This window comes from Orbicella franksi, chromosome 11 (genome assembly GCF_964199315.1).
Source record: "Orbicella franksi chromosome 11, jaOrbFran1.1, whole genome shotgun sequence".
NCBI classification, from domain to species: Eukaryota; Metazoa; Cnidaria; class Anthozoa; order Scleractinia; family Merulinidae; genus Orbicella; species Orbicella franksi.
In genome coordinates this window covers 9,611,888-9,681,871 of record NC_138155.1, presented here as the reverse complement: position 1 = coordinate 9,681,871, position 69,984 = coordinate 9,611,888, and the positions used below count along the sequence as shown (strand labels likewise).

Below are 69,984 nucleotides of genomic sequence, written 5' to 3'. Positions count from 1 at the left end.
TTTGTTGTGTTACCATTTTTTGTTCTTTTTCTAACTTTTCCGAAAGAAGGACGATAAGAAGGACGATAAGGAACGAAACAATTTATGGGGATGGCTTGGATACTAGCCATTGCATGTCACGTGTACACTTCACGTTAAATAACTTCGGTCAATTCCTTAATTGTCATGTATAAATATTGGATGCTCTGAAAATAAACTCATTTGAATAAGAAAATTGCCTTTTTGTCTTTTATCGCAGAGATCCATTCTATTTCTTGACTAATTTAATCACTTGTCTAAAAACAAGATTTATGCGTTGTCTGAGGTTGGATTAAGGCTCTAAAACAATTTACAGACAATGCAGACCCTGTGTGGGCAGACCTTATGTAGCCTACCACCTATCGCAAAACGATTAACAAGACTTACGAGCTCGCCTGAGGAAATAAAAGTTCCATTGTGGTAGATAAGACGTATTAAAATGCGCTTTACACTAGATACTTTTTACATGTTTCGCATTGGTTTCGACTTGATGTTTGCTTTACGAAGTGATTCGCGAAGTAGAATCAAATTCTTCTTTTCTCGAGTTCTTCGGCAGCGCTGTAACAGATCTTATATAAGTTGCCCGGGCTGTGACACTGAAAGAATGTCACGCACGTACGTTGTCAGGAAACTGGGAGGGAAATTTCAGAGACTAACTGCATGAAAAACATTAAAATTGGGACTCAAAGGAGTCAAACGATGGCACGCGCTGCTATAAAACAACGTTAATTTTGTGCGCTCACCAGAACAGTGTAACCTGCAGACTACACACAAATGCGCGCGATTTTTGAAAACGAAAGTCGATTCATCTGTTTGTGCGGCGTAGGATGAATGTCTTTAAGTTCCCGCTGTTTTTTTTGTTTTTGTTTTTTTTTTTTTTCAAGCAGGATTAAGGTTATAACCTTTCTTCGGGTCTTAAACCACGCATTTGAAATTTTCTTTCTTCCATGTGTTAGACCAGCTTCCAGTAAAGAGGTGGACACTTACTTAACGAAGTGTGACCTTGCAAGGCAGATGAAAGCCTGAAAGCCCAGCTATGCGATCATTTGCAACGAAACACTAATTTTTTTTTTTTTTTTTTATTTTTTTTTTATGAAAACAGTGTGGATTTAATTCTATACGTTAAGTTCGTTCCCATCCTTCTTGTTTTAATTTTTGCAAATCAGCACAAATTTTGCGGCTTTTAGTAAGTTAGCAAGGTATTATTGTCCTTGCAGATCCATGTATTCAAGTGGTTTTGTTTCCAATTCTTTCCGTGACCGCTTCTGTCTTTTAAAACCATTTATATGCTAATACATCATCTCAATCACAATATCCTATCCACTCTTATTTGACAATCTTGTGAATGTTATTTTTGAAACCCTGTGATGATTAGTAAACATTTCCATACGGCCGTTGTTATAACGATGTTTTAAAATTCTTTGCGTGAGTCAGATTAATTGAAAATTACACAATGCCCTGAATACATTCAGCAGGGGATGGCTTCCAAAAAACCGCAGCGCCGAAGTTCAAGTTTGCTTTCTACTGAATATATATGTACATCTAGCTTGGAGGAAAGCATGCGATAGGTTATTTTGGACGGCAGAACTTTCTTTTTCGGAAACAGATTTGCAGAGGTCGACGTTAAGATGTATCTCCGGTGGATTGCAGATTTTTTTTTGACGAAATATTTGCTGCTGTTGTTGCTGGATCTTCGTACAAGTAAGTCTAACTAAAATTACCATAATGATTACTTGTTTGCTGTTTACATTTGAAGGGGTTCTTTGCGACCGCATGTTCGCCATTTCTTCGCATTTCATTTCATTTCACCTTGTCCTTGCGACCGCTTTACGAACGCAGATTTTTGAAAAATGAGTCAAACGAGATGAAAGTTCGCTTGTCTTTATACTTAAGAAATGGCGATTTCAGATTTTAGAAAGAAGACAACAGGATTTTAATGACAGAGCGTACAACTCGCCGCGAACAGAACAAGCTTAGAGTAACAACAGGTTCAGCCTTCGTTCATCTTTCAGTTGCCCACACCATGTTTTCATTTTCCAAATTTCTTGACAAGACTTCAGTGGCATGCAAATTTCTGTTCTATTTCCACTGAATGAAAATTTCATGATCATCGTTTTAATATTCAACGCTTTTTAGCGTCTCATCAAAGAAGATTAAAAGTCGGCAGTGAGTTCGCTGTTGTCTGGCGGGCAGGCACGTGTGAGTCGATTGTTTCACCGTTCGGGACTGTCTTATTTTTTTCCCCTTTTCAGTTGACTGAAGGCTTTATAAGTGGCCAGTCCTAAATTGCCTGTAACACTAAAAGATTGTTAGTCCATCGTAAGAGAATTTATTTTTAGTCCAGTGGCGACGACCGCTCCAGCTAAAGAGCGTTTCATTGTTCGCGAAGAATTTGAACTGTCGTAGAATTTTCGCTAAATAGTGTTTACAACGAGTCGAGTCGCCAGGTCATATTTTAAGCGTGCCACTTGTCCTTTCAACGTGATCGCTGTACCAGCGAAAGAATGGCCCATATTTGCCGGCTTTTTCTGTAGGCCTGTAGCCGTTTTTTCCGGTTAGAAATAAGAGATTGTATCTCTAAAAAGTATTCAAGTGTTTCGCCGAATTTTCATTTTACTTAAATGACAGCTGCAGTTCTGCGGTTTTTATTCATCTACCATAACCAGTCTGGTTGATTGCTGTAGTAATTACAGGCTTAGTAGGATTATTTTTTCCCAATGCCTCCAGGCTACAAAGTGAACACTCTAGCCCGAAACAATTAAAATGTCAAATTTCTTATCTCGATCGTTTCGTCGACTTTTCAAGTCTTCAAGAACTAAAAAATGACTTTTAACAAGGCGGTTATCTTAAACCTATAGTTCGTACGTGCCTTTGCTTACAACATTTGTCTCACTTTCAGTAGAAACGTGCCCATTTGATTCAACACAAGCAAATATTTACCCGGCAACATAGCCCAAGATTTGCACATCAGCCTTATTATACACTTCCATAACTTTCTTCTGTCCAATGGCGCTACCAGTGGTCTCCTAGCAACACTGACAGCTCAGTTGTCGGCCCGAATTGTTATGACTGTTAAAGACAGTTGGAAAATTACACCCGCTGCTTCAGTGATCGACCAACTGTGAATTAGAAGATAATTTCCCTATCAAACCTTATCACTTTTATTTGCCATTGTTAAGCCGTGAAATGAAGTATTAAAACGTCCTGAAAAAAAAAAAAAAAATGGTCGTAGTTATTGGCCAAATAGCAGCTTGAATCAGTACTTGATTGTTAAACCCGTTTAACTTCTGCCAATAAACATGCTGAACTATAACATAACTTTAAATGTATACAAGAAGCGTGTTTTCGAAAAATTCATGATCACTCGGTGTTACAAGAAGAGCAAGAAGATGTCAGAAAACTAATTAAACATTTGTGCTAAACTTGAAAACGTGAGGCTCGATGCATTTAAGATGTAATTGCTTCCGTGTCTTTACTTAAACATGATGTGGTGTCATTTTTGGACAATGATAAATTCCGTTGATGTCCGAGATCACGTAGAGATCACGGCCATATTTTCCGATGTCACGTCAACTATAAAATAATCTATTGAAAATACTCATCTTGTGTACTCAAATTGTGTGCTCTATATTGATCTTTTTCAAACATGGACGAGTATACGGCGGCTTACAATGCAACGATTGGTCTGAACGCGGGTTTTGTTGGAGAAGTTGCTAGGCAACGTTAGACAACCCTTAATTTTGGCCCATGGTGATGTGACAACTTTCAGAGAGACGTGGAGTGCCCTTGCTGTCTTTTGATTGAACCAAAAGAATCGGAGACCATTTAAATTCTTTAAGTACTTAGACAAGGATTTCCGCTTGTTTCGCCAAGTATGAGATAACAACATGTTTTCATCCTTCTGCCTTGATGTCGATCATAGTATATGTCATAACCTTGTCAGAGTACTAGACCACGAGTAGTCCCTCTTTCGCTTATTGATTAGTTCGTCGTTTGTGAATGTAAATAAACCGCGAAAAAGCATGGGCGCGCGAAATTCTGGGGGCAAGAAGCTTGCGAAAGATATCCCTGGGATTTCGGGCGGCGATTTTCAGTTTTTCCTGGCGGTTTTCTTTCGCGTCACGTACAGGAGTGGACTACGACGTGAAGTCGTGACAGCTTGGAGATTCTTGATCAATGACAAGAAACACGCCCCCAAAAAACCTGATGCCAACTTGATATTTGAAATAATAATCACCGACTAACTATGCTTGAGACGAGAGAAAATGACAATAAAGTACGAGAGTTTATGGAAAGCCATAACTTTCTCATGTGGTTGTTTATCATTATTTGGTGTGGTTTCTTCATTATGTGTTGTAGTTACTTCATTATGTTGTGTGGTTTCCTCATTATGATGTTCAGGGTCCATTTCTTCAGAAGATAGCTTACATATTTGATCCACAGTTAGCTTTTCTCGCTGAAAGTTCTCAATATTAAAGATGCCTAAGGTGCATCTTGTCAAGTATAGTTGACAAATTGTCTTTGCTTGTTCTCGCCATTTTGTTGTCTTTAACACCGGGGAAGAGAAGGAACTGGGACCCATCTTAAAACCGGTTTAACCAGTTCATGATAGCAAGAAGCCTGGGTACTAGAGCTTGGTATAGGAAGTGAGGTCAAGAAGACATAAAGATGAAACCACATTACGTCAAACCACATATTGAAGATACCAGAAAACATAACAGCGTAACGACATTACATCATGACAAGAGCACAAGACATAACTTAACAACCTCGATACATCACGATAAAACCACACCACGTAATGAAGTTATTACACCACATCATGATAAAAACATACCACGCCAGGACTACATTACAAGACATAATGAAGAAACCACAAAACATAATGGAGTAACTACAACACATAATGAAGAAACCACACAACGTAATGAAGTAACTACAACACGTTATGAAGAAACCGCACCAAATAGTGATAAACAACCACATAAGAAAGTTATGGCTTTCCATGATAGAGTTGCTTAACCTCTATTTTAGCTAAAAACGATTCTGAAAATAATCAACTTGACAAGCCGAAATTTTTAACCTTAACTTTGTTCCATTCAGAAATTGTTAAAAACCGCCTAAATTACTCCAGTGATAAGTCCGCTCTCGACAATTTCTTGGATATGGCAAAATAAACAGATTTCCATTACTGGGTTTTCAATAATAAAGCACGAAAACTTTGGCAGTCAAAGTAAAAAAATAAAAAACCATCTCCATACACAGTCTCAACTGGTTTGTGAAGCTTTGTCAAATCTGGTGTATTGGGTATACAGCTCGAAAGCACCTGCACTGATGACATACAAGACTTATCAGTTGTTTTTTTTTTTTTTTTTTTTTTTTGGGAGGGGGGGGGGGGTGGCTCCTGTTTAATACTTGGCTTGCTATATTTTGCATAAAATATAAGGTTAGCATACAATAACTATGAAATGAGCAGGTACCTGCCAGTTATTTTAGTCTTATTTTGAGAATATGCCACAGGTTGTCTGTTAAGTGAACGCGATGTTAAGCATTTTCCACTCGCGAACTCAATACTAAGGAATTCGATGATGTTTCCTTTTATATAAAAGGTTTTTTTAAGGACGCTCAATACGCATGCAGTTGTAACGTGATCTACGGATCGGTTATAAAGTGTTCCGTAATGTCGCTTGCTTTTCAATTTCGTCTTCGCGGCTGATAATTTTATTCTGTTTCAAGTGGTCACAATGACAACAAAGCCGATATTGTATTGTCTTTATCCATCTGAAAAAAGCTTACATCCGCAGATTGTCTGACGTCCAGTACTCCTCAAGATGCCAGGCATTGTTATTTAGGTCTAAATCCTAATGCACGGACGGATTTCCGCCAGTTACACCTTTAACCTGGATTGCGTGCGCTGACTCAAACGTTTTTGCATCTTTATACGCGAAACGTGCTGAACCTTGTAGTTCCCAGACGCAGGCGACGAGGCATTGAATTATGATCAAAGAGGTTAACGTTACACTCGCATGAAACTTGAAAACGCGTCTTCCTTTGCCATGGAATATAGAGCAGCTTTGGTGATTATTCAACTGACACTAGCGTCTGTGCATTCACGTAAGTCTTCTTCGTAATATTTTACGTCTGGTAAAATCATGAATTTGAAGCTTAAAGTTTCGTGTTTTTTTTTTTCTTTCTTTCTTTCTTTGGAGTAGCCTGTTGAGTTAACTAATATTCAACACTCACAAGAAATTGAAAGGATGAGGTGAAAGTTAGCGATTATATTTAAAACGGCTGCGCAGGGAACTTAATATTGATATTTTGTCGAAACCATGTGTTTAATTAATATGTTTGTAACGCGGAATAAGCCCATATGCTTAAAATAGTAATCTGAAAATCTATATATAATCCCGGCTTCTTGTCGTTCTGTGTTTGGAAATTGGCTTTGACTATTAACGTTGCTTGTTTCAGGGTTTTGCTTCATTGCAACTCAGTCCTTAATAAGTTTACAATAATTACAAGTCATTTTTTACTGTCATATAAGACACGCCGATCGCGGTTAACTTGCGGTATTTGCATATCAATACAGTTAGACATAGAGCGAAATTTCGGAGACAATTTCACCACGATTTGGAAAGATTGGGTTTTTCTTAAGCTGCCTAAAGCTCTTATTTTATTTTAAGTTTTAAACTACATTTCTTTCAATCACTGATTAACTTTGTTTGTAAGAAAAGAAAGTAAAAGGAGTCTCAGGGGTGGCGAATGGTATTAAAATGAGAGACTTTGCGAGCCCGAGACATTTTGACTTCTTCAATTGCGAGACCGAGACTTTAAAGTGTTTTGAATGCGAACTCAGGACGTCAGTTCAGGTTCTAAGATGTTGTCATGTCATTTAACTTTACTAAAAAGAAATAAATAAATAAACAAATCGGTACTTCGCGACTTTCTTAGCCTTGAAAAAAATCGAGACTGCGAGACAGCTTTGTGAGAAAAATCGAGACTGCGAGACTCACATAACCGCTAAAAGACGAGACTGCGAGACCCGTGAAATTCGGCGAAAATTTTGCGAGACCCATGGTTTTTGCAGGACCATTCGCCACCCCTAGTCTCCGCTGACGAAAACGTCACCAAACAAAAGGTTTAATGAGCAGAACAAGAGCTGTGCACGTGCGTTTTAAACGTTCGTGCATTTCGCAGCCGTCCTCAACAAAAGAACAACGTGAATCAAGTTCTGCGTATTTTGGTGAACGTGAGCCTACGACGGCAATTTTATTTTTGTATTTCTATTTAGAATTGATCGCAGGCATTATGTGTTTAGTTTGAGCTGGTTTTCAGACCGATTGGCGACAGAGCAAATTCAGATAGTCACAAAATTCAAAAGTATACATAAGAGCAGATCCGCCGTAAAGCGACTTCATAGCAACAGAAAGGTTACGGCAAACCTAAAACTGTGAGTCTTATTCCTAGTTTTACTCGTAATTCGTCATGTTTTACAGCTTGCTTCAATTCCGTGTCAAACTTTATTGCTGTACAAACATATGGGTTGTTGGCCAAGCTTGTCTGGATATTAGCCCTTATTGTGTGTTCAAGGACGTCGACTCCGTCTCGGTCCATGAACAAGCAAAAACACGAACTTGGCCAATGTCCAGCCATCTTGACCGGACAAGCTTGGTCGATAACTCATATGTAACGCGCTTGGACAAGGTAATCTCAAACTCAGTCTTCCCAAGGCCTTCCGTCGAATAGAGTAAGATCTGAATACGAGAATATGAGCAGGAATGCTGGAACCCAGAAGTAAAGGGGAAGGGGAGTTTACTCAGGGTGGGAAAAGACAAAAGAAAGGGGGTTCTTGAGGCGTCCAGAACTGGGAGGGATCAAATAGGACATCGCAACATTTCAGAGTATTTTGTCATAGATTTATATTAGAAAACTAAGCCCTTTGCTAATCATTTTGCTTTTTTTTCCTTCCCTGCCAATTGTGGGAGCCGCTAAGGCCTCATGGTTAGTACGCTTGTCCTTGGATCGAGTGGTCCGGGTTTGATCCCTGGCCGGGGACATTGCGTTGTTTTTGGGGAGCAAGACACTTTAAAGCCCTGGTCAAACGGAGCAGCAAGTAGACGCAAGTTCTCAACTTGCGTCTACTTGCGACTCCGTTTGGCCAGGCCTTGCGTGCACTTGCATTGACTTGCGATGACTTGCGCTCACTGTGGTCGAGATCAAATTTGCACGCAAGTTGACGCAAGTTTTTCACCGTTTGGCCACCCAACCAAGTCAACGCAAGTTGAGTGACGTCCATTAGCCTATTATTAGCCGATGAAATACAGGATATGCCGTTTGCCTTGAAATGGGTTTTTTTGCGCCCTGCGTGTACTTGCGAGGAAACTTGGGAGTCCGTTAGGTCACCCAACGTAAGTCTCTATGCAAGTTCAACATGTGGCTACTTGCGATTACTTGCGAGTCTGTTTGACCAGGGCTTAACCGGCAAACTTAATTCCGGATAGAAATACTCTTAGTCGCTTCTTGCTACAGAAACCGGGATAAGCTCCGCCCTGGCGGGCCACTTGACTCGTATGCAGACTTTACTTTTTTTGTCAATCAATCCCTCAACTGATAAACTGTAGTTTTTGACTACAGAGCAGTTTAAATTGAGTGTCATAAAACCAAAACCAAAATAATTCCCCAATTCCTTAATTACAACGCTGAAGACAATGCTACTCTAACAAAAACATTACTTCCCTTATCTTATAGGCAAACCCTTACCAACCCTAAGTGACCATCGCATTAGTCTACAATGCTTACAAGACTATATGCTGCTTGACATGGACTTACAAGATATACCGAAACTAGAACCAAATTCCTTACATCTGCGACACTTCTCGTGTAAACCACAGGTCACGAACACACGCGCCATATTTCAGGTACCCTTTCAAGGTTGCGGGACAACCCTCGTGACAGAACCGAACCATATCGTTTATAAAAATGTCGTGGATAACTCGCAGCAAGTAAACGGGTCACGCGTGGCTGTCAGACACACGCCAGAACTTTACTATCCCTTCGCGTGTCGTTATCGCCAAAAGTACATCGTCACCTTGAAAGAAGGACAACAGGGCAATCAAGGAAATGACGATGGTCAGGAAAAAGGAAATCGGACAAGAGAAGGTGAAAACGTTATTGCTTAATCCTTGTCTTTTAAGTATTTAGTATTATTTAGTATTATTTAGCATTTAGTATAATTGTAAAACAGTATTAAGAGTAGACCTATCACATTTAATAGATAACTGTAAGAACTGTGATATATGCTGCTGGGCCGCTTTAAATTTTACATTCTATATATATTTGATATCTTTTAAGCTTTTTAATTCTTACTGAGTTCATATATTTCATTTACTTATTTATTTACTTATTTATTTATTTATTTATTTATTTTATACTTTATTCATTAAATTGTAAAACATTTTAACTTTAGCTAAGGTATATTTTATTGTGTAAATAATGTCCCCAATTAGTTTTTTTTTTTTTTTAAGCGACATACTATTGACACTTTAATAAAGTTTTTCATTCATTCATTCATTCATTTATTCCTTCATTCATTCATTTAGCCCCGGGGTATTTTTCGTTCGGGATCCTGGGGAGCTCGGGCGGGGGGGGGGAGGGGGGTACATGTGTCTTTAAATGGGGTAAAGTCAATGGTGCTCAAACTTATATAGTGTGTGAACCATCCGAGCATGTTCACTGAAGTGATATTTACTTGTCTATCATGACATCAAAGAGCACCACAACGACGTCACACACTTCAAAATGTCCGCCATCTTGGAACCGCCATCTTGGATTAAATTTGTAAGTGGTAATATCTCCAGCATAAATTGAGCAAAACAATAAAATGCAAGAGTAAAAAAATGAAAAGAATTTTGAAAACATCGTCATAAAATCAAAATTCGAACTAAAACAAAAATTTATGCTTGAAAAAAAAATCCAAATTTGGGTGAAGCATCCTTTGTAAACATGGTTGCCGTAGAATCGTCAAGTTTAGGTTGACACAACAAAACGTTCCTTGATGTAACAGCTCTGTATAATATGAATTCAGCTAAGGACATCATCACTGGTTGTTTTTTCCTCTGTGTTTCTTTCAGATACCCCTTCGGAAGTATCCAAAAACAGCGTCTCAAGTTCTCACTGTCATCACTTAAGTGTGCTTTTATTTGGACTTCAACTTCTTAAAATGTTGAAACAAGTCTTGATTTGATTGGAACCGTCGCGTCGGTCAATATCCCGGGTGCCATGAGGAAGTAGACGCCTTAGACAAGAAACAAAGTTGCCTCCTAGCTATCACAGCTGCTTAGAGAAGTTCCCTTGAGATAGGCTTCCACAGGCTACTTAATGAAATAATCATTGAGTAATGCCCTACAGATGGCTTATTTTACGGTTCCTTGTTACACTGAACTATACTGAACCCTCCAGCAATTCACAGCGTGAACGAGTGTTTGTGCTCGAGTTTATATTCAAGTGTCAAGTTTGTACTTCGTCTAAATCATTCCCAATCTCACCATCCTTGTTCCTTCAAGATTCGTCATTAACTCTTTGATGTTCTCCACCTAATTAAACGATTATTTGAAGAATCTCTTATTGGGATGATAAGTCTAAAGCTCGACAAAAAAAAAAAGACATTTGACTTTGCTCAACAAGAGGGCTGTAAGCGAAGTGTCTTTTTGGGAAAATAGCAAGTATTAGGTTTTAAATAGAGGAAATAAACGCAAAAAAATTAAAGCTACGATTATATTAAAAGGGGGGCAATTGACTTTTCATACCATAATAGTTTATATCAACTGGAATATTAATTATTTATATATTTTAATTGATTAAACCATTATTAGCAGTTGCCACATTTTTCGTGTGTTTTTTGTCAGATTTACATCAACGCGAAAGTGTTTTAGCTCTGTTATTGCTAATAAATCATTATTTTATGATTCTTTTTTCCCGGACGTAAGACGTTTGCTCAAGGAGTCAAAACTCATTTCTTAGGTTATTAGATTCTAAAGGAGAAGACTGACAAAGTAGTTTCTTACCCGCCTTAGCTTCTTTTGTTCCACTGTAGCTACAAGGGAAAAAAGACGGGGAAGGCCACTCCCTCCTCCAGTCCATAATTTCGACGGAGCTTGCTAAATTGAGGTCAGCGACATGCTAAGCTAAAGCGCAAACTACAAAAAGGCCGCGCTGTCTTAAAATGCAAACGTGTCCCTTCGCTCGATAAGTAGTTGTGATTACAGTCAACAGAGGCTTAACACATCAACGAAGCAAAAGGGTCAGTTCTGTTTTGTATTGACACTTTCGCCCCGTTGAGATTCCTTTTTACACAAAAGACTCAGGGTGATTTGTGCACAGGTTCAACTGCAGTGAGCGTTTTGCATGAACTGTTTACCTTTTTCCAAAATCCGCCATACTGCATAGCAAAACGAACCGATTTCAACATCATCAGGCTTGTGGGAATGGCATTTGTTTGGTTCTGTGTTTGATGTCCAAATGGCCGTCCAAATGCCATACCGTGCCATCCAGCATCGTAGACTTTTTGGCATGTCTTTTAAGCAGGTTAATCACGGAGCTCGGATAAATCATTCTGTGACTCGTTTTACCAGTTTACAGTGTTCTTTGACTACGAAGATGGTAGATGCAGTTTTCCATGGGAAATATTACTTCTTCAACTTGATCCACCACATAACTTGACCGTTAGGCAACCAAACGAGTGACCATGCAATACAAAATAATTCCGAATTAAAGATACTTTATTTTCCAGGTTTCTTTTCATTTATGCCAAATAACAAGAAATTAGCAAGCAACTGAAAGATTATTATTTATGTTTCTTTGCATTTTCTAATTTTCATGACCAGATTAAGGCGTTATATTACACAAAATTGCTTTGCCCCCGACTCGGTGCAACTACTTCTCAAACAGCAGTGGCCGTTGGACATGTTTGAGCGGAATTTTGAAATATCAGATGTTTTTCAATGAATCAATCAGTCAGTCAGTCAGTCAGTCAGTCAGCCAATCAATACCACTGATGTTGCTTTTAACTGTTTATCAAGTATTTCTCTTGGAACTCTACTAATGTTCTTAACTAACTGGGGAATCAGACCATTTTACATCCCAACTCAATCCAGACACGTCGTGGAACTTTCCTTCCAACTCGAATTCATACAGGCTCTCGTTAGTCAGAGCATTAATCACTGCTGGCAGCCACTCGTACTTCTGTTTCATGTCGTTCCATAACCAAGGTTTATCATCTCTCTGACTCACTCTCTTCAAGAACTTGAAGAGTGGCTCGTCAGGGCTTCCTATGCTGTACGGAAAGTCAGGTCGGCTCTCAGATCCTTGATGTGTTTCATGAAAATTTGGACTAGAACCTCCTTTGCCTCCACCCCATCGGAGAAATCCTTCCAGTTTAGCACTGAACTGAACCTGTATCGTAGCCTTATAAGGCACAATCACGTTCTTCCTCGCCACGTTAAGTTGATACCTTGTCACCGAAAGACCATCGACCTTTTGCGTCTCGGGCACTCTCATGATATCCCAATTTATTTCTCCGTTCTCATCTTTATTCACTTGACCGCTCTCTGCTTCCCCTGACAATGTCACTGAAGCGCTGAAGGACCCAGCAATTTCAGAACCTGGGGACTTGTATGAAAGTGAGATGGATGCACCAATTCCCGCCTTCCATCTGCTTGTTGAGGAATGGACCACAGTTCGCACGGTTTTTATCTCGCGAGTGATTGTCGTCTCTACGGGTAAAGGATCTTCATTCTGTATCTCTCCAACATCTTGAACAATAGGCTTCATAGTGTCTACAACTGGCTTGCCGTAGTCTATGTTCTTGACTTTGAAAGAGAAATTTTCGTAGGTGATCTTCAAGCGATCTTCTGCCTTAAATCCCTCGCACGGTTGTTGATAATTGGCCGTCCAGGTATCTCCTTCTCTTCTAAAGTCCATCCCAGGCCATTTGGTTCTGCAACCTCCTGTCCAGCCGTAGCCCATAGCATGTGCTAGTGTTCCCAAGTTTTCTAAAGTCACGTCCATAACACGGGATTTGGCTTGGTCAAGTGATGTTAGAGCTCTTTGTCCTGCGAACAGAAATACTAATATGAAAAGGTGTGCTTTAGAAAAAGCGGCATGATGTTTAGTTAAATGACAAAAAATATACTTTGTTAAGTCATAGATATAGCAATGCAAAACATCGTTGCTTAACCTTTCATTGCCAGGGAGGGGAAAATCACTTTATGACATCGATAGAAAAGAAAACAATTACAATCGTGACATAACTGGACAAAAAAAGAGTTTGAAACTTGTTCATAATACCTTCAAGCATCTTGCAGCACCTTAACTTTTTAACACTCGACAATTGCTCTCCAGCTCCTCGATATAATCCAACCAATAGGAATCCATCCCTACTGCACTGCCGCAAGGGTTCCTGGCCAGCATCCTGGTCATAGCAGTCTGGGTACGAGTATGGATGAAGAGAAGGCTTACAGCAGGTTGCCCATTGGATGCTCTTCAGCTCGTCACTAGACCCCCGGTGAAACCCTCGAAGAAAGAATCCAGGCGAACATGTCGCCCAGCCTTCGCTGGAACAAAACCAGACGTTTTGGTTTCCTCAATTGTTATACTTTGTGGTCTTTCCTTGTTTAACAATAGGATAGTTTTTAATTGAGTGTCGTAAAGCCAAAACTAATATAATCGCTCTAGCCAATCGCAAAGGGCACAGACAATCCAATTAACCAATCAAAACTCAAGGAACGTACATGTAGATGACGCGTAGCGCGGGAACGTGTGAGAACAAGTTGATTTCAGTTTTACTTCCGATTAGATGAAAAAATGGCGCGACTTTGATGAGCCAATCATGTAGCGTAGTAATGAAAACCAATTACGTTTCGACACTCAAATGGAAACCGCTCTAGGCGGATTACGTTCCTCTATGTGACCTATAATCATGGAATCCCAGAAATAACTGACTGAGCTCTATATAAATGAAACGAAAGCAGGAAATCTTTTCCCAAAAGCCACGTTCTTAAGACAGTGTTTCAATTTGATAAAATTAAAACATTGCTTCATTAATACGGAATTAAATTTAACTGAATACACATAATGGTTCTGAACGGGAAGGGGCCCGAAAGGAACCTTAAGGATACTGTAAACCCTAAGTCAAACAGATAATCAACGACCCAAACTTAAACGGTAAGGGGCGAAGATTTAACTGATTTTATGTACCAGTGATATGAGCAGCGTGTTACTGTTGATGAAGGCATCTGAACGTTACCTGCTGAAGCTTAGTTGCCAGTCTGCTGAGTGGCAAGTGAAAGGCCAGTCTTGATGCAGGCTTGGCGGCCGGCAACATTTTCCCGCTGAAATGTCTTTAAGGTTGTCGTTGGCTCCTCTGACTTCTAGTCCTTTTAGGTACAAGTACTGTTCTTCTGATGGGCACTCGGCGTATCCCTCCTTCTTTATACCGTCACCGAATTGGGAAGAAGGTCTGCACTCGCTCTTTTCTGAGATCACACTTGGCATCACCAGCAACAAAATGGTGAACAAGAACATTAAATCCATCCCCAACATTTGATTTCTGGGAAAATGATGGACACAAGGACAAAGAGAATAAATAATCTATAGTTAATGTTAAACTTGGAACTGAATCTATTTGTTTTGTTCTCAGTGGACAAACGCTCTGCAGCGCCCTTCCTCTTGAAACTATAAACTGGCGAATTGTTGGTTTAACCAGTACAAATTGTGGGCGTGTAACCTGCAATAAACTAACATCCCACCGGAATGGAATAACAATATTCTTAGTCGCTTTGTGCTTTCAAGACCCGAGTTCGACCCTCGATTTGCTCCACTGGGTGGGATAAAAGTAAAGGTGTTCATAATCGAAATTAGTAACTGGGTAAATTAACTCTGGATACAACAGAATTAGTTTTACTTTAAGATTTCAACCCACTGTAATCCATTTATCTCAAAATCAAAATAATGATTTTCCTAGCTGGTGTCCATAGATTTTTTTCTTGTGTTCCCTTCGCGAATTAGCTGATTCATCATAGCAGTAACCCCAAGTTGTCGAGTTGTCGAACAAAACGCAGGCATACTTTGTGCAGATAAGTAATAGTTGATATTTATCAGAGAAAATGTAACAATAAGAAAGAAAACCAAGTAAGTACCGGTGTTAGTTTGTAATTTTTCCAGTTTTTCAGGAATAATCGAAAGACGTTTTAAGACGATCATGAAGAGCTTACTTAGTTGAGAAGAGCGTTACCTATTTTCATTCGGCTCTCACTGTTCTGTTTTCAAATACGATTTTGTTGTTATCTTGCTAATAACATTGACTCACCACTATTTACTAGAATTGCTTTAAAGTGACACGTTTGTCAAAAGGTCATTTTATTATAGAGTTCTTATTCGTTCAACTTGACGGAACCTGCTTTCGGGATGGGCGACTATTAAGTGGTCTTGCACTTAATATTGACTTTAGAACACGCGGCTATAAATTCGCAAACCAGTTTCTAGTTGCTTGTTTATGATTCTCCTAACAATTTGGTACACTTGAGCCCAGTTTTATATGGCCTGGTCTTCTACAAGTGTCATGTACCGCATGCAATAGCATATCAAAGACTGAAACTGAAGTCTTAACGGCCATTTGATTCCGGTTTGGAGACCTTGCATTTTTTTTTCTTTCCTTTCCTCTGAGTGATTGATATTTTCTCATAACTTGACGCTTGCTGTCAAACGCTTGTCTTAGCATTTTTTTCTCACTGGCTTACCTCGACCAAACCTGCTTTTGGGGCGGGGAACTAAATTGAGTGAATGTAATTAATAAATTGATCACTTAAGAAAACATGCACTAAGCTAAGGGAGCTGTCACAACTTGTAAATCACGGTTTGGCACTCCATGTCTGTTGTTTAGTTCTGCTTAGGTATACCTGAGAAATTTATACACTTCCTTTTTGCCGCCCAGATATCGCAGGTACTCCGGTGGTAACTATTCAAAAATCTGTCATTTGTCAAAAGGGAGGTCAACTCAGCTTATCGATAGACAACAAATAATTTCAGTTCTACAGCAAACGGAAAGCCTCTTAATTATCCTTTGGTCTCTGGATTTCAGGTGGGAAAGAGTATTTTTGATGTTTTGAATTAAAATCTACCTTACTGTTGAAATACTTGAAAAAACATTATTCCATCTATGACATGTATATGACATATTTGTGATGTAATGAGTGGTCAGTAATCTTCAAGCGTACAGTACGCGCTTTTGGTAGCTATAGACATTGGGAAAAGGAAGCTTATATACTAGAAATCTAGTTATCGATCCCTTATAGCATACTTCGGATAGAAAATTACTACTTAAGGGTAAATATTTATTGGAAGATATACGACCCATTCAGCGCTAGCGAAGTTGAGTTTTGTTGTTGAAGGTACGCTGGGTTTAACATTTACATTTTGTTTGGTTTAAGGTACAGACAAAATACACCTGAAATGAGGAGTGTCGCAACAGCGGTTTTAATAGCATGGTGTCTGTCCATATGCCATTACGGTAACGTATGTTATATACAGTGTGGTACAGCATTTCCCCGCGTTATTTGTGCTTTCGATTCTTATCAGTCCAAAGAGCTTAAGGCACCCATTTGGATCAATCCCATTTGAAGGAGCTACATCACAGTTTGCGCATTTTGAATCGTTTAGCCTAAATTTTTCCAGTTTGTCGTTTGCAATCGGTGTTTATCTTCTCCATCCTTAACCATTCTTGTTCGTTTATGGTTTTTTATTATCTCTTTGGTGTTTTTCTATCTTAGTAAATTGTTATTTTCATATATTATATATTTTATATAGTTAAAGGTAATCTTGTAAGTGGCCAAAATAGCTAAAAATGCCATGACTGATGAGCTCCTTTATAAGCTAAGTGTGGCTCAATTTATTTCTTTACTTGTTTTGATACCTTTATCTATAGTCTTACGTGAAGCTGAACCTCATTTATCCGTTCAGCGCTGGTAAGAAAATAGGGTTATAAGGAGTGCTCCAATTGAAGAGGCTCGCAGATGAAAATGATTATAAATAATTCAGTCATTAACTGAGCTTTCCCTGAGCCAAATGAAAGGAGGAAAAACAAGATGGTTGTATTAACTGGATGGCCGTCATTAGGCAGGGTTCAATTCATAAACATGTTGAATTCACTTGAGGTTCGTATTGGCTGGGGAAATTAATCGAATTCTTCTATAGACTTGAAAAAGAGAAACATCAATGTTTCTCCAATATAGATCAAACACTGAGCCCGTTAACAATAACGCTTTCATGATATTGGCCCTTCAAGACCTTTAAAGATGAAATTTTAATGTATCCTTTCTCAATGTTAAGCAGATAGTTCCGTGGTTTTTGAGATCGCTTCAAGACTTTCAAGACACCAAGTTAAAGTCCCACTTGTTTTTCCTTTTTCGTTTTAATTTCTAACTGATTTTTTTTGAAGGCTCGACAGAAAACTGTAACATGGAGGATTGGAGTAGGTCATTTAGCCAGAAAGGTTTCACAAGTTGTTCATCCAGAGATGGTTATTACTACATCACCGGTTTTGAAAGGACTGATGATGACTCGCTCCTAGGACTCAAGAAAGCAAAGTGCTGTAGACGAAGCCAAACCTTTTGGAACGTTCCAACGCAGTGCCAAATGCCAAACTGGATAAACACGATGGGAAAGTAAGAAAACTGTTTTTTTTCTTTTTTTTTTTAACAGTATTTAGCTCTGCTTTGCAAATTGGGGGCGCCAGCTATGAATATGAGTAGAGACAAATATTGTAAATAGGATTGAAAACTTGTGAAAAATCCAGGTGGAGGCTGACCAGTTGCAATAGGCTATTTTCAAAAATGGGGGGGTTGAATTTGGGACCACCGAATGCAAATCCTTCCATAGTTCGTCTTGTGTGATCGTCAGGGTGAGAGTCGTTTAACATTTCAACAAAAATTCTTTTCAGAACTACATGTACCCTCATCCGGACGATCACGCAAGACGAACTACTGATACTCCTGGGTCCAAACCATTTACAATGTTACAAATCCATCTAGTCGCAGGGAAGAGGATTTGAGCGCGGGACCTCCATAGTACAAATCCTGCACCCTAACTGGTTTAGAGATGTAAACTCATCAATTTCTTTTTTTGTCGCTGTTTTGCCTAGTCAAGGTGCGAGTCTTTGCCTTCCTGGATTTTTCCTTCGAGGACTGTATCGCGGTGCCAACCATAATATTGGAAACATCGAATGGAGCAAGTGTTGTAAACCATCTCATCATCCGTATGAATATAATGGATGCTACAACGAGGACGTCAGTAACACTTTCAACAAGGCTGGCCTGAGTGAGTGCAAGCAACCGGGCCACTTCATTGTTGGATTTAGGACAACGTCAGGAGATCACAAACTCTCTAATATTGTACAATTTAAATGTTGCAAAATGGCTGAGGGTACGTTTTTTTTTTTCTTTGACTATGTCGTCCTGCACTACTCATGTGATGATTATGCCATGTTCTTGTCCTTGATAAAATGCAACTACGGTCGAACCTCCCGTAAGCGGACGCCCTCAAAACCAAAAGAGAGTGTCCGCTAAAAGGAGGTGTCTACTTATGGGAGGTTGAAAATGCAGTGTTTGTATGTGGCTGGCACCATGACAAAGTATCCGCTCGTGGCAGGTGGCATGTCCGCCTACTCTTAAAAAACGTAACTTAAAAGTGAGCTTGTTGAAATAGCGCTCGCCCCACTGACTAATAAACGTCAGGCTAAGATTTACATTACAGGAGGAAGAAAATAAAGAAATAGCTTGCAAAGTAAAAAGAATTGTCTTCTTCCCACAGAAATTCCAGCACTAACAAATATGAGAGATCTAAAACAGCGCGTTATGGACACCACCATGGACTATCTCGGTCAACTGGCTGGCAATCTGGGATATGCCTGGGCTGGCGGATGCTGGGCACAGTACACAGGTGAAGATTTCCAGAGAAGTGGAGAGACGTGGGAAGCAAGCAACAGGGATCCATGTCCCGGAGAAGGACCAAAGAAAGATGTTCGTTTAAAGATCCATTATGGCAACTTCTCGTTTGGCATGAAGGACGTCATATTTGGCAAGTCTGAGATGCAGTCGTTTAGTCTGGAAGATGAGAAGTTTCTGCAAAGTTACACCAAAAAAGCCATCAATGACAGAGACAGTCCTTATTCGCCCAAGGTTGAGCTGGAATTTCGAAGTGCTCGTACGCTGAAGAATGTCAAGACCACCACATGGGATTCGAAGTTTGGCATTGAGGTGGGTCTGGAGTATGAGCCACCAAGTACGACGGGTGGAGTGGGATTCTCAGCGAAAACAAATTTTAAATACGAATGGGGTGGAGATGAAGAAGAATCAACGGCCGATGAAGACTGGCACATTATCAACATTAAAGAAGCCAAGGAGCTACCCAAGCGGTCTTTCTCAGAATGGCGCGCTATCAGGAAACCCCAAAAAATTACAATCCCGTACACAGCAAAGATTCTGCCCAAATTTTCGGTTATTCTGGAGGGTTACATGAGATGGGGTGGGGGCTACGATGGACAGTCTACCAACTTCCATTCGAAGCATCGAGGGTCAGGCAACCGTGTGGTCGTGAAGCACAACTTTGGCGATGCACAGAAACCATTTTACGAAGCCTTGAAAGAACAAAGTGAAGAAAACATGCATCCTTGGCAATGGCACGCAATGAGGCAGCGTTACCCAACAGCCAGGGAACTCATTGATATCCTAACAAATGAGGATCTGTATACGTTCACCATGACAGGCCAGTTTGAAGAAACCACGGAGTACGAAGTGAAGTCCACATGGAGTGCCTCTAAGCCCATTGAACAGCTCCAGGAAGATGTGGGACTTAATGCAACGTTGACATTGGTAGCAGACGAGAACAAGCCTCCAGAGTTTCCACGGATCAAGCCTCCACCGCCTAAAGTAGAGACGATCGACAACAGTAAGGAGATGAAACCTCCACCTCCTCAGCCAGTTGGATAAGGAGATAAAGAACTCAGAATATGATTTCAGAGTATAGGACCACCCAATGACAAAAATACACAACACGATTCGAAAACTACGATAGACTGATCAACTCCCTCAACATCGCTCAGCACTAATGTATATGCAATAATCGACTTGTCATTAAGGGACTGAAATTCTTCTGTTTACTTATGAGTAAAGGTTACGAATCCTGAATTGGTGTATCTGTGCATCTGTGCATGTTGCATTCAAGTTATTGGCAGCGTTGAACGTTCTTTCTTGCACGGTACGCAGTTCTTCGAGCAGATGTTAATTGAGCTGGTGCCGCAGACGTAAGACCAAAGATAACAAAACAAAATTGTTGTTTTTTCTTTGTTTATTATCACAGCTAAAGAGCTGAGAGCACGTTCAGCTGCGATTTGTGAATTGTTTTAAGTGAAGGAAAAGGGTCATTAGGATAACATTTTGAGATCATTTACAGCGAAGCTAAGAGTAATTGACCTTGTAAAACTATCTTCAAACTAAGGAAATAAAAGCAATTTTCATGATTAACGAAAGAACGGTTGCCATTGTTATACTCACCTGGTAACAGCCGCTTGTGCGTAAATTTGACGGTTATCATCATCTTCAATGCCAGCATTGTTAAAGGAAGATAGGTTAAGAGAATTGATCACCTGACTGGGAGGAATGAAAAAAAAAAAAGAAAGAAAGAAAGAAAAGAAAAAAAGAAAAGAATCTCAGACGGAGTTCACAAGGCAACATGCCAGAAAACAGAAATCGAATGATCACGAAGAACCTAAATGACGCAATATTCTACATTTTATTAGCATTGTGTCCGCTTTTGACATGCTGGATTGGCGGGCCACATAGTTTACTTTTTTAATATTTAAGGTCCCTTCCACATAACGAGATCTTCGAAAGAGAAGTGAACGCTTACAAGAACAAGCATACCAGTGCTGTTGTGCAGTCTCAACCACAAAGTATAATGAGCACGTGCCTGCCTCTTGAACGGCTGAACCTCGAGTCACGAGCCAACTCGACCTCAATTTTGTTGTTGTTATGAAACACGCCAAGCCTTGTCAAGTATGTATTCTAGACCTGAACCTGGCAGATTTGATTAGTTCGATTATTGTCGACATTCGTCTGATTTCGTTTCCTGTTCGTTTTCCAAACAGTTGTCATAAAGTTGTTTTTCTAAGCCAAGAGCGGTGGGTAGTTATTTTAAGCAGCGTGAAAGTGAGACACCCTATTCATAGCAATTGTAAGATCAGTTTTCACTTTGCCGTATGTTGTAAACAACGGAATACGAATTCAGCCAAGCAAGCGAGATACGCAGGCATAATATAATCTGCAATATGCCGTCGTAATTCTTGTTTTTATCAGTAATCCGTGTTTCTCTACGCTGAGTTGATAAAATTCAGTTGTCACAAATACAAAGCGCCGGTTCCGTTTTATTTCTGTTCTAGAATTAAATTGTCAATTAACATTGAGAAATTCTGTCTAGAATTTTCTCATTACTTCTTTTTATATCTTTTTTCTACGGTCAGAGATAAAACGCAAAATTGATCATGACGAACGTTTTATTACAGTTTAGGTTTTGTTTTTGGATTTTAAGCAATGATCTCAAATGAAAATGTCTGTTCCTCAAGAAAGGAAAGGTGCAAGTCTTCTGCTACTGTATTTTATTTTGTGAATTCGCAGTTTTAATAATTATGTTCAGCGGTTTTTCGATTATGAGCGATTCTTATGACGGTGTTTTGGTTTTCAAAGACATTTCGAGTCTAGAAGGGTTCATTGTCCCCTTGGTTTAGGGAAAAAAAAACAAACATCGTGGAAAAAGGAAAAAAAGACCAACAGACAGCCGTAAACTAGAGCCCGACACGAAGTTACATGTAATAACTCGTGAATTCTTCATGTCTGGGGCGCGAGTTTGACACGTGCTACGATTAACCTTAAGTATGATACGACATCGATATTGAAGAAGACTTTACAACAATTCATTTTCTTTTCTGAACACGCAAACTTCTCTTGCCGAGTTGCTGTGGGGAAATGAGGACGTTGACGATAATTTTTGTGTTAACCACATTGGTGACCTTTAACATCGGTACAGGTATGAGCTTTGTATAGTTAAGACGATGTCTTAAAAGTCTTGTTGGAGATAATGAATCTGATACAAGTATTGTCAGAGTTATATTTGAGGCTATTCGTGCCCAGTCAAGAAAGTGCTGTTGAAATATTTGTTACATATATTATCACCTCCAAATTTATCTCGTTATCTACAGAGCTAAAATTTCCTTAAATGTTGTTTTATACGAAAAGATAAAGTTCCTGCTCTAAAAACTACAGACTAACTTCTCGAAAACCTTGCTAATGATACCAGTGTCAAGTTTTTGTGCCTTTGCAGAGTTTTTACGGGATTTAAAACAAAAATGCGTGGAGTTCGTGACTGTAAGAGAATCGTTCTTTGGATCTCAATATCATATCACACTTTAGTTGAGCATAGAAAATTGATTAAGAGCAAATTATTGCTACACCGCTCTGTCATTCGTACTTGCCATGAGCTCACTTTTAAATATAAGAATTTTCTTCACATTCCATGAAATTTTCTCTGCAATCGAGTAAGACGTAAAACATAATCGATTGAAGAAAGGTGGTTGATAATAAAGTTTCCTTTTAAATACTATTTTTTATAGCTCGTAAGTTCCTAAACCATTCTTTTCATCCTTTTACTGTTGCCTGTTTCCAGTAAAATTATACATCTTAATTTTAGCAGTTAAATGTCAAACACTGTTTTATGATAAATGAACACTATCGCTTGGATGAAGAAATTAAACCAACATCAATTCATAAAAACCCTGCAAGGTCACGCCGCAATATTGGGCATACCTCACGCTAGAAGCACAGAGTGTCAGTTTTTACTTAATGACAATATGCGTTGCCCTGGAAAAATATGCTTTGAAGAAAAAAATGCATTGATCGCTGAAGTGCCGAGCATAACTGAATTGACTTCACTTCGACGAAATAACAACTTCTATGTTTGCATTCCTGTTTCAGTTGAAAACTTGACTGATCCTATTTGAATTCCAGATAACATAGTCGTTGTAGGTTTCCGTCTTTGAAAGCAAGAACAATATCTATTACTTCGCTTTGAGTGACTGTGTTCAAAATTAAATCAAAACCAACACAAGGGAAAAAGACAGTGAGTTGTGTGGAGCTTAATATCATCCAAAAGATAGCGCAACATTTGGCAGAAAATAGATTTATTGACATGAGTGCCGAGTGTGGGGCTAGCGATAGATCAGTACCAAATCGTTTCCCTGTTTTTTCCTAAGGGAAGGTACGTTTTTTTATTGGGGGGGCGAGGTGGGGGGGGTGGGGGGGGGAGAGTTGGGTCGGGGTATTTTAGAAATATTTCACGAAAAAAGTCGTGGCCCTCCCACTTCCCAGAATGGATTAATGCATGACCCTTCACAAATACCTACACAAAAACATCTGACCCTCCCCCCCACCTCCTCCAAGACAAAAATAACCGTGGCAGAGTAGCAGAGCGGCAGAGTATGTTGAGCACCTTGCCCAGATAAAAATGCGCAAGGCGAGGAAGAAAGAGGAGACTGAAAGAGAGTGAATGGAACGGCTGAACCGGGAGTACAATGACACTGACTGGGTTGGACTGTACAACTCCGATAAGCTGTCGTCCTTGAGGGTGGACAAGTTATCCTTGTACTTTTCCCATCACAAGATCACCTTCAAAGGGAAGAAAGCTGAAAAGGTCGCAATGATCAAAGCGCACATTGGCAGCTTGCTGTACGATTCAATGGAGTGTCAACAACCTCGGCAGGCCCCGCTAAGAAATGCGCAGCAACAAGTGACCTCATCACTTTCCGAGATTGAAACTGACTCGCAAAGTGATGTAGTAGATCGAGTTGTCGGTTCAAGCCCGAGTGGCTTAAGTAACGAATCGTCACCGGAGATCGATTTTATACCAGAACCCCGCGCGGAAACATTACCGCCGTCAAAATATGGACGAAAGCGGGCACGGGTCGAGAGAGACAATTATTTTAGTTGGGACAAGATAGTTTTTTGATATAATATTTCGACACCTGTAAATAATTTAGATTAATCTTGACTGGTAGCTTTGCTTGTATATACAAGTTTTAGGTTTCTATAAACTTTGGGTGTTTGTTAACAAATAAGAGTCAACTAAGCGACATGGAGTAACTTTTTCCTTGCCAAAAAAAACTGTGACCCTCCCCGGCTGCGAATAAAACAAGTTTGACCCTCCCCAATTTGTAAAAGAATTTACTAATGACCCTCCCCTCCGAAGCCCCGGCCCACCCCCCTCCCCCAAATAAAAAAAACGTACCTTCCCTAAATTAATTTAAGAGAGTATGAAGGGTATTTTGAAAGAAAGTTTATTCCCCATATACGCCTTATTCCCAATGGAAACTCTATTAAGTTATTTTTAGATCACTCCCAGGTTTGGCAATATTAGGCTGCGTTATCACTTGGTGCCCGAGTACTGGTGTCTGGGCGGGCACCGGCAAAAAATAGTGTCTGGTTCACATGCAAACGGTGTACTTCGTCAAAAGACATTACTGCCCCGAATTGTGCTCGGGCACCCTAACTCGGGCACGAAGTGCAAACATACTAGAAATAGGCAGTCAGTATCAGAAGGTTAAGAGTCAAGTGGTTCAAGTGGTACACCTCACACGCCTCGTAAAATAAGGCCTAGCACCCCGCACCTTGTTAAGCCGTACGAAACGAACACCTCCCCTCTAATGGCTCTAAATATTTACTAATGAATAATACCGAGTGAACTAAAACCAACCGTTAAATTTTAATTATTTTGCTCTTACTTTTTTATCGCTCTTTTTTATGAGACGCCATCAAAGTTAAAATGAAGAAAATGTCGTGTGAGGTTAAGAAATTGAATGCGTGATATGTATGTAATTTCTCTAGCTCCCTAACATAGCAACAAATCAGACAAATGGATTGTGAGAATTAGGTAAGTGATGGACAAAGAGTAAAGTCTTTTCGTCTGTTTCAGAGGTAATAGTTTCAAATCTATAATACTCTTTTTCTTTGGCCATCAGAACTTAACAAGAAATAACGCGCATGCAAATTGCGGACATAAACATGACAATAAAACGTATTGTTGGAAAACAAAAATACCGTATATCTGCTTACTTGACGTTTCCTATGTTTCAAGTCTTTGTTTCAGCTCGTTCGTCCCAACTGTTACACAAGAAGAGGGTTACCTTGCGATGTCTTAATGATTTCATGCTCTTGCAAATTGACCTTCAAGAAATCCCCAAGATCAAACCATCTTCACTTCATCTACGACACCTCTCCTGCAAGCCACATCACGTGACAAACACAACTGCTCTCTTCAAAGTACCTCTTGAAGGGTGCGGGACAACCCGAGGGACTAATGACCGATATATCAAGTTTACAAACGCGGTAGAAAATTCGTTGTCGCTGAATGAATCGCGTTGGGTGATCGTCAGACATGTGCCCGAGTTCCACTTTCCATTTATGTGCTATTACCGTCCGAAATACATCATAACTGTTCAGGAGGGAGAGGGGCATGGGACGGGAAATGACAGTGGAGAGCAAGAAAAGCTTAAAGGTGAGAAATAGGGAGCTTAAGAAAACTGACACAGCGGGAACGTTACTAAACAAAAGATGCTTTTAAAATAAGCAGCCATAAGCGTTGATTTGCACTGCATCACAAATCGAAAATTAACGATAAATTAGCCTGCTCTCAATCAATCACGATGGAATATTTTTTCCACAGTACCATGGAACAATGCTGATGCAGTACACAGTGCACAGTACACAGTACACAGTACACAGTAGAAAGTAAACAGTAAACAGTAAACAGTACACAGTAAACAGTACAATGCAACAATAGTAACAATGGTTATTAGTCCAATAGTTACTAGTACACGTTCTACTGGGATCTAACGCTTTCCGGGTTGATAATTTAATTGAGTCTTTTGTTGGTTGCTTGGATTGAATGGATTGATCAATATATACCTACAGTTGGAGAGGTGTTCCATTCTAGCTAAACATGCTAAATGATCTTTTCCAGTGTGTTTGATATCAGAAGAAAAGATTAGAAAACGAAAACATCCTATGCAATAAACAACACCAACCCCACCTAATGTAGAATATGCAATGCCAGCAGAACACGGCAGGGCTTTTGTCTTACTTTGAGCGCATGCGTGCAAGTCCAGACAAAAACCAACTCGTACGTTTCCACAGGTCATGCAAACCACTCAAGTTCAGTGCCAAACGAGACCTCTTCTGCTGGAAAACTGATGTTATGTTTCCATAGTACAGTGCCAGTTGTACTCTTGTTATTCATTGCGGCATCCAGCTGACGAGCCATGACTAAGGGCCATGCATAGACAGGGCTCCAGCTGATACCACTGAAAAGGACTACCCTGGTTAAATAAATTAGTTGGGTCATTTCGGCAAGGTCGCTAAAATTCTAGAAGTTTTGCCAGCTTTAGATCACTGGCACCGGTTTACACACCAAAGAATTCGCATTATTTCGGTCATGTACAAAATTACACTCAAATTGAAAGAAAACTTGAAAATAGTAGTTTACTAAGAATGAAATAATAGTAATAATAATAAACCATAAGCGAACAAGGATAGCTAAGGATGGAGAAGATTGACATGGATTACAAATGACGGACTAAACGTTTCAAAATGCGCAAACTGTGACGTAATTCCTATAAAAGAGTAGATATCATTATTCACAGGATAAATCGCTAGCTAAAAGCTAGCTAAGAAAACAAAACAAAAAAGACGAAAAACTGCGTAGTTTAGGGTAAAAGTGAAAGGATAAATTTTTGACTATCGCACTAAGAAACGATTTTTTTTTTCAGTTAAACACAATCTGTATTTATTTACCTTACCTTTTTTCGCTAAAGGAAGTTATGTAATTTCCTTTGTAAATTATATGTATGAGCTAAATGGCAGGTTCTGCTTGTTTATTGCGGAATTTTTGTGGTAGTTTGTATTTGTCCCTGATGATAACTCATGTAGATAAGGGAATAATATGACTCTTTGAGGGAATATTGTTTATTTGCACTCGTGTCGAGTGTCATGATCATTTGCGGCCCGCGCGCGAAACACAAGGGCTGCAGCCCTTGCGCTTCGCGCGCGGGCCGCAAATAAAGGTACAAGACGGAAGAGTAGCAATCATATGTCCTAAATTGTTGATTTGTTGTTGAAAGGAAACTTGAAAATAGTAGTTTAGTAAAAAAGGAAAACAACAATGAGATAACAGTGAGCTCAAATAAACAGTATTCCCGAAGAAAGTCAGGTCATTATCATTATTATCAATATACAAGGCCAAATAATATCAAGAATGCGAGTTTTAATAATCATACAAGTCAATAATGAATTCATAATCACATTAAATCATCATGTAATCACAAAGTTATCCTGAAAAATTTGTATGCTGGTTACCTGTGAGATTACTTGGTGATGGTGGTTGGCCTTTTTCCGATTTAACTTCAGTGTAGAATTTTCTTAGCAATTTAGTTAGCTCAACCGGTGTTGCACAGTTAAAGTCAACTCTTAGCTTTCGTTCGTCTCGCCATTTCTCGAATTTTTTCTCACCCAGGTGTATAAATTAATGGGAACCGGCGAATTAATTTTAATGCTGGGGCTAACCCGCGGGTGGGCTAGCAACCCATCCAGAGGAGAGTAGAAATACGCCTAGCCACGTCATGCCACTGAATAAGTTCCGGCTGTAGGGGCCACTGGCCTGATACAGACTTAATTATCGGGGCAATCTTACAGAATGCTGGGGGTACCCCTGCAGTGGGTTAGTATCCCATCCAGTCGGGGGGGGGGAGGGGGTAATAGCCAAACTCCTAGATCATCATCATCATCATCATCAACATCTTTATTTAAAAAAACGGTAAATACATCGGGCATTAACAATTTCATATAAAAGCTACAACTTATTACGAAAGACTATGTATACAGATTAATCTTCTATAATTTAAAATATTGCTAACTATTAAAGAAAAGTAAACTAAATTAAAGCCTGTTTTTCATGAATGCCGTGTCGGAATTAATTGACAATCGTCGGAAATTAGTCAGAGATGTTGCTTGCCTAACAGCTGAGGGTAGACTGTTCCAGAGGACTGCACCACACTTGTGCTTGAAAGGCTTTATTTTATTTGTCTTCGCCTTCAGTTGTCACAAGTTTGATTTTTAATTGCTAAGCCGAGGAGCCTTACCTTGTGCCTTTAAACGAACTATATAATTACTGAAACGAATATCCCGGGCCATGCGCAGTCTCTGCGATGGAGTTGTTGTTGTTGTTTTTTTTCTCGTCAAAGTCCGCATATATATTTTTTTTTTTTATCGTGTATAGATATATACGTCGTGTAAAAATCTCCTACATGTACCATCATGGATGCTCGTCTAACATCAAATTCCTTTCGCCGATAGTCGAGTGATTTGATTTCGGGGCTTGAAGGGATCTTCGTTCGCTGGACCACGTGAGTAGAGCATTTGTGGCAACCCCACGGCTCCATCTCCCGTATTCCCGCGTACAAGATAAGTTCTAGAAAGTCAACATAATGTGATGCTGCCAAAAACGAGATGAAAAATGCACCTGTATTTTAGAAACGAACGCCAAGGGAATTTAGAGGCAATCAGTGGTCTCTGGAGTAATACTTTGCCTGTTATTCAAATGATGCAATGAAAACTTAAACGCGCTAATTTGATACTTTACAAAACTTGTTATTAATTCCTTCAGTGTGCGCGAGAAATCCACACATTTGATAATGAAATTCAAACTTAACGACGCAGTTTCCTTTGTCCATGCGCACCTAAGCCAAATTTCATTTTCAAACTCCCTAATTGCTACCGACGTTTAGTTCAGTTTGAGCTGTTTCCACTTCGCGTCAGATTTTCTGACTTTTAGCAATGCGAGCGAAGCTTTAAAAGGATACAGCGAGTTTTGTTTAAACATTGAGCATTTCATTTCACGTGAACAAATTTAATTTCTTGAAGCCATGAGACTGAAAGCTCGCTTGACAAGATGGCAACGATCCTTCAAACGGTTTGATTCAAGCATTGCTGGGCTCTGTGGTTCTCACCAGTTAGGACATTTCAGAACTGCACTGTACTAATCTTTAGTGGCAACCGACAAACAGGATTAACGATGTTGAACGATGCAATCCGCCTTAATTTCTTCTTCACCGGAGAGACATTTAGATACAGTCACCCTGTTGAAGTATGCGGAGACAGATAAGAGAGGCAGGGCAATGGAAAAAGCCTTCTTAGAAGTAGGAGCGAGTTTCTCATTCTATATAATCAGCAAATAGGTTGAACGTTATTCTAGAACCATTTCTGGACATTTTACTGGTCATGTGATCTTTTAAAAGACTAAACAATCTCTTAAGAAAGTCGGCTCTCAGTAAATTTCGGGCTTAACAACAATTTAAAGTGCCAGCAAAAACTTGACGTTTAATTTTCCTAGAAAAGCTTCAACACCAGTACCGTGGAACAATGATCTGAAAATTATATCAAAATGCTTGAGTTAGGAATCGAATGTATGGAAAGCAGTAACTTTATCCGAGGAGATGACTCTCGCACATTTACCCTTACACTCTTCGTAAATAAGTTTCATTTTTCATAAAAAAAAAAACTCTTTGTGATAAGACACGGAGAGACCGAAGACAACATGTAATTATAACAGGTTTAAACTTAGTTTTTCTTTGTGAATTATTAATCTAAACACCTGTTTTTCTCTAGATTAGTCCTTGAAGGGCTGATTACTGTTTAGTACGTACATCACATGCATATCGGTGTCGCATCAGTCTACTGATCATAAGCCTGGTTCAGTTGTGGCTTATAAGGATCCATTTTATGGAAAAACTGGAGTGATTCCTGGCCGGAGATATGTCTCGAAGAGGTGAATGCAAGGAAACAGGAAATTTGAGAAAACTTTCTAATGGGATGGCAAGCAGGGTAGTCTTTCCTGAGAACAACCCGGCTGTGAACAATTCTGGTAACGATAGGATAAGTAAATAGGGACATAGGTGTCGACTTGCCTCTTAGAAATATCCGAGATCAGCGCTTAATTAAACGAGCCAATTCACCGTCTATTTTGAAATCGGAGTGATCGCCGAGGACAATCATGCATTCCTAAACTGGGTGGAGAGTTTCGCGCGTTCCTCTCAGTGCTTGTTTTACTTTCACGTCCAGGGGCCTATTGAAATGATATTACATTTTTTGCCTCTAGAAGCACTGACAAGGTCAGGAGTAGTTTGTATGTCGAATTAATGCTTCACCTAATGCATGCCGTGGATAAAGAGTGTTTTGGAGTCTTTCTTACGTCAAAGTTGACAAGTGTGCTTAAGCAGCGTTTGCTTGTTGTCTTTCTATTTTCTGCATGAACAAGAAATATTTAGTTATTGGGTTAATCGAGAATGAGAAGAACTTCTTCATGGAAAGAAAATTTATGGATAGTGCCGAAGTTACGTTAAAATTTGTGGGGTTGTAGTTAAGTTACTAATTATTTTCTTTTGTTGTTTCTAAACAGTTTATTGACTTGTTGTAAATTACATAAGACAAAAAAAAGTTGCTAGCTGCCTCCTTGCGATGTTCTCTACGACGAAGCTTGTGCAATTTACTGACCTCAACAAACTTGGCTTATTATATCCAGCCCTCTTTACCTTACGCTTATTAATAACCTATATGTAATGCTATGTTGGACTATGTAAAACAATGGGGAATATCTAATTATGTATGGTTCTGTAGCACTTTGAAAGGTTTTAAATGACATTGTACTTTTAAGTTATTTTCTGGAATGTAACCAAGCTTAAAGTTTGGTTATATATGGTTATACGAGTTTACTAAGGACTTTGTGTTACTATCAGGAAGATGTAGGGCCCTCGGCAGGGCTATATCCGGCTCAACTGTATGAAAATGTATTGTTATGTAAAGGTATATAGGCCCATGTGTGGCTATGTCAAGCAATCTAGGGATGTAGATAGAGTCTTAGAATGCGTGAAAAATAGCTCTCTATGACTATTTCTAAATTTTGATTGGGCTTATACCAAGTTTATTCTAGACTCAATCGAAGCCTTGTCATGGGTGTTTGAATCCTCCGAACTATACCTAAACGCATTGTAGAACTGGAAATCAAGACAGGAACTCACTCACGGTATCATTCATTATTGACTCGTCCGATCTTTTGTAACGTTCGGAAAACCTCGGACATCTTGTGTAACCTCCGAGAAAAATGGAACGTTGTCGAACATCTTCGGTCATCCGACTAATTCGGCAAATCGAGCACTGTAAAAGAAGTTAATCTTTCCAAATCCGCCTAGTTCGGTGAAAAGAGCGTCTTCGGTAGTCTTTGGTAACCTCCGGGAAAAACAAACATTGTTGAACATCTTAGGAAATCCGACTAACTCGGCAAATCGAGCACTGTCAAAGTATGCGCAGAATATCTTCGGCCGGAAATACGACCTATCTGGCAAATCTAACATCGTCTAAGAAGTCAATATTTGGAAATCTGACTTATTCGACAACAGAACCTCTTCGGTAACCTTCGGTAATTTCCGCGAAAATCCGAGTAATTGGGAAAAGTCGAGTATACTCCCAAAGAAGAAAATTCCACGGGTGTCTGGAAAACCCGAATAGCGAATAGTCGCGAATAGCGAACAGCGAATAGTCCCGAATAGCGAATAGCGAATAGTACGAATAGTGCGAATAGTGGCGAACAGTCTCGAATAGTGGCAAATAGTGGCAAATGGTGGCAAATAGTAACAAATATGTACGGTATCCAGTATCGCGCAGTCAACCTCGTAGCAACTTAGGATGGGATTTTTCCGCTAAAAAGCACATACGCTCATCAGGACAAAAAGTGTTTCTAAACGTAATTTCTTCTGTTTTAACCGCTGCAATAGCGTAAATACGTCTTTATTAGGTTATCCTTGTGTTTTCTGTTTTCTTAATGTCGGCGATGGACAGCCTACTAGCCTGAGTCCGGAAAAGAAAAGGTAATAAATTCACTGAAATTCTGTTGCTTATTTGGATAATTAATTAACTCAGGATATTAGATCTAAAGCGGTGACCATTGAAGACTATTCGTCACTATTCGCCACTTTTCGCGACTGTTCGCCACTGTTCGCACTATTCTAGACTATTCGCTATTCGCTATTCGCGACTATTCGCTATTCGCTATTCGGGTTTTCCAGACACCCAAATGCCACTGACCGCAAATGAAACAATTTCGGTAACCTCTGGGAAAATCGAACAGTGTCGAACATCTTCGGAAATCCCACTATTTCGGCAGGTCGAGCTCCAATCTGTGGAAGCATGTGCAGAATATTATTCGGAAACCCGACTAGTTCGAAAAATCGATTTACTGCCAAAGAAGACCATCTTCGGAAATCCGACTAATTCGGCAGATAGAACATCTTCGGTAACCTTCGGTAACCTCTGGAAAAATGGGACTTAATTTTTCGAAAATATTCGGTAATCCGACTATTTCGGCAAGTCGAGCTCTGTCAGTCTCGCGTTCGAGTGGTATACCATGAAATATCCCACAAGACACTTGTATTTTCATAGTATATACACTCGCCTAAAGGCTTGTGTTTATACCAAAAACTGATTCAAATGACTCGTGCGGTATAATTATTCCATAAGTCACTTTCCAGCAGCAAAATTCGTACATTATCCATGTCATCTGGAGCCTACCCTGGTCTCAGAGATTTTTCTTGATTTTTTCCCAAATGAGACAGCCGCGAGCCGCGAACACGAGTCGCTCTCTCGCCGCTTCCCGGCTCCCTCGCGGCTGTCTCATACGGGGAAAAATCAAGAAAAACCTCTGGGACCAGGGTATCTGGAGCCCTAAAAATACTCAACCCAAGCAATAACGTGGTAGGGCTATAGCCCTTCCTCCTTCTCCGCGGTCTCTGATTTCATTTGTGGTGTTGTACATATCTTTCAGTAGCCTGAAATGCCAGTCATCTCCCACCCTCAGCTTAAGGTGGGACTTAACCTAAAAACACTTAAAAACACACCATGTTTCAAACATTTTTTCCTGGCTAAGAGTTAACTCCAAACCATGGCAAAGTATACATTCTTAAAAAGCTCAAAGAGCAAAGATTATGAAAAAAATATTTGTGTACCCTATAACTGTGTTGTAACCTGACACCGGCTGATTAAATCTGCCACCTGCTGGGGAATGCCAGGGCTTACTTGAGAAAAGATAACTCCTACTAGAACTGATCAAAAGGAATAATTTTTACATTTTACAAAAGAAGACAAAAAGCTTGCTGGGATAAGCAGAGAGATTTTTGAAAAGTTAAAAGCACGTGAAATGATGACCACTTGAATCTGATACAGAAAATCTAGCATACGTTTCAATACATAACTTTGACAGAATCCACTGGATGGAAAAGTTCTATGCTTATCCCACAGAACGTACTAAAAACAACAAATCCTGAAAATTTTAGCTCAATTGAATAAATCCTTCTCAAGATATCTTTTCTAGACGGCGAAAATAACTCGTTTTGAGAAAACGAGCTTTAAACTTACAGTAACAGTACTTGTCAAAATAAAACTTCAATACCTTAAGATTCGAGTTCCGTAAAAAACAAAACTTCGAATTTCTTTCAGAATTTTAGGTTAAGTCCCGCCTTAATCCCCGGGCGATTAGGCTGAAGGCGGAAGATGATTGACATTTCAGGCCAACCTTTCAGCATCCTCGAAGACCCAGGGGCAGTTAGTCGGGACGACGCGATATTTTGGGGCGAAAGCATACTTCTTGATGTAAACTTCCGCCAGAAAATATCGCGTCGTCCCAACTAAGTGCCTCTGGGTCTCCGAGGATTACCTCTTCAGCTGCTGAACTTTTACAGAGCAGCGGGAAAACCTCGCGAGCCGACTGTACAAGAGGATGATCAGCAGTTTCCTTCCCAAATTCAAGATGGCGGACGGTGAGTAACGATCGTGCAAAGAATGTGTTAAAAATTATGGTGTATTTTTTCTGTTTTCTTTAAAGTAAAACTAAGCCAAAGTATAAGTCCTATTATTTTATTTTTTGCGAATACAATTTCAGCTTCCTCTGCGAAAAAGGGCCGGAAAATGTGCCCAGTCAAGGTACTTCCTTCTCATCTGAAGGCTAAAGCAGCCAAAACCAAACACTTAGAATATGTTCTTTACATGCCTAGCGACATTGTTGGAACTGCGCTCTCTCTCTAGAGTCTGATGAGTAGGCAAATACAGCAAAGGCGCTGACGGTAATTCTCACTGAGTTACAATGTGGTTTTTGTTCGTAAACTTCAAGCAAACTCTTGAAGTTCGTGTTAAAATCTATATATCAAGCACGTGATTCTAGTTTTGTCCGGGTAAGGAGGAGTTGGTAAAAGTACTGTTAGGAAGCAGATAGCATGGACTGTTTACAACAAAGGAAAGAAGGTAAGCTGAAATCTTTGCGTTCTGTTGATCGAATTAAGTTTACATTAACATTTACCCGTATTAAGTCAAATTGATTTATACTTAGGGAGGGGCTGGAGGGGGTGGGGGTGGGGAAGCTTTATCGGACGATTTTATATGTTTTGGATTGGTCTTTTTTCAGTTTTTTTTTTTTTTGAAGTTTGGGAGAGAGATTTGTTATCAGAATATTTACAGTATTGGCCTCATGATGTGTGAACAAGTCAGTAAATCCTGACTTGGATTTACTGCGTCTTTCAATAACATGCGGACTCTAAAATTCAAAGCTCAACTGACAAATGCGTTTTTCGCTACTGTCAATCAAATGTTTGGTGGCTCCTCCCAGCTTCTGACTACTACGGAGTGCACGGTAATCAAATCAAATCGTTTAGCACAGTTCAGACAACATAGTCGGAAGCTGGGAGGAACCGACGAACATTTGTTTGACGGTAGCGAAAAACACATTTGTCGGTTGAGCTTTGAATTTTAGAGTCCGCATGTTATTGAAAGGTACAGTAAAATGTTCACTCTGCCTTCCCCCCAGCACCTTCTGTCTTTCTCCACTCCCCTACCCCCTTCCACTGAGTCATCCTGGTAAAAATCTGTGGATCTGTTACTGGTAACAGAGAAGTGTCTTCTACCTTGATCACAATAAATGGCTAATCTTTGTGTTATCTCTTTTTCTTCCAGGTTGGCATACTGGATGTTGACTTTTTTTGACCAAGTATTCTAGGGATGATGAATGTAGAGGGAAAAGATATACACCAGTGTTCTGCTGGGTCAGTCATAACATAAAGGATCATCTTCTGAAGCCATTCCATCGGAGCCATTCACTAAATCATGCATATACTTTAATTTACATCATGTAACAACACTTATACTTGTGTTTGATATCACAGTAAGAGTGAAAGAGTGTCTATGAACTTAAGTGGCTCTTTACAGTAAAATTCCTTATCTCCAGTGTGATAGCAAGAACCTGAATTGAAGTATTGGAGCAGCTTCTCCGGCATGGAATGCTGGTCTATCAGGGGTCACTATCCTACCTCCTTGGAACTTTTGTGGGTGAACTTGTTTGATCTTGGGAAGTTCTTTAATTCACAAAATTTGTATTATTTGCAGTTTAAATGCTCCTGTGTATTAATTAAATCATGCTTTTCATATACTTACATCACTTTCTAAATTTATTTTATGAGATCAGCTGTTATGTTATTGACATCAAAGCTTGGCTATGTTCTTTGCCAAAAGTGTTTAATACAAGTATCTTGTAAAGATCACCTGAACCTTTCTCTTTAGTTGGGTTTCAGTTTACACAGACAAAGACCAAAGACTGGCTGTTATGTCAATTGGTTTCTTGTTAAATAACAGAGATGATGCCATTGTGTGGAGTCAGGACTGAAGAAAAATGGTGTTTATTCCTTTATGCTCTTTACTTATATATATATATTTTTTTAACTTGTGTAAACTGAATGACCTGTTCATTAGCTAATTGTTAATCAAAGCAAGATCTGAGTGTCTCAACACCAGTGAAACTCTACTGATTAATAGAAATCACTTCAAGGAGCTATGCCACCACATGTTGAGTCATTTTTTTGTAATGCATAGAATTACCTTTTAGTTAGTTAAAAATGTAGGAAACCTCAAAAAAATGTTTTCTAACTAATGGTAGCTATAATTTACGCTTTGCTGATAGTGAGCAAACAATAATTAATTTTCTTTTTCTGAGGGCAGTATTATTCTAATAGTTGATATATATTGGCAATTTTTTTTATGGAACAGTACCACAGCTGGTCACCACTGGATCTACAGTGTAACAGTTTGTACACAAGTTATGCAAATTCATTTCGAAACACTATGGCTTTTTTAGGCTTTTGAATGAAAAGGAAAATGCTTTCAGCAAAATGTATAATAACTATTAATTATTTTAAAACAACTTTGTTCCTGACCAGTGCACTAATACTGTCTGCAATTAATGATTTTTAAAATGAAGCAAATTCTGTAGAGTGTTACAAACATTTTGATGTTCCTGCAGACTTCCTTGAGTTCTCTCAACAGTTACTGGTATGTTCTTTTTTAGCAATGATGAAGCAGTTTCTATTGGATGTGTGTTGGGGTGACCTGGATTACCTGATTATTGATACACCTCCAGGTATGATGACAGTATAAAACATACTTTTCAGAGGCTTGTGATGTACTGATGTGTAAGATACAGTGGCCCAGTGGTTAATGTTATTATACTCCAGATCAATAGAACTGTTCTGGATTCAAGGCCTGTTCATGGATCTTTGTACTGTGTTCTCAGGTGAGAGACTTGACTTGCAATCCCTCTCATCTCATAGGAGGAGAAATGAGTACCAGCAAGTTGTTGGGAAACCTGAACTGCAAAAATACAGGGATACTAGGGGATATCCAGCAATAGGCTAGCTCCCCATTAAGGAGATTAAGGGAGAGGTAACAACACTCCATACTAGGAAATTGGAGTTGACCTCCCTTAATCAGAGCAGATATACTCTTTATTGTTAGCTTTGCTGAAAGTACAATAGTGCACACTCATTTTGCAGTATGCAGTGTAATCCAATCATTATTGATCTGTTCTAAGATTGGTTTCATTCAATCCAGGGACATGGGATGAGCACATTACAGTTCTGTAGTAGAAAATCTGGACATTACAATCCATGGAGCAAATAAAATTCCTGTCACTACTCCTCCGGTATGCATAAAGTATTTATTAAGTATATAACCTTTCTATATTGCTGTCAATTATTAATAAGACTTATTTGGATTTTGGAAAGTTTATGTTTGCTTAATTTGAGCCGTAACAGCATTGAAGAAAGGCCAACCTTTCACTTATAGGCATTTAGCCTTTTAATAGTCAATCAGTTCAGACCCATAGAATCAGCTCTGATCGTTTTTTGGCCAAAACCTTAAGATTAGTTTAGTGTCAGTCAATTGTGATTAGCAAGATTGGTCTTTAACCCTCATTTTTCGTCCTTTATACTTAAAGAAAAATATCCAGTGGTTGTTCCTGCAGCATGGGATAATTCTCCATCTTTCATTGCTTAATAACAGAAACAGTTTAACCAATAATTTACCAGAATGAACTATCATCTAAGTAATGCTTAGTGTTTTGATGACTTTTTGAATAACATTCCTGTTGTTCCTCAGGGTGTGTGGCAGTGTCTGACGTCAGATGATAACTAATGTTCTGCAAGAAAACTAAACTCTCAATCCTGGGCGAGGTGGAGAACATGAGTGGATTTGCCAGTCCTCATTGTAGTGTAAGTGTTAGCCTCCTATACAGATGCAAGTCCATGCAAAATGCATGTGTGGAGGAGGCTATTTCTTTATATGTCCAGGGCTCCAGGTGAGTTTTAAAACTCACCTGGAGCCCTGGACATTTAAAGGTTGGGTGCCAATAAGGAATTCTAACAGGTCAATTTCCAATGCTCCCACCAAATCACTATAATTTTTCTACTAATTTATCGGATCATGCAGCTGATCTTGTCGGGTTTTTGACCTGAGACCCCTCACTAATCTGGAACACTGTATGTCATTGAAAAAATATATTTAATCCACTATGATTTGTTTTATTTTTGACTGTTATGGTGTACCTTAATCTTCAGTGTGAAATAATATTCCACTTTCTTTATTTTAGGAATGCGCAAATTTGTTTTCAAAAGGAGGAGGTGAAGCCTTGGCAAAGAGCTGCAATGTTCCATTTTTAGGTAAAAATACTTATTAACACTCGTTACTACACAGGAAGGGGATAGAGGGGTGAGGGGCAATCTAGATCATGTCTTGTGGAAAATGGTCTTGTCACCATTTATTGCACTTGTAAGTATCTTAATATAAAAAAAAATCAGCAGAGTATATTGTGTAGTTCCAGAAAATATCCATACCTCCCACACGGAAGGGATTTTTTCCAAGACCCCCTTCCCCCACCCCTCTGGAAATTCCAATTCAACTTGATACATTTCTTTAAATTTTTTGGTCTTAGAGAACCCCCCACCCCCAGGAAATTCCAATCCCGTCTGTGGGGGGAGTATCCATGATATTTTCTGGTACTGCACATTGTCTGGAAATGCAAAGGTCTCGTTTGCTGGAAGCTTAAGGAATGTCAGCCAAATTCGTTGTTGTGTCAAGCTTTTCACATAGCAGAACAGATTGTTTGTGATCTAGTCTGGTCCAGGGGTCATTGCAAATTATTGCAGAAAATTCTCACTGCTTTGATGTGTTCAATTTGAGGAGAGTCTTCTAGCTACATCTCACTTTCAAATCTTGAATGAATAATTTTTTCCTCCTTGTAGGTTCTATTCCACTGGATCCCAGTCTAACGCAATCCTTAGAAGATTTCCAAGCCTTTATTGATTTGTTTCCTAACTCACCAACACTAAATGCAGTTAACTTAATCATTCCAAACTGTTATAAATGGAAAGCAATGGAGATCAGTGATTGAAGGAACAAGTACTTTTTTTTTTCAAAAAGTGGTTGTTGAGTATGTGGCATATTTTGTACAAGTGGACAAATTTGACTTAGATGGCCAAGTGATCAACCACTGGTTTCCCCTTACAGTGCCGGTCTCTTATCAATCAAGCCAGTGATGAGAATTACAGCAATCATCAACTGAAAGATATTGTCCTGATGTAGCAACAAATTCTCAGAACTCTGATGTCAAGAGAAATGAAGGACAGTAAAGGAGAATTAACAGTTTGAAGAGCAAGTCTTGGGCACTTGCCCATTGGGCAAGTGAGAATGAAAAGTTACTTGCCCAGTAGCAATTAATCTACTTGTCCTGGACAACTGGACAGCACTTTTTTCAAGCCCTGCCCTAGTCATTAATGAAGAAAACATAGAAAAATATGGCTTCACTCCTGTACGAACGCTTTTGCCACTCACTTAAACCAAGCATTGCATTGTTGTGGGAGCATATAAACCATGCACAATAACCTCCTTCACAAAGTTCTACTTGTTAAAGCAAGGAAGTGTGATTACTGAACAGCATCTTGATTTAGGAAAAGCTTTGTTTGAATTTTCCTTCAATACATAGTTATACAGTATGTGTGACTTCAAGACTTGTTTGTCTGTGACTTCTTCAGTTGGTTGCCTGTAAAGATATGAATTTGGGATGACATCATGTAACCATGCACGAAAAATATAACTTGATACAGAATAATAACAACTAACAACAATATAACCAGATAAAAAACAATAATGATAAGATAGAAATAAACATTAGCAAATAAATAAATAAGTACAAATAAAAATGAAAATTATTAGTGTAGCATGTGGTATCAAGGTTTGTATTTCATGCATGGTTACATAAGGTCATCTTGGATTAAAATCTGTCATGGGGACCAAATCAAGAGGTCATAAACAAAACTAGTTTAGTAGTTGTATATATTAGTGTCGCTGTGTGTTGAAATAAGATTTGAATGCAGTTTTTCCCTATCAAGATGATGTTAAATAATTATACTTCAGTGATTTTGACAAGCAGAGTGTTGAAGAAATGATTTAAAATCAGAAAAGTAATTTGGTCTTTCGTAATCGAGATAGTCGTAAATCATAATTTTACATGACCAATAATATACCTAAGAGTCTTTGTTCAGAAATTCATAAAATGTTGCAGCTGAAAGGTCAATGAAAAAAAAAATGGAAATATAAGTGGTACTGCCTCAGTTATCTGCATGGTATTTTGTGATTGTTAGAATTGCATAAACTACGTTTCTCCAATGCGTCCTGGAAAGATGGGATGGAAGGAGGGGCTGGCAATGGGTTCACATGAATAATCAACGCTTTTCTTCGCCCAAATTTGTTTTCTCGCCCGTTTAGACTTTTCCCTGCCCCCACTAACTGCCCCTGGGTCTCCGAGGATGAAGTTTGTGTTACTTTTACGCATAAGAGAAATTAACACGGGGACGCCAGATTTCCAATTTTGTTTTTAATTTAGTGGGTTAGTACGCAAGCGTGCCAATACAAGAGTTATTTTTTTGTGAATTAAAAGTCCCTGGATGTAGCAGCACTTGGTGGACTCTTCAAAACAGTTAAATTAAGTAATGTTGCCAGGGCAACGGCACACGTGTCAGCTTAACTATCAAAAATCCGAAGTTTGTGTTGTAAATTTGCGTGTTGCCATTTTTGGCGACCAAAGGATCAAGGGTTTTAGAGAAAAAGGAGAATGAAACACAGGTATCAAAACGATTTCACCCACAAATAGCGTGACAAACTGGATGTGGGGTTTTGACGTCACCGGTAACTTCACACAACAACCTCAATCCCCTGGAACTCTCTCCACCTCGAGAAAGAGATCTATAGGACCCTGGGAACAAGATTGCTCACACAACTTCATACTTAGCGGGGAAGGCGTGATTTTAGCTCGGTACTTATCAGAAAATTTTTAAAACATGCAATTATATGCTTCATTTGTTGGTGATCTGCGTGCGCGCAGGTTCTTCAAACAATTTTCCCACAAAAGACACATAAACAACAACAAAATTATTTTAACCCCACCCCTCTCCGTAACTTCGTCAGTGTTCCAAGCAGAGTCCAAATAAAAGTCAACAGAGGTGTGTCGATCGAAGTATAAAGCCTCTGTAGTATATTTTATACCTGTGAAAGCCAAAACGTCAGCATGAACGTCGGTTTACATTTGGGAGTTACATTTTTCTGTTCAATCTGGACCATTGGTAAGTTGTTTTTTTTTTTTTTGTCAGGGAATTGCGTAGAAATCAGTTTATTAGAATTTACGTGCCGTTGAGCGCACCGTCGGAGATCACGTTTCGCTAATGCCCCAAAGCGCTGAGCTCGCTTTCAGTTTTTCGACTTTTTTTATCTGATCGAGATAAGCTTATGTAAGCTTCAGCAACTGCAATGTAGTTGATAATTGTGAATGGATGTGAGGGTCGATCAACTGTTCACGTTGTAAACAAGCTGGCTCTCTACGGTTAACCGGGTTGATTGCAATATTTGCTTTCGTTAAAGTAAACCTTTTGGTGGTCGTCGACATCCCTGGCCAAAAGTTATAATTAGCAATAAAGCGGAACAGATACCTCTAATCGGCAATTCAAATATATGGTTCAAATATAAGTTATAGAAAGAATGATTATCTGTCCGGACATGTCACTTTACCTCGACTGTGCGGTGAAACCCAATAGCAATTTCCTCACTAAAGAGGCCTCACTAGGGGACTCTGAGTATCCCGTGTCCCGTTAATTTTTGATCTAAATATCCAGTATCCCGTAAATTTTAATTCAAAAACTAACAACTTTTCCACTCATTATCCTGGAAAATCTGTTCAAAATACCGTAAATCCTCGAATTAGCAACCCCCCCCCCCTCAAATAAGTGCCCCTCCCCTTCCCCCATTTTGTGGACAAGTACTGAGACAACAAAGGATGCACAGTTTTCGTCAGGCAGTATTAGATTTGTACATTTTGTTTCAGTTTGTGAACACGTTAAGTGAACACGTTGAACATGTTAAGCTCTGACGGTGCAGCGATTCAAACTTCACGATCAGCTTTGTATGTTGATAAACAGCTTATGTTGCTGTTTAGGCACAGATGACCCCAGGCACTAATTCAAGGATTTACAGTATGCGTTACTCCATTAAGATGATTCCCTAGTAAAAGAACCTGCCATAGATTTCCGATGAAACTTGGTATGCTGTTGTTACAGGGCAAGGAGATATTAAAAACGTAGTAAAAAGAGGGGCTCACCATGCTTGTTTTCATGCCACAATGCTGACAAATACGGTTATTTACTTAATAGGTGACTTTTGGTAATCTCCATGCGCAACAAATAAGCTCGATTATTTTTCAATGCAGCGTGTTATATCACACACAGTTTGACATTCTTTGATTGTTTATTCATCTATGTCCCAGAAAAATGTCTTCAAATACCCTGCATTTTTAAACACAATTTAGACATATGCTGTTGGGCCTGTTATGTCTCCCTCTGTAGTATTTATTTCATTTGCCAAACAAGTAGCCATAGATTTCTGCTAATTTTTTTTTTCAGTTATTGAGGATATTGTTCTCATTGAAATTATGAAATAAAAGGTGGGGGTCACCATGCTCATTTAAGAGGAAATGAGCATTTATATTTCGCTATCAAGCTTTAAGTTTGAGGGAAATCTCTCAATACGTTTTGTACACGCACGTACTCAAGTGTGCACACTAATGACGCAAAAATCATGCCCAGTAGGGATGTGCAATGCCATACTAAGGAATCACCTTAATTCCTCCCACAAATATCCTAAATCTAGTTAAGTTTTTTACCCAAGTATCCTGCCAGTATGATCAGAGAGTAGCCCTGTGACCAAAACCTGCTACTATTAAGCCATTAAGCATAACCTGTGAAACACAAATAGCTGTTTCCAAATTGGGAAGGGAAATGTAGTTCCTCCTTAAAGCTCCAGAAATGTCTGAATGAACTCACATTTTTGATTGGGTTACTGACAACCTGATATGATTGTTCACCAAACATTTTTTTTTTTTTTTTTTGATACACTGACAAATCATCAGGGCCGGGTTGTTCGAAAGCCGGTTAACGCTAACCCTGTATTAAAGTTAAAGCATTGATTTTCTAAAGTCAAAACTGACAGCCAAACAATATCATAAAGTTCCAAAAAATTTTGTGTACTTGTAAACCTCAGAAAATTAAAGGATCGCTGAAAATTAAGGGACTCTAAGACTTTGTGTCAATAATTTGTAATACCACGAAGGAGAAAAAAGCCCGGATCCAGAGGCCCCTACAGTGTAGCCAAGAAATAAGCAAACCAAGTAATAGAGGTTTTGCACAGCAACCATGTTGCATGGGAGGAACAATAGATTCATTTTCCTATGGGAAAAAATGTTCTTTCTAATGCATTTTCATTTTCATTGTTCCTGCATGCCTGCATGCAACATGGCTGCCATGCAAAACCTCTATATGCAGTTGATTTTATTATGTAAAAGTTAGTGGTAAAATGATTGGTAGCAAATTGATTAAAATGATATCACACTAAAGATATCATTTTTATCCATGCATGTGTGATATCATTTTAAATATCATTTTGTCCTTTTAACTATACTTAAATTTGTTGGTGTATGATCAAAACATCTTTGGATCTTCTTTGGAAGTCTTTAATTTGGCAATCATTGGTTATATCTTCGGAAATCTTCAGAAACATTCGTCTGGCCTTCGGAAAAATTTTGGACAACCTTCGGAAATCTTCAGAAGGTCAGAAATTTTTGGAAAAATGCCAAAAATACCATTATGTATTGTGATAATTTTATATACTAAAACAAAAATTACATGGTCGCTTGGAGAGGATTTATCCACGCAGACATCTAGCTGTGTTAATTGCACATAGATTTTTGAGAATTAATTGTATCACTATTCATTAGTTAGAGGTGTGTATCACCAGTTAGAGGTGTGATGGTTGTGTTCAGCAGTTAACATAATAGCACTGATCAAATCATGGTAACTTAAGAAATATAAGTGGGTGCTTTTCTAATGGAATAAAAACAACTTGTCAACCCTGAGATGAACTACTTAATGATCTAGATGCTGTCTTGGCAGGTCATTTTCGTCAGTGCTATGACTGCCCTGAATCCAAATCTTTTGAAGATTGCCAAAGTCAGCAAACATTGGTCAACTGTTCTGATGCCTCTAATGCATGTTTTGAAACATCTGTCAAGTATGATAATGGCTCTTACAAGGGAGAGGACTTTGATAGCGGATGTCTGGATAAATCTTTTTGTGAAAGATACAAGAATGGAGACATTGGATATTGTAATGATCTAAAGGCCTTGGGATTCACCGTGGAGTGTATATCAGAGTGCTGTCATGAAGATGGATGTAACAAGGAAAATCTCATCATTGAGAGCAAAGGGTTCACCTTTTTAGCAAGTGTTGTTATACTGCTGCCCAGTCTATTTTTGGCGCTTGTCAATATTTACTAACCATGAAGTGCGAGTTCAATACATAAACAAGGCAAACAAAGTAATCAGTGGTTAAATATTAACAGAAAATATCCATATCCCTGCCCTTTGGGCTTTTGTTTTGAAACTACCCCACTGTGCCCCGCCCCCCTTGCCCCGTCCTCCACCTTTAACCCTCTGGAGATTTTAGTTTAAATACTTCCCTTCTTAAAGTTTGAAACCATCAGAATTTGAATGAATATAGATATTTTCCTGGAATCTGCATATTTTCCCCTTTTTCTTTAAACATGCATGGGTGCCTGGGCCCAGGTGCCCCCCATCCCCCCCCCTTATTTTGGGTAAAAAAAAAATTCAGAAGGAAGAAAAGCCAGGAGGGCAAGCAATGCCCCCACCACTGTAGCTCAAGGTCTAGATCTGCCACTGGTATGTACATGTACATGTTTTGATTTGGTCCTTATGTAGTACTATATTATTATCCTTATATGTAGCACTTGATAATAGCATATAGCATGTTTTTGAGCGAAGTTTGTAAAATAGTCTTCAGGATAATTTTACACTCCTGAGTAATTGTACATCATCCCACAATCTTAAACTGATTTTTTTTTAGTGTGTGTAAAATCATTAAGTGTCCTTTATCAAAATTATAGACCAGATCCTCAAGGTATTGGCCACGAAGTACAATGATAAGACTCTGAGTGGCCTATCAGCAATTTGATGTCAAATGTTGAACAATAGGAAAGTCTTTTGGCACTCATTTAAATGGGTAGATGTATAAACAATAATGAAAAAAAAAAAGATACTGCTTCAAATTTTGTGTTTTATGCTAATTAAGGGATACTTTTAGTGGCTGTGGCAAACATTGTGACCATATTCATAGAAATTGAAAAGTAAATCAACATTTAAGGTTTTTGCATGCATGGCAAATTTCATTCCATGTCACACTGTTCAGACTCAAGGCTGTACTCTAGCCAAGCCCTCCAGGTTACTCATCCAAATCAATTTATTAAATAATTGTTTAATTATTTACTAATTATTTTTCAAGTTTGATTTTGCCAGTAAACATAACACTATATGAATGTTATCACAAATATTGTGGCTCCTTGACAAAATCTCGACAACCTTTTTTGCTTGAAAGTAAAGCTTTGGAGAAGTATCTGTTGGGGTTGTGGCGATTTGCAGAATCAACAACCAGCACTTCCAAGAAATCAGACAAGAATACATACATGATGTGATGTCTTGCGGGACTTTATCAACTAAATAAATGTAGATGTAGATACCCAACTCTTAGACCATTTCCAGTCCCAGGGACCCAAATCAGATATTCCCAGTGGAAAAAAGGTAATTCCCAGTTCCCAGTTTAGCCCTTCCGTGCCCCCCCTCCTTTTGTCAAGACTCAAGGATACTGTGGACTAGTAAATTATTTTCTTTATAGGGACTGGTCAAAAAGTATAGGAGGGGGTGGGCTGTGTGAGCATTTGAACATGTGGTGGATAGAAAACACATGACCAACCCCTTCCATTTGGCACAAAACTAAGTGAACCACCCTGAAATAAAGGTTGAAAATTACATGACCCACCCCTTATAAAACATGACATTTTCGGATGCATAATCCAACAAGATCACATTTAGTATATGAAATCGTGGTATTATTTGTTTTGGATTTATTTCTTAGAAACAATTCATCTAAAAATAATATTATTTTCTTTTACTCTTGCAACTTTAAGTCATGTCGATTATAAAACCCCTGGAATAAAAACTTGACCATAAACCTTTCAACTTGACCTCCAGCATCACTATGTATGGAACAGTGATCCATCTAAAACAAAGGCCGTAGTGTGTTCCAGATCCATTAACATGTGTCCTTTACCCTTGAAGACAAATAGCATGTAGACACAAGTTGGCCATTTGGTGTTGTTGAAGTCCAGCACATCAAAAGATTGCAGAATTTTGAAAATTTCTGCCTTGGGACTCCTTGCTCATTCCATTAGACTTCTCAGCTTTCATTGCCATCTCTGTTGTACACCAGCCACATGTACTTTTTCAGCCACAGCTCAAAAAAGTTTAGTCCTTTGGAACTGGAAGATGTTACCTCTGTTGTCAGTTGCGTCAAATGTGTGCCAATTCCTTTTATAAAACTGGATAACCCACCCCCCCCCCCATGGGTAGCTGAAAATTGAATGACCCACCCCCCCCCCTTACCAAGTGTTCTAAAACGGAAAATCCAGCCCCTCTCTGCTCTGTGTGCAAAAAGCAACAGCATTTTCTTATGTTGTTCAATCATCACGTTTTTGGTCCCCAGAAGGGCTACGGGCTCCTCGATTAGATAAATTGCAGGCCCCGCCTAGGCAATCATTTGAGCCGTCACGCAATATTTCCCCACAACGAATTGCGTGACCCTCCGGGGTTCTTAGACAGTCTTTATAATTTACAAGGAAAAATAAATCACTCAGAAAATTTTCGCCATATATTAGTTAGTACTAGCAGAAGGCCTCTCATTTCATGCATCGCGTGGTCCAACGAAACAGGAAAAAATATTTCAAGTAACCATGGAGAACTGCTGAAGAAGCACGTTTCACCGTAGATGACGTCAGTTTGTGTTTTCCCTTTCAGGGTGGGGGTAGAGGGAGGAGTGGGAATCACAGACTTAAAGCATGCGAGCGAAACCACATCTGTCGTTATTTGGATAGGTTCTATCGATACAGGAACGCTATCTGACTGAAAGAGAAAAAACAAACAAACAGATAAAACAAACGGGAAAAGAAACACGCAGGTGTTTAATTAATCCACCCACCCCTCGCCCTCTTGAAGCTTTGCACTAATCCAACGCCCACGAGGGAAATTTTTCATTCGGTATTGGCCGAGGTGTGCTGAAGCAACGCTGACTTATTGAAGACATTTGAAGTGTCTTGTTTTACGTACACAGAAAAGAAAACATGAAGGTCGCTTTGTTAGTGGCATTTTCGTTGTTCTGTTTACTTCGGACGAGCGGTAAGTTACGATTTGATACTTGTATGTCAGTGGTAAACTAATATTTGTTTCAACGTAGCAGCTTCATAAGCCTTAATTAAGCTTATTTTTCCTCGTTACTCTCGCCTTGGCTTTTGCAACTTTGTAATAGGCTAAAGCTGAGATCTCTTTTCCTCGTAAATGTGTAGTCTCAAGGGATTTTACGCAAATAAGTTTTTTTTAACGTGAGGTAAATCTGCCATGTTCCCTCAACTGCGTGACAATTCACAGTAGGAGCAAATATTTAGAAAGAAGCGAGTACTGCTGTTACACATGTTGGCATCTAGTCAATTTACGGTCTAATCCGTATTCTAAAAATTCCTAAATATTTCTTTGAAGAAAGTACATTAGATCTCAGAGATTTCAGATATTGAATACCCTACAACAATGAACATGCTTGATTTACATTGCATATGTTCTTGCTATTGAATAATTGGCGGAAAAATGCAAACTAGCTAATCACTGATGTAAAGTTTATATGAAATATTTCATTTATGAACTGCGGTTATAGATGAAAGTGAAGAATGATCATCGCAGTTAATTTCCAATTTAAGCAACTGGAAAGAAGAAGCCTGAAAAAAAAAAAAAAAAAAAATCAGGGCTTCAACGGGATTCGAACCCGTGTCCTCCGCGATACCGGTGCGATGCTCTACCAACTGAGCTATGAAGCCACACATTGGGAGCGAGGTCAATTAATTGAGTTCATGTCTTCCCGTGAGGAGTGAAATGATGTAAAGTTTATATGAAATATCTCATATATGAACTGCGGTTATAGATGAAAGTGAAGAATTACTCACGGGCACGGTAATGGTCAAAAAACTAGATACCCGGCAGTAAAAAATTCGTGAATTATCAATACAATCGATATCCACAAAAATGATCATTAAAACCTCCCGAGAGTATTTCAGCATTTCGATCTTTGGTCGGAAATACCAAGCAAGTTTTTACAATGTTTTGGTTTTGCACAAATTGTACGAACTTTGTGTGACTCACAGGCACGATTTTCAAAAACTACATACCCAGCCGTCAGAAATTCTTCCCGTTTTTCCACCAAAATTTCCATTTGAATCTGCTAAGATGTCGGTGTAGAAATACCAAGCGATTTTCGAACTTCAGGCCAATTACCTCGGCAAAGTAGTTCAAAAAGCTACAAAACGCTTGAACGTTGTCCGCCAAAGGGAAATATGGATCTTAACTTCCCGTGTAACACTTCAGTTGCGTGACAAAGGTTGCACATGGTGTTGGTTTTCGCGCCAAAAGGAACTTGGCGTTGGAAGCGAAGCGAAGTTCTCAGTTCTCTAAAGTTATTTATACGGTAAGCTAAACGGCAAACGTATAAAACGACGCAGCTAGTTTGCCCAAGCTCGAAAATTTCCTGAACCTGCACAAAGCCAAAATTATTATTGAAATCGCTTGACGTTAATCTAAACAAGGATTGGATGGGTTTTTCCGTGGAAATTCTAGAATAAATTCAGACTGCCGAGTATGTAGTATTTTAAAAACACTTCCCGGCTGCCGGGTATCTAGACACAATGTAACAAATACCTTCTAGTTATAACTTCATGCTGTAGAATCATTGATGAGCAAAAATTGATTATGTGTACTAAAGGCATCCGCGGTCGAGCGTTGATCAATACTCTTGATTGAAACCCTAGATCGATCCTTGATTTACCCTTGATTGACACTCGATCAATACTCGATTGAAACCTCGGTTGACATTCAATTGACACTTGATCGACATCTTGGTCGACAGTCGGTTGAGAGTCAAGACACTCGATCAACATCTTGGTCAACAGTGCATCATTAGAGTTGACTAATCTTTGATTGATGCATATGAGTTGGTCGACACTTGGTGGGCTATTGACCGACTATGGAGTAAGGGCCTGTCTACAAGGAAGGAGGGTTACCCTAGCAAGGGGGTTAACCCTAGCTGGAGGGTAAAAGATGGCCCGGGTTTACAAGTAAAATTTTACAGGTAATGTACGGTTACAATCAAAGGGTCTGGAAACAATAAGAAAGTTAACCTGGGTAGGCAGGTTAACCCTACAGGTCTGGAGTGTTTGCGAGGGAAAAAGTTAACCCGCCTGCAAGGGTAACCCTAGCACACAGATAGGGTAACCCGCCTTCCCGGGTAACCCGGTCACCCCAAAACGCAGACCATGCAGACTGCAGACTGCAGACCGTGCAGACCATGCAGACTGTGCGGACTGAGTACTTTTTTTTCTAACACTTGACACACTCTTTTCACTTTTAATGACAAAATAGTGTTCAATATGTCCTATAATGTTTGTTATTTATCCACAGGCAGCACAAACTCACATCTGACTGTTGATTCACGCGTTTAATAGACTTTCTATGGGAAATTCCCTTTACTGGTCCTAAATATACTAATATCAAGCATAAAAATAAACTTCCATACATTCTGGGTGCAAATTGCATCAATTTTTGACGGGTTTGTGGTTTTATTTAGTTTGTCCAATTTGTTGTTTTGTTTTGTTTTTTTGTTTTTTTGTTTTTTTTTTCAATTTTCTTAGTCTTTGTTCTCCTCTTAACTGATTCATAAAACAAAGCAAGGACGGTGACTCTAATTAAGCGACCTTGTCCCACAAATTGCCTTTTTTTCTTCACAAAGTACAGAATCACCATTAGACTAGGAGTATTCCCTCTTTCGCTTAGTTGAACATGACTGTAAGTAAACCTTGCTCGCATGAAATTTTTTTCCTCGAGGTTTTCTTATGCGTCACGCACGATGGACTAAGCAAAAGAGGGACCACACGCAGTTTAAATCGCCATAAAAACAAAACTGCAATAAGGACAGATAAATTAACCATCGCATCAACGCATCACGGCAAACGTGCTGCACTGAGAATTTCAAATGCTATTCGGTTTTTTGGGATCTTTCCATGCGCTAGGCGTTTTTGGAGTGATCACAGTCACACTCCAACAGCCACTTGAAATTACATTTTGTATACCAAGAGTAGAAAATGCACATGTTACGTGTGACATTACATTACAAGTGAAGTTTATTTCTACATTTTAAGATAGCTTTACTTAAGCATATTTAGGACTAAAGGGAGTTTCCCTTGCAAAATCTGTAACACATCAACAGTCTCATACCACCGAGTTTGTGTTGTCTGTGGATGAACAGAACCAAAAGATATGCAAGTCAAAAGTAAATGCAAAAACAAGAATAAGAAAAAAAAGTACTCAGTCTGCACAGTCTGCATGGTCTGCGGTCTGCAGTCTGCAGTCTGCAGTCTGCAAGGCCTGCATTTTGGGGTGACTGCAGGTTACCCAAGCTGGCTTGTAAACACGAAGAAAAAAAGAGGAAATGTGTGTCAGTGCTAGGGTAACCTGCTTGCTAGGGTAACCTGCCTTCTAGGGTAATCCTCTCTCCTTGTTAACAGGCCCTAATTGTTGATCAAATGTCAATGGAGTATCAATTGATCGGGATGTCGATCGAGTGTCAATCAAGCTGGAGTATCAATCAACACTCAACTGCAGATGCCTTTATATAATTAGTAAACATAATCCCTAAAATGTAGCAACAAACCATTGTTTCCTGGTGTACCAGTACACTGAGGGAATAACCATTACACTGTAACTGCCTTTCTTTATGAGCCTTGGTTAAATTAAGCTGTTGTATGTTGTTGGGTCTTTTGTATCAGTTCTATTGTACTGGTACACGAGGACAGACCCCAACAAACAGAACAGAATGCTAATCATCTGATAATGATTTTGAGTTGTTTTGCTGTTTGTATACAGGTGCACAGATACAGTGTTCAGAGTGCGATAGTTCAGTTTCTTATGACGATTGCCAAAATAAAACAACAGTGGTGAACTGCTCCAGTGTCAATGATCTTGCTTGTTTTCAAGCAAATGTCAAGTTTGAAAAAGGAGCTGAGAAGATCCATATATTTCAAAAAGGATGTCTGCAGAAAAGCTTTTGTGAAGATTACAGCAAAGGGGAGATTGGTGAATGTATTACTCGAAAGGAACGGGGATATGAAGTTGACTGCAGAGCAATGTGCTGCCATGAAGATGATTGCAACATGAAAGATCTTCTTGTTGAGAATGAAGACAACAAAGGTTCAGCATTTGCAATCAGTGTTATGATCTTGCTGTCTGGTCTGTTACTCACGCTTGTCAATATCAACTAACAGTTATGCCCTTATAATCTCATTCAATTATTATTATCTTTTTAATAGAGCAGTAATCTTGAAATAAGTTAGCCATGCTGTTGGTTATGTTTTCTAGTTAACATTGCTTAATAATGCTGTTAGTAAAAGTTAACATATCAGAGAGAGTAGAAGGGATTGACGAGGAGAGTAAAGAAATTCTTGAGGTTGTTTCCCAAGCAAAATTTGAGAGTGTGCTTGTCCTAAGGGCAAGCTGGAATTCAAGTTGTTTTCAAGCCCGGCTTTGATCTTCTAAATTATCTCTCATTCCCAAGCTCTTGTATATGATGACAGAGATACAAAGTCAGGTTTTTCTGTCAGTGTTAAATCTTTTTGTCTTCAGGAGTCTCAGTACCTTCAGTACATAATTTTTCAAACAAGGATCTCTTTTTCTCAGCGAGTCTCTTATATTGTTCGGCATCCATTACGTCCTAATATTAATTTTAGTCTGTTCATTCTAATGAAAGTGGGAACTTTTGTTGTCCACATATGTGTATGTTATCAACATAAATTTGAATCAAGAAGAATGCCTTGAGGGAGTGGGGAGGAGAGTGTAGATAAAGAATTTGTGACAACAAACATAAATGTGTTGAATATGGACAAATCAGCTTAAGACTATGGGTACACTGTAGTTCTTCACTTTCATTTTTTGATCAAAATTATTTGATGGAGGAAGCACAATTACCATGCGTGTGGGTGCAGACAATAACCTGTCGATGTGACAGCCCCTGTAAAAGATAACTGAGAAATCTACTCATTGTCAAGAATCAGATAAATCACAGCACAAATTCAGTGACGGAATCCCAAAAGGGCAGAATGAAAATAAAATGTGCACTGTTTTACTTGAAAAAGAGTGGGGGAAAGGATTCTTGGCCCTTGTTCACAAATTTTATACATGTTAGATAGATGTCTGTACCCAGGGGTGGATTAGGGGAGGGGAGGGGAGGGGAAAGGAATAGATTGGGTGGCCAACCCCTCTGCTACATGTAAATCCACCAAAAACGTGAAACAAACACATTGACCCATGCATACTAGGAAGGTGTAATAAATTGTTGCTGTATTTATCTTTTTTGCTAAATAAAATGTTAAAAAAAAAATTGTTTAGTGGTGTCATCATTAGGTTATGGTGCATTTCAAGTTTTCATCTTATTTTCTTTAAATTGCAAGTGTATTAATCTCTGACAGCCTCTGCAACCCCTCTAACTTTGTTGCGCGTTGTATTATACTAACAGTTCAGTGGCGGATCTAGGGGAGGGGCCCGGGGCCCCAGCCCCCCTTATTTTGGGTAAAAAAGAAAGAAAATCGCAGAAGATAAGATAAGATAAGATTAGATAAGATAACTTTATTTATACACGGTTTTTTCCATCAGTCAACAAAGTTACTGGACTATCGACCTATCTGCCTAACTATAATAAAAATTAATAACAACGATTTAAATTCAAAAAAGAAAAAAAGAAAAGAAAAAAACTGCTTTTCATGGAGGCCGTGTCTAAAAATTTACTTAAAATTAAGATATTACTTTAAACTGTGGCGACTTAATTTAGAGTTGAAATCGGTCAGTGAAGATGCTTGTCTCAGGTCTATAGCTAAGTCGTTCCACAACTGCATGAGGTCCGCTGCACGAAAAACTTCTCTTAAGATAATCAGTTCGAGGTTGTGGAAGAAACAATTTGTTTCCGGTATTCCTTAAACGATAAGAACTTACATTGTCACGATATACGAATCTTAGCTTGATCTCAGACAATCAGAGGTCATACCATGCAATGTTTCATACATCAGGATAGACTTCTGTTCCAATCTTTGATAGTAGGGTCTTCGCCACCCTAGTGCCCGGAACAAATCATCCAAATTACTATCATAGCTCGCAGACATTAGGGTGCGAGCTGCGCGATTTTGAGGCCTTTGCAGTTTTTCAGAAAGGAAGAAAAGCCGCCTCCGGCCCCTTAGCACAAGGTCTGGATCCACCACTGCAGTCGTTCCAGTCTCTTCACGCCCCAGGTCATTCTCGCCGTGACGACATCTTGAAAGGTGTAGCACTAGGGACAAGAATAACCCCAGGCAAGAGGGCTGTACATACATTTTTAAATTATTATACACTTTACAGTTGAATCCAAGGCCAATATTCTCCCAGCAAGCGTGCAAAATAAAAAATTATTTAAATTCAGATTACCGGCTCTTCTGAATTACATAACTAGTATGAATCGTCTCAGTTTCATTGAAAAGTGAAAGACTGGACTTCAATATAATCGCACTTGTTACAGTGAGCGCACTTCCGGTTTTGTTTTTCGCTGAAAACCGGAAACTGTCACACTTTGCGAAAACGATCGCAGCTCACTAAAGTTAATAACATTGAAAAACGATGTTTCATTTCAAACCACTAGCAACTTATGTAGAACTAGATAGCCTCTGATCACCTGCCAGGTTATCACAACAGAAAGGAGAAAGAGTCCGTCGTGAACAATAGCTGAAAGTAGTTGTGTTACACTTACCGGCAGATTACCGCATTACTGTTTCTACAAAATCCTTGCTCATTGTGTTTCCAGGAACTGACAACGGCAGAAGACGATTCTCACATCATTTTACTTTGCTATTCGCTTGGTCTGAGGTATTGAGGAAGTTATCCCTAACATGGCATTCATATTAACAGGTAATATTGAATAGAATCGCATGCTCAGTTTACAAGCACTAGTCGTTTGCTCGGGGTACCGTTGCGCAGTCTGGCATGGTCTAGATTGTTTTCTTATTTTACGCCACGTATATAATTTTTTTACCTGCGGAAGTCGAGGACGATTGTACAAATGCCCTTCAAATTTTCCACATTGTGATGGTCAAGCTTAACGTCCAAGGAGTTGCATTATAAGCTTGTGATTTGTATTTTTGAGAAAGTTTGAAAACATGGACGCATTCTGAAAGAACAAGTTTCATCATCAAGGCCTGTCGCGTGTTGCGTTCAAACGCTACGCCATTTTGTTTAGTTGCTTTTCTCTTATCCCGCCAGTAATTGCAATTATGCCTCTAGACGGGGCAGTTTTCACTAAATATGCTATCGTTTTGTGCGCTAGAGCTCACTTTTATTTACTTATTTGTTTGTTTGTTTTTTTTAATTTTAATATAAGTAATCAAGAGTCACTGCTTTCACGAAATCAGACTAGTCACGCCAGAATACCTCCTTAAAAATGCACAGAAATATAGCTCGTGTGAGTGTGATTTTTTATTTTCTTCCCTTTACGTTTCTGTTCTCTTCTTTTGACCATTTTGTTTACCTTTTTTATTGTTCCATTGTCACTCCATTTGTTTTGCTTTACATAGGTCTCAGAGACTTACTTTTCGGCAGAGAGAAAAGTTTCCTCGCTACTGTTGCAATCGATCTGGGAACAACATACAGCGGCTTTGCTTTCTCACTCAACAAGGAACAAGGTGAAAACTCTATGATTTTCATGAATAAAGACTGGGTAAATGAACAAGGCCATCGAACAAGCAAGACACCCACATGCCTGTTACTTAAACCAGACCAGTTATTCGACTCGTTTGGATATAAAGCGGTAGAAAAGTATGCATACCTGAGGAGCGTCTACGAAGCACAGGATGAATTCTTGTTTTTTGAACTTTTCAAGATGGCTTTGTATAATGATCAGGTAAGGCCCTAAGTAAGAATGTATTATTATCATTATCAATGTCATTATCGTTGTCATTGTCGTTGCCGTTATCGTTATCATTATCATTATTATTATTATTATGAAACGGAGATCTATTTTCTTTCTGTATCTCGCTAAACAGACGGATTCGGTCAAACCTTATACATATACTGCGCTTGCGTCCAGCGTCTAGTTCTCACTATCTTAGCTTTATCCTTATGTTTATTAGGTCTTGGAATTAAAGAGCACCCTCCTCAAAGCATCTAACGGGAAAGCAGTAAGAGCCATTCCAGTATTTGCGCATTGCATCAAGTTTCTTAGAAACGAAGCACTCAAGGTCATTCGGCAGGAGACTGGAGACGTCAACTGGGGTGTGAAAGACATATTATGGGTTTTAAGTGTGCCTGTTATGTGGACGGCAAGATCAAAGCAGTTTATGAGGGAGGCAGCTTATGAGGTGACGTCACGATATCTTACCGTTTTTGAACTGTATGCGTCCAAATTTGGTATCAGCAGGAGCCATAATCGGGGACGGAGACCGTAAGCGCGCGCCATTTCAAGTATTGGGGTTGTCCCCATGATATTGGACAATAATTCTATTTTTAGAACAAATTGCGCCATCACCTGCGGCACACGCGCGTACATGCTGCAAGGATTTTTGCGGATGTCGCGCGGGGGAAATGGCGTCCGAAATTCCCGAAATTTTTCATGTTTTTGGCCCACAACTAAACGCGTTTACGTCTGTTGGAAGTTTGCTTAATTAAGTATCTTCGTCGTAAGCTCCTCCAGTTTGAGTGAAGTAAGACCGTGTCGAATTTAGGTATGTTCCGCTTTAAGCTTAATATATATCGCTGACCAAGTTGTGTTCCGACGGATGCTTCTTTTACATGAGCTGTATATTACTGCACTTTAAATTTCACATATTTTGAAGATTAACAGCTTTTCCATTACACAGCAAAAAACTAGCTGGATATATTTAGATATAGCAGTGCTTCAGGACTTCATGGTTTCCTAGCTCCTCTTACCACACGCTTGCGAGGAATTTGCCAGTCTATCGCGACCGAAAAGTAAAACAAAATAATTGCTACTTAGAGCTTCGCCTGAATTGTAAGCAACGCTTGATGTTTCATCAAGGCCCAATAACTTTACGTCCTCAGATACTGCTCAGTTTTATTTGTGTAAAAATCCAGTAAATTCTCTGTTGTCGATGAAGAGAGCGCCCGCCGATGCGTGTTTTGTACAGTCAGTAAACATGACAAATTGGACTTCCGCCGCCGCACTAATTCGTACATCGAACTCAAACAATAACTCTATAGTTTTTAAATATGTTTAAGACTGATAAATGTTTGAGAACATATTTAAAAGCTAAGCTGGAAATATGTGAATAAAGCAGAAATAATCAGCAAAGTTACAATGACGCTTTCTTTAATCAACTTCGAATAACGATTTCGATTTTGTTGATCGAGTTATCAAACTCCTTGTTTATTTTCATTTTCGCAGTGTAAAACTTCACTATGCTTATGTTGAAGAAACACACATGATGTTAGTAGCCTTTTTTGCGTTCGTGAAATTTGTTGCAGCATCTCAGCACAAAAGATAACGAAAGAAATCTTTGTCAAACACCGACTCGGATTGAACGTGCACGAGCTGCACTATGCAAATGAGCTAATTGTACGCGTCAGACTTTCCTTTCAAAAACTTTTGCAAACTCACCAAACAAGCAGAAACAATAAGAAACCATCAAAACAGGTTTTGGTTATGATTAACCATTGTCTGAGAAACTCACAAATTAACTCGATACCAGAGTAGAGAGTTTTCTTGCTATATTCTTAAGTCATGCAGAACAAACGCAAAAACATACGCGTAAGCTTACAACTAGCGTGAGCAGATCTTATTATTCATTTCCAGCGCGAGATTGAATTCTTGCTTTCTACCCTGAAAAACCCACCTTTTCCGTTAGTTCAGAGCATAAAACTACGTATAAGCGCCCTGGTTCGTATTCCCTGCCTTATTCCCTGCCATCGCTGTGAAAAATACGCAAGAGAATCTTTCAACTCTCACCATTTGATCACACAACGTGACAACATCCACGCGAGAGCCCCTGACATGTGCGTGAATCCGCGCGGATATATGACGTCAGGATGGCGCGATCTGTTCTAAAAATAGAAAAAATTGTCCCATATCATAGGTGCGCGCGGATCCTAAGACTTACGGTCTCCGTCCCCGATTATGGCTCCTGGTATCAGCCATTCAGAGCTCTAGCCTTCTGCTGACGTTTTACGAAAGATAATCTCGCAACTAGCCAATCAGAAGCCTTTTCTGCCCTTATATCCAAAAATATTTAGTTACTGACCTTATATTGGCGGAATTATTGCCTAATTTGGATATGGTAAAAACCCAATCGTCCCTTTTTTGTGCACGGCATGTCGGGCCCATTTGACCACGCCAGTGCTTTTTCGGCTCGACTGCGTTTCGCCAAAATATGATCCATGGCGTGACCAAACTCGTCTGATGTGCCGCCGAAGTGTCTATCATCACCGATTCCTTCTCTTCTCGTGAAGAATGGGACATTCGTCCTCTTCCTCTTCCTTCAAGCCAACCTGTCTCTGACCGCAACCTCTGGCTCCCTCCGTGTGATAATCCGAAATTTCCATTTAATTTCTTTATTTATGATCCTCCGCCACGTCTCTTTATAGGCCCTTCCCTTCTGCTTTTACCTTCGGTTGCCCATGTTAATGCAACTACGGATTTTTTTCCCCGATAACATTAATAAAACATGACCAGAGCCCATGACCAGACATCTACATCTACATCTACATTTATTAAGTTGATAAAATCTTGGAAGACATCACATCAACTGTACATAAGAACTAAAATAGAATATCCGTCCCTCCGTCCCTCCGTCCCTCCGTCCCTCCGTCCCTCCGTCCCTCCGTCCCTCCGTCCCTCCGTCCCTCCGTCCCTCCGTCCCTCCGTCCCTCCGTCCCTCCGTCCCTTCGTCCCTCTGACTTGTCACTGATAATCTAACTTGCTACAATTCTGTCCTAGAGCTAGCTTTCCACGAGGCTTATCGTCGCTCAAATAGCAGCAAATAACTCTCCTGTATGCCTTTTGAGGCCAGGAAGACTAAGTTCACCGTCTTTTCGTTGAATCATGAATTGTACAATTTAATTAAGAGTGCTTTTAACATGAAATTGGAGTCTAAATCAACACGAACGTACAGATATCAAAACCGCGGCGGAGAGCCAATCTATTGCTTTCTAAAGGTCTGCATCGTCCTAAATGGACTGAACAAGAGCTTCCTACATCGAGAATCGATTGAAATTCAAACAAACTAGGCCATAGTTAGCAGTAAGCGAACACTCAACATTTTGTCGTTACGTCAATTATCGCCCGGAAGCCACGCAAATAAATTTCTTCCGCGCTAGCGAATCACAGACAGTTCTGATACTTAGCTAAGCCGAGAACGCCTAAAATTGATAAAACAAGGAAATTCTACTCACGATCAGCGCTTGAACTCATGTTCTTCTCTCTCCTCGTGGCCATGTTTTGCTCGCAAATAGCAATGTCCCGGATGTACTTCAATTTTGTCGAGCGCGGAATAGCACATCCAGATTTCAACAGATTTTCTTTCTAAGTCTTTAGCTACATCAAAGTTCAGAGCAAATGACGCCAACAGCAGCTAGAGATGTCTAGTCCATTGCACGTCTAAGCCCTAAATCCATGTGGCTAAAGAGTTTTGCTGTCTAAAGCAAGCACAACATTATCGCCACAGGGCAAACGGCCTACTGTTAGGAGGCTAAATGTGACCCGTACGGTTTACACATCTCCTCAGGCCCGCCTCACGTACGATAATGGACGACGCTTACTAGCAAATCGTTAGACTTGGGCCTTCACTGGACATAATGATGTCCTCGGGCAGACTTCCTTTAGACAGCAAATACAGAACGCTAATCGGTCGCTCCTTGTCAGAGTCACCGCGCGAACTGAATTCAGACGAGTGTAGCCTGGGCTAAACTTAACGCAAATTGAAAAGGGGGGAGATTGGGGGGGGGGGGTCGATAAATAATGAAAAAAATACCTAAATAAATGAAACATGCGGCAAGGAGTTTCTACATTTCATGCTAGGTAAGATTTACAAGCTGCTGTCATAGCGAAAGCAGAAAAAACAAACAAACAAACAAAGAAATGAAAAAAACAAATAAATCAAAGAACACCTGATTCAGTCTTTAACACCGTTTTCATAAATCCAGACATATATTTCAAGGGAATAAGACTGCATGACCCAGAAAGGTCGAAAAACGAGCGTGTCTAATTTCTGTCGATCTTTCTAAAGCATTTAGAGTCAAACTAGGGAATTCCCTGAGCAGTTTAACACATTCTGTGCCAGTATATGTCTGAATTTATGAAAACGGTGTTAAAGACTTTGCACCAAAATAGCGGGCATGTTTTTGGAAAATCGGTTATATATATATATAGATCTAGTTCGTACAAAGGAGAATGGACTACATCTGTTCATTTGAATCCTTTATTGACCGGACGCGTTTCGGCTTACGCCTTCTTCAGGGGTCTAAACTGCGTTCGGTATTACAGTTAATTATATTACGTGTTAAAGGTACTTTCATCCGTAAATTGCTTAATTGTATAGCATAATTGTGTATGTACATCAGTTACGAGTTTGCGTCAATTAGCGACCCTTACAACGTATGTTAAAAACAATTTGTGTACCCAGAACTTTGTAAAGATCACTGCAATTATATTGAATGGTTAGCCAATGCGTTTGTTAAGTCCATTTGGCTGCATGGAATTCAGTTTCTTTTGCCAGAATATCTCCTGGTGTCTAAGGAGATCTTTTTTCTGTTCGTTGCTTATATTATCTTTCCTGAGTCTGGATTTATGAAAACCGTGCTAATTTCAACACAACCACCCTGACACTTTTCCAAGAAAATACACAGGCTTTTTCACTCGATCAACCACAGGCACTCTGTCAACACACAGCCTACTCACCCACCTTGCTTGTGTCTGGCTGGCTGGCTGCCAGCCCCTAAGACCGCAGGGCATCACTGGCCAAGGCTGTCCTGCAAAGAAAATGAGCAGTTTTAACTGAGGAATGTGCCTCTCTCTGTGACCCACCCCACCCCCCTAGGGTTAGCTCCTGGCAGCCCCGCTTAATATCAGCGGGTAGCCAGGTCCCAGGGCTATCTTCCCCCACCCTCCTTGACGGAAGCCCCCTGGCTTTTCAAGCACCGCAAAGACCTCCCTACCGGCTATTGCCGGCAGGCAGGCGCGAAAGTTTTGCCCCAAATTTGACACGGTTTTCATAAATTCAGACATATGTATATTCATATTTATTTATACATATATACTACCACATGTGTAGTATTTGGGGCGGCTTTTTAAGCTTAGCCTCCATCCTAGTCTTCAGCACTGCACTGATGAGGCCCAGAAGGCCGAAACAGTACTGTCTGCAGTTAGTTATATATATATTTATATATGTATGTATGTATGTATGTATGTATGTATGTATGTATGTATGTATGTATGTATGTATGTATGTGTGTGTGTATGTATATATATGTGTGTGTGTATATATCTATCTATCTATCTATCTATCTATCTATCTGTCTGTCTGTCTGTCTGTCTGTCTGTCTGTCTGTCTGTCTATCTATCTATCTATCTATCTATCTATCTATATATATATATATATATATATATAGATGTATAAACGATGTTGGTTTGCCAACGATGATGCCTTGGAGAAAAGGATCCAGTGGATACAGAACGCTTCTTCTTTAAATAATTATAGGTTGGATAAACAGAAGAAGATGCGAACTTTTCTCGTAGGAGGTCTTTAATTCAAGTGGACGTTTCGCCCATTCGGGCTTCTTCAACACTAAGAATATCAATACTCGGAATAAAATTTACAAAAAGTGAAAAAGCCTTAAATAAGTTACAAAACAATGACTTACAAAGAGAACAAAGAAATAAAAAAATTTTTCACATAAGATTACATAAGAATTACGTAATAATAAAAATAGCAAAACGCCCGCTAAAAAGCAAATAAAATAAAATAAAATACAGCAGCAAGATGGTGTTAATTGTAGCGAATCCTATTCCTGGAATTAAACTCGCACCTTTTGTTGAGCCAATGGACTCAACAAAAGATCCACTTGAATTAAAGACCTCCTACGAGAAAAGTTCGCATCTTCTTCTGTTTATTCAACCTATCTATCTATCTATCTATCTATCTATCTATCTCTCTATCTATCTATCTATATATCTATATCTATATCTATATCTATATATCTATATCTATATCTATATATCTATATATATATATATATATATATATATGTATATCTATCTATCTATATATATATATATATATATATATATATATATATAGATATATAGATATATATATATAGATATAGATATAGATATAGACATAGATATAGATATAGATATAGATATATAGATAGATATATGTACATGACCCAACCCAACAACCTTTTCCATTGTGTGGTTCTTCCTTGCTCTTATAATTACTTGCTCTTATATCAGTTGTCCTTGTACCTCATCTTTCTCTGATCCCTTCATTAATATAGTGTAGCTAGCCTTCATTCAACCCTCGTTCCCGGGGTCCCTGATCTTCCCCTACCGGAAGGGTGAGAAAATGAGAGACCCCGGGAACGGGGTTGATCTTCACTGGCCAGTAAACTCTCATGATTTGCCGCCGAAGTGTGCCCCCAATTTTAAAGTTTCACGTGAATTAACTGTTCTTTAACAACTTTACTCAAGTACACGGTAGTTCGCTGATTTAATTAAAAGTCAGTTGAGGTTCCCTTCAATTTTTACTAGGCTGGTATTGGGTCACGTGGTAACCCAGGGCAAGTGATGATTGTGACTGAAGCTGAAGCCGCCGCTCATTTCTGTTTAAAGACGGAGATCAGAAAAGACATTCCGTCTGAGACCAGGCCTGAAATGCACGACAAAGCTAACACACCATTCTTACTCGCTGACATAGGAGGTAGTTATTCCAAATTGACACTGAATAACTTAATGAAGATTCCAGTAAACTTCCACTTAAAATCCCATTTAAATCTCGTGTGTACTTGAATGGAAAGGGGTTGGGTTGGTTCCTACCCAGTTTTATAGGGTTTAATTCTTTCTCGCTCATTAGCTTACAGCGCTTACATTTAATCTTCCTTTCATTGTTAGAATAATTAGGACTGTGATCAATTAATTCTTAACTAGGGCTAGTGTGGAGGTAGCGTGGCTGAGTGGTAAGGGCGTCTGACTAGAAATTTTGAGATCGATGTCTCAAGTCCCGTTCTAACCATTAGCTGATGTTCTCGCGTCCCGCTTTCAACTCCTCGTTTAGGCTTGTAAACAGCCAACTGGTCTGTCTCCTACCAGTTGGGGTTTATAGCCATGTTATGTTCCTTTATATCGTTAGTTATTTTGGCCACGTAAAAAATTACCTTGAAGGAAACCTGAAAATAGTAGTTTACTAAGATATAAAAACACCACAGAGTTAAAAAAATAAACCATAAAGGATCAAGCATTTTTAAGGATGGAGAAGATTAACACCGACTACAAACAATGAACATGAAAGATTTAGCCTAGGTTTTTCAAGATGCGAAACTGTGACGTAGCTCCTTCAATGATCATTGAGGTTGTAATTGCCTAAGGAGGCTTTTTTATCTTTACTAGGAGGTAGGCTGGACGTGACCGTTTATCAGCAGCATGGTGACGATTCCATTGAAGAGATCTACAAGGAAACAAGCGTTGCGTATGGCGCAGACCTGAATCGTATTACCAGCCAGTTTGAGGATGTCTTAGACGAGCTGTTTGGTGCACAGATGCTGAACGATTATCGCAAACTATTTCCGTCTGATTGGCTTAAGATACTGCAGGAGTTCGAAGCGAAGAAACACGACTTTCCAAATGGAGAGACAAAAATTTGTTTGCCTGGAAGTTTTGTTGCCTCGGTAAATGATTTTCGCTCTCCACCCATGAAGAAATACGCGGAAGGAGAAGTGAAAATTGTCGACGATGAGTATCTTTGTTTGAGTCCTAGTGTTATGTTGTGGCTTCTCCAGCCTTTCATAGAATCCGTCAAGCATAACTTAAGGGCCTTACTCAGCAAACCAAAGCTCTCCAAAGTCAAAACGATTCTTCTATTTGGAGGCTGTGCGAATTCCCTCCTTCAAGAAGAGGTCAGAAATGAGTTTGCCCGTAAATACTGTGTCACTGTTCCTCGTGATGCCACCGACGTGGTTGTTAAAGGGGCAGTGATGGTTGCCCTAACGACAGCTGCTACGAAGAGGAGAGTCGTAGGAACCAGCTATGGTGCTGATTGTTCGCGGAATTTCGTACGAGGTAAACACCCAGAAGAAAAGAAGGTCTTGGTTAATGGCAAGGAGAAGTGCAGAGATTTTTTTAATTGTTTTGTGAAGGAGACGGACACCGTCAAACACGGACAGAACATTTCTGTCACATACCGTCCACGCGAGGCAAATGAAACTGTAATTAGATATACTTTTTACGCCGCTCCCACGTCTGACATCGTGTTTGTCACGGACCCCGGGGTAACTGAGATTGGAAGTGTCTTGGTTCACTCTCCTGACACGAGACAAGGATTAGACAGAGATATTTTAGTTAGCTTGTATTTTGGAGGAACGGAAATGATCGCGACGGCTTGGGATGTTACAAGTGGAAACAGGGCTCAAACAACATTGGATGTTTCTAGTTTGTCCCGCTCAATTTCAGTGCCACGTCTCTAACCAAGGCCGCCCGACAAAGTTTTCTTCAAATTTAACGAATAAAAATCGTGGAGGTTAACAATAGTTTTCCAACGAATCATCTATGTCGGTAATCAAGCTGCACATTACAAAGGCAACAGATTTGAGGCCATTTTGAATAGTAACTATTTTAAAGCTTTTAAAATGCCAGCAGTCAATTTGCAAAGAATTTGCTTAAGTGGCCTTGGTCGGAGTAATCGCATGGTGAAACTGTGATTTAGTAGCTGAGTTTTTAACCATAGCTAGAACCCGGCGATATAAGCCGGGTTCAGAACAGTAGAGTCAGCTCTTGGGGTGGGACACGCTTGCGTAGCGTACGCACCTTCATCAGTTGCATACCTTAAATAAAATCAAGTATCGCATGGTTGGGATAAAATTTCCACTTGACGTTCAACCTTTAAGTTGTTTCGACAGACGAAGCTTCCAAATCCCGTTCCTTAAAGCCACGTACCGTGCGCTGTTGAGAGTTTTAAATTTTCTTTTTATCCAAGGGTTATTAATTCCTATATCGTATAACCTTAACTTTTAAGTCGATCAGCAAATTTTAATTATGTAGCTGCCATGAACACTATAAAGTTATTCTTTTAATGTGTACTTTGTCTTTCAAATTATTGTGTAAATTTGGATATATTTAATATTCAATTATATATAGTTATAATTCTCCTAGTATAGTTTTTAGTTTTACACTGTTTTAGGAGTAAAGTTGTTAAAGATTAAAGATAAAGATTAGCCACAATTGCTTTACTAACTACTTATTGACCGAGAGTGAGGTCTTTTAATACGGAAAGATCTCAAACCGAGCGATAGCGAGATCAATACGGAAAGTCCTAGGTCTGAGAATTTTCCGTGAAGACAGAACGTTCGGGGTTGAAAGGTAGTTTAATATATGGCTTTTTGTTTGGTTTTTATGGGGCTGTAAGAGAATGATGTCTTAGTACAAGCTAGCCAATCAGAGCGCGCGTCATATCCGCTACAAACACAAGTCGTATAATGAATAAACAATAGCCTCCATTTGACCGGAAAATATGTTCGCATATTTGTCCGCGGACGTTGTCTGTTAGCCAAAGAGTGCTTTACTGTTTGGGCAGTTTTTTTGTTTTTTTTTTGTTTTGTTTTTTTTTTGTTTTTTTTGTTTTTTTGTTTTTGTTTTTTTTGTTTTTTCAATAAGACCTGTCTGCGCGATGAGACGTTTTCGTGAATGCAAAACAGTAACGGGAAGCAAAATGGGATAATATTGCAAAGGTAGTTAAGAAAGTTTTAATATTTACCTTGGACTTGTTCTGTTAGTGAGCCTGAGATACTTCAGTGTTCGCCCTCCCCCCTCCCACTTCCCCCATCATTTCTCTTCGACCAAAAAACTAATTAACGTGACATATCTTTAGCTTCAGTTTTCTTTCTTTATCATTTGAGTTTTGCTCCGTTATTTCTAATTACCGCTATTTTCCACTGCGATAGCAATTACCTTGAATTTTGGCAGTTGCAACGGCTATAGAACTAACGATCTGGATGTGATTCTCCCAGTGCTTATCACTCCCTTGATAATTTTTAAACGTGTCATCAGCAGTGGTATTGCACATGATTTAAAGATAAATGGATAAAATGAATAAACCTCTTTCGAATCAAGTCTAGATAACACAGCGAGCTCGAGATTTTATGGCAACTTTCAAAACGGAAAGAAATTCGACTTAAAATGCAACGCGCATGCACATTTATAAAACCCAGCGAACAACGGAAAATTCCGGCCCGTTATAAACCACCAGGGCAGCTTTCTCATTGTAATGTACTTTCCTATATTTATGTTTTTATTTTTGTATATTACCTATTATTTTGTAATCTACGTGAGGTAATAGCTTCAGGGCTCCTATTGATAGCCGTGAGAGACTTTGTAAGCTCCCTAAAAGGGATCGGACTACCCTGAAATTTCTTATCTTTAAATTTTTTACTTTAAATAAAGGTGTCTACCTATCTTATCAACTTTATCAGTTTACAAAGTTTGCAAGGCTGTTTGCATTGACAAATGTACATCCATACGTCTTATTGTAAATATTGCTCATTGCCACAGGGGAAATATTTTCCTTTTAAGTTTGAACAAGAGATTATTTCTTGGTTTTAATTAGTTTTAATTGCTCCGAATGTAGAATTACATCCCCCCTAAGAAGTCAAGGAAATTATTTGCTTGTAAATAGGCAGAAAAAAAAAAACAATGTGAGTGGTATTACAGTGTGTTTATTCAACAGCAATTAATCGTGTTGGTCAGTAAACAAATGAACTACATAGCCTTTTTATTTTTGTGAAACTTTACTGACTTTTCATTTGACGATCTTACTTCAATTCTGACATGTACGTAAACCAAAAAACACTTCGCTCATCATGTTAATCTTTCATTATTAGACATACATTAAAAGAAGGAGTGAAACTGGCTTTCAGTGACCTCAAAATTAAATCTTTGAGTGACGACATGGAGCAGGTGGAATTAAAATTCATTTGCGATTAAAATCAGTTGTGACAAAAAATACATTCGTTCGACGCTGCGCTGTAGAAACTCGAGCACCGAAAAGTTCAAGCAAAGCAGATCATGTCATTGAAAAATAACACCACAATCCCTTTCATTGGGAACGAAACTGCGTTGAGCCAACATAGCTCGACTTGTATCTTTGTCGATTCGCCTGCTGAGAGAATTTCCCAACTTTGTGCGTATTGGTTTATTTTACTAGGCAGTTTCTTTGGGAACTTCCTCATAGTCATTATCGTCTACAAGCATCGTGATTTACGAAAAACAATCAACTATTTCATCGTAAACATGGCCGTGTCCGATCTGCTTTTCTCGCTGGTTGTAATTCCTGTGCAAATAACTGCACTGGTGACCAACTCAGGGCATTGGCACGTCAGTGGAACCTTAGGATCAATGTTTTGCAAGTTGTTTTATTTCGGTGGTTCGGCGTCTCTTCTTGTTTCTGTTCAAAGCTTGGTGTGGATAGCAATTGATAGATTTGTCGCCGTGGTTTTTCCAATAAAAATTGGGATTATTTCAAGCAAGATTCGCACAACAGCCATCGTTTCTACTTGGGTTTTAGCTGCTGTTTTCTATTTTCCATGGCTTGTGATCCACGGACTAGATGAACATGGGAATAGCGTACTTTGTGGTTTAGTAAACGAACAATCGATTTTTTCTAGCAAGGAAGCTAGTGAAGGATATTTCTGGCTTCATGTCACCATTAGGTTTTTGGCTCCGTTGCTTTTAATAACAGTTTTATACACTGCAATAATGGTCGCCTTAAAAACGCGAAATAAGGCCTTTATGCATGCCGCACATAAAAGACAACATCACGGTTCAAAGAAGCGAAGACAAGCTACTCAAATGGCTGTGGTTACCTTAGTGCTGTTCTACATTTGTGTTATTCCTTACAATTTGTTACGTTTCGTACGTTTCTGGAAGCCTTCTTGCGCCTTTTTGAGAACATTTTCCCTTATTGCGGTTTTTATGTTTTTGTTATCTTCTGTTATTAATCCAATAATTTGTCTGTCATTTGTCACTAGCTACCGCCGTGGATTAAGAAACCTTGTGTGTTGTTTTTGCAGAATGCGGAGTAGTAATATGGCAAAACGCGAACGAATAACTTTAAAAGAAATCAAAACTTTCCCTGCTGAAAACTGTCAATGAACTGCCAAGAACAAAGACAAGTGCTAAGAACGTTTTACACTGTTTAGTACATTATATTAATAATCAATAATTAATAATCATAGGCCGCCTTCCATAAGGTCCTTAAACTGAATATGGAACCATGGTTCCTGGAGGAAGTGAAAATGAACTAAAATTGTCATCGGAAGATTATTGAAAATTTAAGTGTACCCGTTTTAGAGGAATCTATTTATTTCTAAGTTCCCCGGATATGTTTAATTTTTTTTTTTTTTTTTTCATTTCCTTACTTACTCCATTTACTGCTAAGCCGATGAACAAGAAAACATCCCACAATACTCTGTAATTAAAGTAAGAGTTTTGTTGAAATGAAGTGAAGTTGAAATGAGTTCAGATGATTATTACCTAGTCCACTGAGAAACAATATTGAGCATTTTATTCGTCAGTAATTGTGTTATTTAACAAATAAAGAAGCCTAAGCCGTGTGTTACACTGTGAAAAAACACGACGGGCATTTGAAAACACGAGGGAAAAGTAGAAAACACGATGTGGCGAGTGTTTTCTACATTTCTCGAGTGTTTTAAAATGTCCGAAGTGTTTTATCATAGTGTAATACACGGCTTAGGCTACTTCACTTGCTTTATGATGTAGAGGTAATGTGGCGAAAAACAATAAAACACGGTTTTGCTATGTTTCATACTCTGATATAGCATGGATTTTTAACCAATCAGAGCGCGTGAAGGCTTCTATCTATATTATAAACACTTATGAAGCTCAGTTCAGTGCTACTATTCTTGACATCCTTAATTTGTAATATTACAAAGCTGCCGATGTAATATAAATCCATTTTTACATGTAATTAGCCTTTCTTGTTAATCTACGTTTGCACATTATAATAAGTACTAGAAAATGCAATTATGGCATTCAAAACTTTTAAATGTTGACGAAACTAATGGACACAAAGAATTGGAAGTAGCTGTTGATTTTACTCAAACAAAGCCTGTACGCATGACACATACAGCAACAATAGCATCCAGCTGACCACTTGTTCGTGGTCTCCAGAGTTACACATGTCGTCTTCACAGCACTGGACAAAACAATCAACTGAATAACCTTGGTGCTTTTTATCCTCACACGTGGGGACCTGTGATCCATCTTTCTCGTAGGTAGTACATTCGTTTTCGTTCGCACAGGTTTTGAAAAAGATGTGATCTGTTTTGGAATTGTTTCCGAATGAAATCTGTCCTTTTATGCACATATCGTCTCCAAATTCACAATCTTTTTCTATTGTCTTGTCGAAACAGTTCTTCCATGAGGCGTGAGAAAAGTATTCGTAACACTGTTTTGGAGTGAAACCTGGAGATCAAGTAAACAAATCAGGAATCCAAAACTAACAACAACAACAAAAAATAATTCGCAGGGGACACCAATTGTATACCTGCACAGACCTTGCACGCCGAGAAATTCGGCAGAATATAGCTTTCTCATTGAACAACTCTTGGATTTCTACCAGTCTCCCAATTTATTTACCCGTACTTGAATCGACCCCTGGGACCACAAGTATAGAGCGAGAAAATTTTTCAATCGAAAGAGTTTAGGGGCACAAAGGAACATGGAAATAAGTTGTTACCATGAAAAAATTACAAGCAAAATGTCTTAAGTGTTTCTTATTTTATACTTAGTCTACTCGCTGCCTGAACAACTTTAAATTTATACGTGAGTTTCATGTGTGATCTGAGGAAAGCGAGCTAGTCCTCCAATATTTAAATATTGCTGAATTTCGTTTTAGATCCGCCTCGAAATGGAATGAAGTCTGTATGAAACGAGCTTAAATTTTAAATATTAATGTCTGGTACGAATATGACATATTTTATGAAGATCACAAAAATGGCGGGAAATACGCGTCAATACGCCCCACCCATGCTCGCCCCTTTGCCTCACCCCCTCCCACCCCCCTCCCCCCGTCCTACTTAACAGCGTTTAAACTGTCGACCCCGGCTAAAACCCCACCCAGTTGCAGGTAAATTCACAACGAAGACTAAGCATAATCATCACATGTTAGTAGTTAGTGCACAGAGATTTTTGGATAGGATTTTTTCAAGGTTTTTGCAATTGCCATGAATACGTGGAAAATAGAGTTTAATGTCTCAACACTGACCTTGGTAGGCCCCTGTTACTTACCTATAAACTCTATCGTATTAGTCATTGTTGAACCCTGCTGCTGCCTTGTCTTTCTTTAGAAGTGTCTCCTTTGTCTGTTTTGTTCGTTCTTTTCGCTTCCT

At 39.2% G+C, this 69,984-nt stretch overlaps 8 protein-coding genes and 1 pseudogene across 12 annotated transcripts in view; 8 read left to right on the top strand and 1 right to left on the bottom strand.

Moving 5' to 3' along the window:
• LOC145502404 (ankyrin repeat domain-containing protein 16-like) overlaps positions 1-900 on the top strand; it is a 9,525-nt gene extending 8,625 nt beyond the window's left edge. For both annotated transcript variants that reach the window (XM_081481723.1, XM_081481724.1), the window contains exon 8: positions 1-900. This exon is cut by the window's left edge and continues 1,974 nt beyond it. The gene's annotated coding sequence lies outside the window, so the exon portion shown is untranslated.
• A 68-nt stretch (positions 901-968) lies between these two features.
• On the top strand, positions 969-11,298 carry LOC145502443 (uncharacterized). 2 transcript variants are annotated; one of them, XM_081481771.1, is made up of 3 exons: positions 969-1,719; positions 8,764-9,174; positions 10,146-11,298. In XM_081481771.1, exons 1-3 carry the CDS (start codon positions 1,647-1,649, stop codon positions 10,256-10,258), a joined length of 597 nt encoding a protein of 198 aa, XP_081337897.1. In that variant the 5' UTR covers positions 969-1,646; the 3' UTR covers positions 10,259-11,298. The 2 variants fall into 2 exon arrangements, with proteins under 2 accessions (XP_081337897.1, XP_081337896.1); XM_081481770.1 differs by lacking the exon at positions 969-1,719 and adding an exon at positions 5,417-6,132.
• Positions 11,290-15,478, bottom strand: LOC145502386 (uncharacterized). The gene is made up of 4 exons (XM_081481704.1): positions 15,285-15,478; positions 14,318-14,620; positions 13,360-13,625; positions 11,290-13,124 (listed from the first exon to the last, which is right to left on the bottom strand). The coding sequence occupies exons 2-4, from the start codon at positions 14,611-14,613 to the stop codon at positions 12,121-12,123; spliced, it is 1,566 nt and encodes a 521-aa protein (XP_081337830.1). The 5' UTR covers positions 14,614-14,620; positions 15,285-15,478; the 3' UTR covers positions 11,290-12,120.
• A 619-nt stretch (positions 15,479-16,097) lies between these two features.
• On the top strand, positions 16,098-20,744 carry LOC145502482 (uncharacterized). Its single transcript, XM_081481802.1, has 5 exons — positions 16,098-16,150; positions 16,500-16,579; positions 17,507-17,732; positions 18,209-18,489; positions 18,877-20,744. Exons 2-5 carry the CDS (start codon positions 16,522-16,524, stop codon positions 20,052-20,054), a joined length of 1,743 nt encoding a protein of 580 aa, XP_081337928.1. The 5' UTR covers positions 16,098-16,150; positions 16,500-16,521; the 3' UTR covers positions 20,055-20,744.
• A 1,113-nt stretch (positions 20,745-21,857) lies between these two features.
• Positions 21,858-26,999, top strand: LOC145502806 (uncharacterized). 2 transcript variants are annotated; one of them, XM_081482193.1, is made up of 3 exons: positions 21,858-22,146; positions 25,246-25,665; positions 26,304-26,999. In XM_081482193.1, exons 1-3 carry the CDS (start codon positions 22,086-22,088, stop codon positions 26,420-26,422), a joined length of 600 nt encoding a protein of 199 aa, XP_081338319.1. In that variant the 5' UTR covers positions 21,858-22,085; the 3' UTR covers positions 26,423-26,999. The 2 variants fall into 2 exon arrangements, with proteins under 2 accessions (XP_081338319.1, XP_081338318.1); XM_081482192.1 differs by lacking the exon at positions 21,858-22,146 and having other exon boundaries at positions 25,057-25,665.
• A 7,018-nt stretch (positions 27,000-34,017) lies between these two features.
• Positions 34,018-38,976, top strand: LOC145502072 (cytosolic Fe-S cluster assembly factor NUBP2 homolog; annotated as a pseudogene).
• Positions 38,977-40,983: 2,007 nt separating this feature from the next.
• Positions 40,984-52,568, top strand: LOC145502305 (uncharacterized). Its single transcript, XM_081481565.1, has 3 exons — positions 40,984-41,203; positions 44,078-44,407; positions 51,211-52,568. The coding sequence occupies exons 1-3, from the start codon at positions 41,149-41,151 to the stop codon at positions 51,603-51,605; spliced, it is 780 nt and encodes a 259-aa protein (XP_081337691.1). The 5' UTR covers positions 40,984-41,148; the 3' UTR covers positions 51,606-52,568.
• A 133-nt stretch (positions 52,569-52,701) lies between these two features.
• LOC145502304 (heat shock 70 kDa protein 12A-like) lies at positions 52,702-65,619 on the top strand. Of its 2 annotated transcripts, XM_081481564.1 has the most exons (5): positions 52,702-54,270; positions 54,933-55,258; positions 55,488-55,715; positions 62,120-62,288; positions 62,975-65,619. In XM_081481564.1, exons 1-5 carry the CDS (start codon positions 54,252-54,254, stop codon positions 64,045-64,047), a joined length of 1,815 nt encoding a protein of 604 aa, XP_081337690.1. In that variant the 5' UTR covers positions 52,702-54,251; the 3' UTR covers positions 64,048-65,619. The 2 variants fall into 2 exon arrangements, with proteins under 2 accessions (XP_081337690.1, XP_081337689.1); XM_081481563.1 differs by lacking the exon at positions 52,702-54,270 and having other exon boundaries at positions 54,688-55,258.
• Positions 65,620-66,640: 1,021 nt separating this feature from the next.
• Positions 66,641-67,726, top strand: LOC145502260 (QRFP-like peptide receptor). Its single transcript, XM_081481518.1, has one exon. It carries the CDS (start codon positions 66,641-66,643, stop codon positions 67,724-67,726), a length of 1,086 nt encoding a protein of 361 aa, XP_081337644.1.
• Positions 67,727-69,984: the final 2,258 nt, after the last annotated feature.

Coding starts and splice junctions, on each gene's coding strand:
- LOC145502386 (XM_081481704.1), bottom strand. CDS start 14,613: ATGTTGGGGATGGATTTAATGTTCTTGTTCACCATTTTGTTGCTGGTG. Junction 13,626..14,317: donor TGGCAACTAAGCTTCAGCAG/GTAACGTTCAGA, acceptor GTTTTGTTCCAG/CGAAGGCTGGGCGACATGTT. Junction 13,125..13,359: donor GTGCTGCAAGATGCTTGAAG/GTATTATGAACA, acceptor TTCTGTTCGCAG/GACAAAGAGCTCTAACATCA.
- LOC145502304 (XM_081481563.1), top strand. CDS start 54,800: ATGCACAGAAATATAGCTCGTGTGAGTGTGATTTTTTATTTTCTTCCC. Junction 55,259..55,487: donor TGGCTTTGTATAATGATCAG/GTAAGGCCCTAA, acceptor TATGTTTATTAG/GTCTTGGAATTAAAGAGCAC. Junction 55,716..62,119: donor TGAGGGAGGCAGCTTATGAG/GTGACGTCACGA, acceptor AATTTTTACTAG/GCTGGTATTGGGTCACGTGG.
- LOC145502260 (XM_081481518.1), top strand. CDS start 66,641: ATGTCATTGAAAAATAACACCACAATCCCTTTCATTGGGAACGAAACT.
- LOC145502806 (XM_081482192.1), top strand. CDS start 25,152: ATGCAAATTGCGGACATAAACATGACAATAAAACGTATTGTTGGAAAA. Junction 25,666..26,303: donor AGAGCAAGAAAAGCTTAAAG/GTGAGAAATAGG, acceptor ACGTTTCCACAG/GTCATGCAAACCACTCAAGT.
- LOC145502305 (XM_081481565.1), top strand. CDS start 41,149: ATGAACGTCGGTTTACATTTGGGAGTTACATTTTTCTGTTCAATCTGG. Junction 41,204..44,077: donor CTGTTCAATCTGGACCATTG/GTAAGTTGTTTT, acceptor CTGTCTTGGCAG/GTCATTTTCGTCAGTGCTAT. Junction 44,408..51,210: donor AGGGTTCACCTTTTTAGCAA/GTGTTGTTATAC, acceptor GTTTGTATACAG/GTGCACAGATACAGTGTTCA.
- LOC145502443 (XM_081481770.1), top strand. CDS start 6,045: ATGAAACTTGAAAACGCGTCTTCCTTTGCCATGGAATATAGAGCAGCT. Junction 6,133..8,763: donor ACTAGCGTCTGTGCATTCAC/GTAAGTCTTCTT, acceptor CTTATCTTATAG/GCAAACCCTTACCAACCCTA. Junction 9,175..10,145: donor AGGAAATCGGACAAGAGAAG/GTGAAAACGTTA, acceptor TGTTTCTTTCAG/ATACCCCTTCGGAAGTATCC.
- LOC145502482 (XM_081481802.1), top strand. CDS start 16,522: ATGAGGAGTGTCGCAACAGCGGTTTTAATAGCATGGTGTCTGTCCATA. Junction 16,580..17,506: donor TCTGTCCATATGCCATTACG/GTAACGTATGTT, acceptor TTTTTTTTGAAG/GCTCGACAGAAAACTGTAAC. Junction 18,490..18,876: donor ATGTTGCAAAATGGCTGAGG/GTACGTTTTTTT, acceptor TTCTTCCCACAG/AAATTCCAGCACTAACAAAT.